Source organism: Podarcis melisellensis (genome assembly GCF_964234715.1).
Source record: "Podarcis melisellensis genome assembly, chromosome: 2".
Classification (NCBI taxonomy): domain Eukaryota; kingdom Metazoa; phylum Chordata; class Lepidosauria; order Squamata; family Lacertidae; genus Podarcis; species Podarcis melisellensis.
This window is the reverse complement of record NC_138529.1, coordinates 42,416,538-42,480,723: the sequence shown is the minus strand read 5'-3', so window position 1 is coordinate 42,480,723 and position 64,186 is coordinate 42,416,538. Positions and strand designations below refer to the sequence as shown.

The window sequence follows — 64,186 nt, the reverse complement described above, 5'->3', positions numbered from 1 at the left end:
AGCGCTATTTTTTATCTTCTGAGAAACCAGCAGTGGCTCCTTTTACTGCTGTTTTCTACACAGGAGATCAGGCTCAGGATGCATCTCTAGGCAGAAGGAAGTGCCATTGTGTTCAATGGAACTTACTCTTAAAAGTGGTTATAGGATTGCAGCCTAAAGGCAATGCTGGACATTTGCCAGTAACCATCTAGATCTGACTTCCACACTCAGCACCACTGCCAGGCACGATTTCTTGTTGCGGCCCTAAGCTCTGGCGATAACAAAATTAAGATTGCTTTGATATCATTGTTCAAAGAATTACTGTTTGAAACAACAACACACCAGAAAGCCAGGGTTGGAGAAAGGTCAGCAGCAGTCTTGGTCTCAGACTGCTACTGTTCACAAGGGAACACGCCTGAGTCTTGCACTCCTCTCCCTCAGAAATAGTCTCCAAAAATCCTCCTTTTATCTATAAACCACATCCGACTAAGGTGGCGGGAGGAATAGCTCCCTGAAAATATATTTATTGCTAAACTCATATGTCTGTCCTCAGATCCCTTATGTAACCCTTCAGATGTTGCTAAACTACAACTCCCATCCACTCCAGTCATTAGAGTAAATGGTCAGGGACAATGAGAGTTGTGCCAGAAAACCACAGGTTCCCTATCCCTTATGTAGCTATTGTTCACTAAAGTGAGTCAGGGAACCCTGCCTTACCTTTAAGTAAAGGTAAAGGGACACCTGACCATTAGGTCCAGTCATGACGGACTCTGGGGTTGCGGCGCTCATCTCGCTTTATTGGCCGAGGGAGCCGGCGTACAGCTTCCAGGTCATGTGGCCAGCATGACTAAGCCGCTTCTGGAGAACCAGAGCAGCGCATGGAAACGCTGTTTACCTTCCTGCCGGAGTGGTACCTATTTATCTACTTGCACTTTGACGTGCTTTCGAACTGCTAGGTTGGCAGGAGCAACAGGAGCTCACCCTGTCACAGGGATTCGAACCGCCAACCTTCTGATTGGCAGGCTCTGTGGTTTAACCTTTAGCCCCCCCCCCCCCGCAAAGCCCTACTACCTGTGGGAAGGTAAACGGTGTTTCTGTGCACTCTGGCACTTGTCACAGTGTCCCGTCCCTTGGCTTGAAGCAAGATGAGCACTGCACCCCATAGTCACCTTTGACTGGACTTAACCATCCATGGGTCCTTGTCCTTTATCTTTACCTTTACCAAAGCAGAGTCTGGGATAGACAACAGTGTGTGAATGTTTCTGAATGTCCCAGGATGGCCAGCCCCTGTTCCTTTCTGGGAGCTAATCAAGAGAGGTTTCTTGATGCAAATCTCTCTGGAATGCTTGGAATGCAACAGCCATCAGAATCTGGAGAAAGTGACAAATCCCACCCTTCTCTAGTTAAAAGGAGGGGGAAGAAGGGGTAGGGGTGTGGGTGCAGGCAAGAGACACAGACTTTGGGCACTTTGGTTTGCTAAAGCTTACTGGGAATGGTAACTCTACAGTGCCCAGGATTATTTGAGGGGGAAAATGTGCTATAAAGGTACAGTATAGTGTACCTTTACAGTAGGAGAAAGAGAGCTGTGAGCTGAAGACTGGAAGCATCTCTGGGGATCTGAGGCAGCAGATCGGCCTGTTAGGAGCACCTGCTGCTTGCTTCCACTTATGTTCTACTTGTACAAACCAAATATTACAAGAGCACCATAAGCCTCCAGCGCTGTTTCTGCTCTGAAGGAAACTGAAACCAATCGAGTGCTGCCCTTAGAACGCTCTCCTGCTTGGGCAAGTTGGAAGCAACAAGGCACATGACTAATCCCTGCTGATCTCTCCACTTTGAAGTGCATCCACCCTTGTCTGCACCGCTGAGGCACAGGGGTCAACACTGACTCGAAAAGCAGAAGAAGAGTTTGGATTTGATATCCTGCCTTTCACTCCCTTTAAGGAGTCTCAAAGCGGCTAACCTTCTCCTTTCCCTTCCTCCCCCACAACAAACACTCTGTGAGGTGAGTGAGGCTGAGAGACTTCAGAGAAGTGTGACTAGCCCAAGGTCACCCAGCTGCTGCATGTGGAGGAGTGGGGAAGCGAACCCAGTTCACCAGATTACGAGTCCACCGCTCTTAACCACTACACCACACTGGCTTTTGTCCATAAGTGAGGGAGCCTTTTCCCCTGGACATCTTCCAGTGTGTTTCCACTACCATGAGCTTAATTGCTTTTAAAATGCAATCAAGCAGGAGTGTTGCTAGGTACTTAAAGGACCCAGGGCCCATGATACATATTGCATATGCTAATTTTTACTCAGAGATGCCTGGTGGTAAATTAAGGTGATGGCTGGCTAGGATCTCATCAGCACAGTCTTTTGCAGCATGCTCAGCTGATCTAGAAGAAAAGTAAAAATACTTTTTATTTCCCCAGGGGATCCAGGGACCACTGCCAGGGAAGCAGAGCTCGGGTTCTCCAGGACCACCCTATAAAACAGCTCCTGACTTCAGTTAGATGCTAGTTTCAGGTAAGACCCCTTTGACTGGCTCATCATAGGGCTCCATTATCAGGAAATGTTGGGGCTAGAATCAGGATCTCTTTGCAGCCTTCCAGGTGGACGGCAACTCCAACCATCACTGTTCATTGGTTATCTTGGCATCTGGAAGGCCACAGGTGCCCCAAGAGTGGACGATGGGCTTCCAGGTCTGCTCTGAGCAATAGCAGTATCTGAGCAATAGCAGGATCTGCTGGTTTGGAGTCCTGGATCCCACCCAGCTCTGACACCAACGCAGGCATCCCTGAGCTCCTTGGAACAAGTGTGGGATGTCAGGACAATAAAGAAATACAAGAGAAGAGGAGGTTCCCCTACTTCCACATTTTCATAAAGGGCCAAAAGACACTGTTGCTAAAATGCCGCAGACTGACTCTTTTGCAGCATCAGCAAGAATTATGCATGGCAGCGACCGAAAATAATTTGCTAGATCTTTGAAAGTGAAATGGCAGGAGAAATTGTGAGGCTTAGCAGTCTTGGCTCAGCTGACAGCTCATTAGCCCATCAGAGAAGGAAAGGGTGGCGTGGGAACATTTAGAAGAAACGGACTGTGTTTTATGACTTATGTCAAACGGCTCCTCAATTAGTGCCAAACCAGTCTCTCCATCTGGATATATTATGACTTTACGATATTAATGGCACCTTCTCCTCACTAAGGGCACTTTATTATTCCTTTCTGCTTGTAGTTTTTGTATTTGTCTGTGGATTTGGTTTATCTTAATTGTCATTCCCAAGAGCAATCTTTTTTATTTGCTTACTGTCTACATTTATATCCTACAATTCCTCCAACAAACTCAAAGTGACATCCCAAGGTTGCCATTTTATCCTCACCACAGGCCTGCGACGCAGTTAGACTGAATGATAATGACTGACCCAAATAAAGCTTCATGGTCTGGGATTTGAATCTCCCAGGTGGTCCCCCCAGTTGTACCAAAAGGCCACAGTGGCCCATGGTCTTATAATAATAATAATAATAATAATTTATTATTTATACCCCGCCCATCTGGCTGAGTTTCCCCAGCCACTCTGGGCGGCTCCCAATCAGTGTTAAAAACAGTACAGCATTACATATTAAAAACTTCCCTGAACAGGGCTGCCTTAAGATGTTTTCTGAATGTCAGGTAATTCTTTATCTCTTTGACATCTGATGGGAGGGCGTTCCACAGGGCAGGCGCCACTACCGAGAAGGCCCTCTGTCTGGTTCCCTGTAGCCTCACTTCTCGCAATGAGGGAACCGCCAGAAGGCCCTCGGCGCTGGATCTCAGTGTCCGGGCTGAACGATGGGGGTGGAGACGCTCCTTCAGGTATACAGGACCGAGGCCGTTTAGGGCTTTAAAGGTCAGCACCAACACTTTGAATCGTGCTCGGAAACGTACTGGGAGCCAGTGCAGATCTCTCAGAACCGGTGTTATGTGGTCCCGGCGGCCACTCCCAGTCACCAGTCTAGCTGCCGCATTCTGGATTAATTGCAGTTTCCGGGTCACCTTCAAAGGTAGCCCCACGTAGAGCGCGTTGCAGTAGTCCAAGCGTGAGATAACTAGAGCATGCACCACTCTGGCGCGGGGAGGTAGGGTCTTAGCCTGCGTACCAGGTGGAGCTGGTAGACAGCTGCCCTGGACACAGAGTTAACCTGCGCCTCCATGGACAGCTGTAAGTCCAAAATGACTCCCAGGCTGCGCACCTGGTCCTTCAGGGGCACAGTTACCCCATTCAGGACCAGGGAATCCTCCACACCTGCCCGCCTCCTGTCCCCCAAAAACAGTACTTCTGTCTTGTCAGGATTCAACCTCAATCTGTCTTGTCTTGTCTTCCCTCCCCTCTGGTCCCCTCCCCTTGTTTCTCCCTCTCCTGTTATTTTCCCACTGTCTGATTTCAACTGGGAGCCCCTTGGGAGCAGGGACCTGTTTATATTGCCTATGTAATGCTGTAAGGCAGCCTTCCCCAGTCTGGTGCCCTAAATATGTTTTGGATTACAATTCTCATTACCCCTGACCATTAGCCAGGCTGGCTATATCTAGAGGGCAACAGGTTAGGGCAGGCTGCTATAAGGCATCATGCAAACTGAGGTCATAAATAATAACTTTTTTAAAATGTTGGCTCTTCTGGATTCTAAAATTACCGTATATTGTTATCTGTACACTGCTCAGGTACCCTCTGAATGTAGAGCAGTTTACAAACTCTGAAATAAAATAATCATTTTATAGCATGCTCTTCTAAAAATTAGCATTTTTTAAATTGCCACTGAGCCTGACTAGCTGAAGATCAACACCATTCTCTTTTTCAAAGGCGCAGAAGGAGCTAATGCAACCCAGAAAACAAATAAAACAATTGGGTCATTCAGCATAAGGAGCTATCCTTGTCCTCTGCTGGTAGGAATGTTGATCAGAAGGAGAGAGAGGTTCTTAAGTGCATATACAAAAGGTGCTCCGTTCACACCTACCTGCGAGTGATAACCTCTGCCTCAGATTAATGCTGTCTGCATTTACTTAATAGTGAAGAAAAGGCTCTCTGCTCCTACTCAGAATAACTCATTTACAGTGGTACCTCGGGTTAAGTACTTAATTCGTTCCGGAGGTCCGTTCTTAACCTAAAACTGTTCTTAACCTGAAGCACCACTTTAGCTAATGGGGCCTCCTGCTGCCGCTACGCCGCTGCTGCGCGATTTCTGTTCTCATCCTGAAGCAAAGTTCTTAACCTGAGGTAAAATTTCTGGGTTAGCGGAGTCTGTAACCTGAAGCGTATGTAACCCGATGTACCACTGTACTATTATGATTCATTGCTAAGCACTAAAAATATGTTCTGGGACAAAACAAGCCATTATTATTGTGGTTGTTGTTGTTATTTACATGTGCCATTTTATCCAAATAATGGCAAAATTAAAATGTATCATTGTCCAGCACTGGAAGGAGGAGGAGAACTCATGCAGCAGGAACACTCCCACATGGTTTATTTAAACTTAACCAGGTGGGTAACTCTTAAGAGGCAGCTCAATACATATGTGTGGTACAATCCTTTCAAGAAAGCAAGCAAGTAATCATTCCTAATAATGTAGAAGTTCTAAAATAACAAAGTTCCCCTCATGTGGAATGCTTACACATCAAGGAAATGGACCAAGCTGGTTCCTTCCTGCAGAGACTCATTGAAAGTGACTCTGGAGGGTGGCTGGTTTGTGTGTACAATCTCACTATGATTGTTGTCATAGGTGACTTACATTGGTGCCACTATAAATTGATGAGGGTTGATCCACATGGCGAACTGGCCCACTCAGGACTGGCTTTCTGTGTGGAGCTGCTTCCATATGGAGAAAGTTGCAAGCATGGTTTACCCAGACTTCCTACTCCATAACAGGAAGGGCCGGTCTGAACTGGCCACTACAGTAACATGTGCAAAGTACCATTCCTTTATTGCGAGCCAGTGTGGTGTAGTGGTTAAGAGCAGTAGACTCGTAATCTGGTGAACCGGGTTTGCGTCTCCGCTCCTCCACATGCAGCTGCTGGGTGACCTGGGGCTAGTCACACTCCTCTGAAGTCTCTCAGCCTCACTCACCTCACAGAGTGTTTGTTGTGGGGGAGGAAGGGAAAGGAGAATGTTAGCCGCTTTGAGACTCCTTCAGGTAGTGATAAAGTGGGATATCAAATCCAAACTCCTCCTCCTCCCTTTCCCATTCCCTAGGCCAGGAGTGGGGAGATCTGGCCCTCCAGGCACCATCAAACTACAATCCCATCAGCCCCAATGAGCATGGCCAATGGCCAGGGATTATGGGAGTTGTAGTTCAGCAACACCAGGAAGGCCAAAGTTTCCCCATACCTGACCTAGGCTAAAGCTGAATAGTGCAAGGAACATTTGGAGTCAAGATTGCTGGTTTTGATCCCCAGTCTTTGCAGGAGAGCGATGCCTCCTGGGTCACGGACCGAGAACCCGATATCCACTTTGGAGTGGGCAGTGAGCACTGTAGTAATTAACGTTCCAATGGACAGGGATACAGGACTCCCGAAAGGAGAGGCCCAATTCTGCCAGTGTTTGTAGCGTTGTCCCGAGTGCCACTCTGTTATTAATAGGCTGCATGTTTATCAGGGCTGTTTTGGCAGGTAGGGATCGGGTGACCAGCCTGTGCTGACTTGCTGCCTGATGCCAAGGAACTGGTAATTGGATCCTTGGGCCAAGCTCCCAACATGCCCCATTTTTATCCTGTTTGTAGGAAACCCCCAAACACAAACACCATGTGCACTTTTAAAATAATGATTATTGGAACCCAAGCCCTCAAGGACAAAACAGAACTGGGCCCTGTGCAGTGATGCCGCTAAACACTCGTAACATGAGAATAAGCCAAACTGAACCCAATGGGAGGGATCTTTCCCTCCAAGTCTTGTTGTGTAGAAATGAGGTTGCCCCTTGCTGTTGGCCCCTGGCTCCAAACTTTCACCCAATTCCTGGTTCTTGGGCATTCAAATATCTGGAATCCCTTAGCATAGCTAAGGGAGGCTAGGAGCAAGAAAATGGTGCCCCTCCTGAAACCCGTCCTGCTGCTGCATCACATTTTATCAGTTGAGACTATTAGTGCAAAGAGGGCAATGTCTCAGCAACTTCAGCCAGTCTCCTGCTTTACTTGCAACCAGTCCAAAGGGTGGCCCTGGCTGTCACCTTCCTCCCCCTTAGTCTTGGTGTTACCCTTGCAGAACACAGCCCTGATGAGGATGGAGCTCTGCCTATCATTGGCTGGGGCGCCACCTGCTGGTGGTCTTCCTGCTTTCCGCCCCATGCCACTGCATTTTACGCTGCTTCTGGCCCTGCCTGGGCTCTGCCTTGCTGGCTGACCTTGCTGCTCCCTCCTGCTGCAGCCCTCTGTGATCCAGCCTGGCTTTCTCAGTTCCCCCAGCTGTCCCAGCCTGAAGGAAGGCCTTCTCCCTGTTGTTGGCTCCCTGTGCTTCCTCACATCCTTGGGGATGCTCGTCCGCCCTGCTCAAGCTGCCCAGGTTGGCGTTCTTAGTGCTGACTGGCTGCCCCTTCCATTCCGCAGGAGTGATGATGTTTGCACATAGGCGCGTGCACACACACACACACACACCACGGAGGAGGTGCCAGTGACCAGCAGGGTTGGTGGAAAGGGAATTGCTTGCACACAGGCTCCTTTGTCCAGCAGGGGCTTTTGCCACAGAGGAAGCTGCCTGAGGGTTCAGCAAGCATCCCTGGAATCTCAAGGCACACATAGTCTGGTTGGTGAGTGTGTGTTTGTGTGTGTGTGTGTGAGAGAGAGAGGGGGGGGGAATGAAATGGTGAGAGAGGATGGAGAATGCAGTTTGCTTCCTTTTTCTATAATACCTGTTCATTTTTCAATGAAGTTTCATGAAAGCATCAGGCCATTTCCCCTCCTAATGTGAAGTTCTGCATCCACGTCTAAGCGTAAACTTAGTGGTACTTGGGGCTCGCCGCTCTCCAGATTCTAAGTGTGCAGCCTGATCAGTCCCCAGACATGGCATTCTTCTGGGAGGGCTTAAACGTAGCTGATCAATGTTGAACTCTCAGAGAGACCCCATTTGCACTCAGTGCAGATTGGCATTGGAACCCTGACCTCATCTGCCCTCCCAGAGGCAGGCAGATTTCTCTCCAGAGCCCTGCCCCAATCTCTCCCTCCAGATTCCCAGACTCCCCCAGAAATATTTTGGGACTTGCACACTGTGCAGAGGCAGGACACCCGGCATTTGCTGGTATTCTGAACCATGACAACAGCCAACGCTCTGCTTGAAAGCAAAAACAGCAACAACTAAATGTATCTGAAGAAGTGTGCATGCACACGGAAGCTCATACCAATAACAAACTTAGTTGGTCTCTAAGGTGCTACTGGAAGGAATGTTTGTTTGTTTGTTTGTTTGTTTGTTTGTACTAAATGTATGCACTTGATGAGCTGCAGGGTTATTAAGGAGAGAGCAGTTCCTAGAGAAGTGAAAAAGAACTGTGCATAATGGAATACAGTTTATGTCACAACACTCCAGGCACGCCTAACAGGTTTAATTTAAGGGGGTGGAATATTTCAGTGTACCTTATCCCTATATACCAGACACTGTGAGAGGGATGTTGTTTGCAACTCTTGAACATCTGGTAATGCCTTTCTGCATCTTAACAAGATTAAATATTTTAACTAGAATATTAAGAGCCATCTTAACTAGAATAAATATTTATATTTCTTTCAGCTTATTATGTGCCTGGTATCTTCCTGGATAAACACCTCTCTCTCTCTTTTCTAGGATACTTTTGCCCTGTCTTCTTTAGACAATCCAGCCTTGGGTTGGGGAACCGCAGGCACAAATGCAGTCTGCCAGGCTACCCTCTGTGTGTGTGTGTGTCCCTTGGCGTTCTCCGCAAGTCATACTCCCTCCCCAGTCCTGCTTCATACCCTCCATGCATGTTTTTGCCTGACTGGGGTGTATCCCTGAATTTTGTCAATGCCTTTTGGTTGCTTGGATGGAAGATAAGGTAAAGGTAAAGGGACCCCTGACCATTAGGTCCAGTCCTGGCCGACTCTGGGGCTGCGGCGCTCATCTCGCTTTATTGGCCAAGGGAGCCGGCATACTGCTTCCGGGTCATGTGGCCAGCATGACTAAGCCGCTTCTGGCAAACCAGAGCAGTACACGGAAACACTGTTTACCTTCCCACTGGAGTGGTACCTATTTACCTACTTGCACTTTGACACGCTTTCGAACTGCTAAGTGGGCAGGAGCTGGGCCAAGCAACGGGAGCTCACCCTCTCACAGGGATTCAAAGGGCCAACCTTCTGTTTTTTTAAAAAAATATTTTTTATTGAGTTTTCACATTTTATAGACATACACACACACAAACACAGAACACAAAACAAAACATATATAATGTTCATTACCCTCTTTCCTTGACTTCCCCACATCTCTCCTTCCCCCATTCCAATTTCAATAGTTAATTCAGCAAGTTATTTCCTCTTCTCTCTATTATATTTTTATCCTCTGTTCTTAATATTTAACATCTCTTGTTGGGCTCAATTTTACTTATCCTATTTTTACACATTAACTCCTTTCTCTAAGGTCGTCCTACCCTCTCTCCCACGAAATCCTCCCTTTTTATTAAACAATCCATATCAAAATTAAAAAGAACAAAAATCATAAATTTTTACTATTCTACTCTCCCCCTCCCTCCCTGGCCCGGTTTCTGTCCCTTCCCATATCACTATTCTAAAAGAACAGTTTCAGCCCGGATTTCTCACATCCGAGGCTCTCAAGCCCCAGTTAGTCTTTCTCCATCTGTTTTGTTGCTTATTGGCCTTCAGTTCTCGAAGGAGTTGTGTCCCAAATTCCATCTTCTTTCCTTCCACCAAAGTCAGTAGCAATTGCTGCCAAGGATCTGCCAATCTCCCATGTTCAATCTTAAAGAAAAGGTCCCAATCATGCTTGTTCTTTCCTTCCACCGAATCAGTCAATAGCAATTGCTGCCATGGATCTGCCAGTCTCCCATATTCGAACTTGAGGAAGAAGTCCCAATCATGTTTATTTGTTTTTTTGTATTCCAGTATTCCAGATATTCCAGGGGCTTCTTCCTTTGTCCTTCTCTCCTTTTGCAGATTTACGGTCCACTGGTCCTCTTCTTCAGTTCCTTTGTTTCCTAAAGCTGCAGACTTTTGGTTGGTGCTTTCCATCTGAACATCCTCTCCTTCTTCTTCTTCTTCTTTTCCCCCTATTTCCAAAGCTGTCTCTTCTTTTCCGGCTGCCAGGTTTTTTTCCAACTTTGTATCGTCAGCAGAGTTGCTCAATTTCAGATTCAAGGTCACAAGTTGTTTGCTCATATCTGCAGTCTGCTCTTGTAAAGTTCCCACGAGAAAAAACATCCTTTCTATCTCTGCCCATAATTTTCCTTCTGCAGCCATTGCAGTATCCTTTGTTCCCTCCAGGGGGATTGCCAGTCTAATAGTTCTTTTCCAGCGATTCGTTACTTTGTTGTTCAAAATACTTTGTTTCCAATCAGTTCAGATACAATATGTCACCTTTAATCCAAAGAGAAATTTCTAAATATCACAGTTCCAGCCTCTAATCATCCGTTTAACAGCTCTTTTGACAGCTGTCAAACTTTCTCTTTTTTTTTTTCTCAGGCTCACACGCAGGACACTCCCGGGTCCAGAATGGGGGGGGGGGGGTTACACAAAAGCTTCTAATATTCCTCTTTCCTCTCCAGCACAATAACTTTTAATCCATTTCGTGCAAGTTGTTTTTCTAAACACAAAAGTCTTTCCACCTTAGTGCTCCTCTCCTTGCTTGAATCTTTTTATGGGGGGGGGGGAGTGTGGACTTCCTTTTAGCACATCCCCCGCTCGTACTCCAATCAAAGGTAAAATTTTAGTGTCGAATTTTCGTTCTACTCACGGGTTCTTTGTTTCAGTCCAAATTTCAGGAAGGAAGACAGCGCTCTCCGGCCATGGCTCGCGGCTTCGCTCCGCCCAGGTAGCGATGGACTCTCAGCACCGCGCCGCACCCCAGTCCACTCCGCAGCCTTTAAAAAGGCTCTTCGCGGGTCGGGGAGGGCGTTTAAGGTGCCCACCGAGTCACCAAGTCCGCAGGCTTCAGCGCCTGCGGTTTTTAAGGGTCCCCGTGTCGCCGGCACGGCAAGACCCGTCCTCTGTGGAGCCGATTCCCTCCGGAGCTCGGAGGGAATCCGCCATTACCGGATCGCGCTATCCCGGAAGTCCCAAAGGGCCAACCTTCTGATCGGGAGCCTCTGTGGTTTAACCCACAGTGCCACCCGCATCCCTGGATGGAAGATAGCAGCTAGCAAAAGTTAAAAGCTGCATCCATTTGCATCTAGTCCTGCTCACCATTGGTATGTGGATTCCGGAAGGTTGCCTTGATGGGAATGCGGCCCCCACCCTGAAAAGGGTTTCCTACTTTTCCTACTTCTGCTCTAGCCTAAACCCATTTAAATTTTCAACGACTGATTTCTGATTACGTATATAATGTTCATCAGAAGTGCAGGCAGTACACAAGAATGGGAAGCACCAGCCTTAGGCTGTTTTTAGGTGCTGCAGTGTCTGTGTGAACCAGATATCATTACCTGCTTGAAAATCAGTATGCAGTAAGGTGGCAGCAGCTCCCCTGAGCACAGTGCCAGTGTCAAACCTGGTTAGCCTGCTCGCTAAAACCCGTGCCAGCCCTGGGCTTTCCTTGGATAAGTACTTCTTTCTTCAAAACATGCACATGCCACCTTTTAGCAATGGTTTCAAAGCAGTTTGCAAACCTTAAAGCAACAAGTAAAATGACAATAAATGCATGCAAAGCAACCAGCAAACATAAACACAGTTAAAATTCAGAGCTTAAAATACTTAATATAACAAAAAGGAAATGTTTTAAAATGCCCAGGTGATTTGTTTATTTTTAATAGTAGTATTTGCTTGTGGCCTAAAAGACAGCAAAGTTGACAGCAGATATACATATTTGGAGAGGGCATTGCATGGCTGGGGCACCATTATGCCACCTAAAAACCCACCTCCTTTTTTGTAACAACCCCCGTCTCTTGATGGAGGTGGTAACTGGAAAAGGGCATTGACCAAGGATCCTAGCTGGCAAGTAGATTGGTGTAAAAGGAGATCCCACTTGAAGTACTTGAGTCCCAGTTTGTTATAAATTTGGAAAATTAATTTTAAAAATTGGGGGGGGGGAATGAAGTACTTGAGTCCCAAACCAATTATGGCTTCAAAGGTAAGCACCCCAGATTTAAAATGGACATGCAAGTTAATAGGTACGTATAACATTATGCAGCTGAGTGGGCAACGGCTGTGGGGTGGTCTGGTGAAAAAAGAGAACAGTCTTCCTTGCACCTTTTCATAGCTGTGTGGCAGAGGGAATTTCAGTAAGTGTATCTGGGGGCTGCAAGAAATTTCTTTTCCTATGCAACTATTAACGATGCAGAAGCCCTGTTCTCTTTTGCTTCTGGCCCTCCTCAATGGGGGAAACTCTATGAAAGGCAGGTGGGCAGAGAGAATCCGCAACACATTTCCTAGCATCAGAAGAATCCTGCTGGATCAGAACAAAGGCCCACCTTGTCCAGCATCCTGTTCCCACAGTGACCAACCATATGCCATTGCAAAAGCACTATCCCTTGAGAAAGACGGGCAGGGAGAAAGTGACAAATAGGATTTCAGACACAGAAATGAAGCTAACACACTGATTCTTATTGGACATGGCTTTGCTTGCTTGTTGACTCCAGAAGGGAATTCTGGGCATTTTATAAGGTTAAAAACTGGCCAGGCCCTAGGTAACATGATGGTTGTAGTATTGGCCCATGGCAGAGACCTCCTTGTCAAGCCTCTGTACTTACCTTTTCCCCAAAGAATCAGACATGGCAGCCGGGACATGGAGCTGTCCAAGCAGGGCAGTGCTGGATCTTTGATCCTCTCCTTTCTCTTCTGAAGTTTGTGCCACACTTGTGGGACGTGCCTGGTGCCACCTGATAATTTTTAGGAACCATAAAATATTGTGATTTTTAAATGAATTTGTGAATTTGGACCCATCATGACAGAAATTGGGCAACGTCACATCAAAGTCACATTTGGTGGTGATATCTCAAGAGGCAGCCGAACCTGTGCCAAGAAAGAGGTGACATCATCCCAAAGCCATGTTTTGGTCCATCACCTTGATTCAGAATGGTACCCAGCACTCATATATTGATGATGACTCCCCAATCAATCACTTTCTCTGTGATTTTTTTTGGCACCTTTTCAGTTTCCCAGGGTTTTAAACTGTGAGTATTTGAATCCACTGATATTTTTCCAGAGCTGTAGATCTGTTCCAAACTTTTAATGTTACTGTGTTTTTCTCTATGGTGTTTTACTCTAAGTTGCTGGTTTTTAAATGCTGGAATTCACATACTGTTTTATTGCTCTGTGTTTATTAATTTGACATATTATGTTATTTTTGTAAGCTACCTGAAGAACGCTGCTATTGGCAGTGTGGTGTAATCGTTAGAGTGTTGAACTATGAAAACCTGGGTGACCTGGGTTTGAGTTCCAACTCATCCATCAATCTCACTGGGTGACCTTGGGGTGGTCATTGCCTCTCAGCCTATCCTATACCACAGAGTTGTTGGGAAGATAAAATTGGGGGGGGGGGACGACCACCATGTACACTTCCTCAAGCTCCTTGGAGGAGAAGGAGGCATATAAATGTAATAAATAAATAAATGTGCCATTAATAAAGTAATGTCAAGTTATAAGAAAGCAAGTAAGTAATGAGCACACATGTGTGAGCATGCCCTCAGACTCTCAATAGAAGGTGGAACATTGTACAGACCACATCTTAAGCTAGCAGACTTGTCGCAGTTGGAGCTCTCTGTGTTCCAAGGATTCTTGCCCTGCCATCAGTTAAGTTAAAACTAGCTGGAAGGTGTATAACTCAGACCCACCCAACTGGGGGCCCCTGTGTGGCTCAGCTGGGGTCCTCAGAACAGCCAGTTTTGTCTTTCTAATTCTAGCCTGCCCTTTGCAGAGATATTAATGGACACCGGTTCCTGTATGTAAGGGAAAGATCGGTCAGCGGGGGTGGTTGGGGGTGGAATACCCTGTATTTGGTGCACAGAATAACAGTCAGGGCTGTGTGAATAGTTATCAGTATGTGGCCAATAAATCTAACAGATTGTAGTGGGGGAGGTGAATTTATTGCTTTTACTTGTTTCCTTTGGGAAACTGCTCTAGTGAACTCACAACACCTTCCACGTAAGTGGAGAAGGCTTACTTCAAATCTATCAGCAACTATAGTATGAAGATCTACCATGAAAAAATGATGGCTGGACCCTCAACATTGGAGGTAGTGGGGATCCTATCATATTATTTACAAGGATGGCTGATTTGCCCAAACTTTGGCCCCATTAATGTCTGTGAGGCACTGTTGGTTTATGGTAAGTGGAAATCACCAATCTCTTATTAGCTCCAATATAGCCAGGCTTAATGATGTCAGTTTTGCCTCTGTTTCAGTAGAATGAATGTAATTTACTTGAAAGCAGATTTAGCCCCATGCAATATCAGAATCAGTTTAATATTTCAAGGTAAATCATTCATTCTCAAAACCCTTTTTTCAGATCTTCGGTACTTTTGTTTAAAAAGGCAAACCAGGACATGGTGCCCCAATTATAAAATGTGATAAAGGATGAAATTTAACTATTGCAAAGATGTTCGATTAGGTACATATCCCATCCCTCCTCCAAGGGGCTGAGGAGAGGATGCATCCCCCCCCCACTTTATCTTCCTCAGCCCTTATCTGGTGGTGCTTGTTGCTCCCTCTGATGCCACTTTGGTACAATTTAATGATTTTACAATTGCAGGGTGAATATTGTGTGCGCGCACTCCGAACTCTCGTTGATTTCAAAGGCGCTAACTCCCAAGTAAATGGATCACGCGCTTAGCCACATTCTGGTCCCCCAGAAAGACCCCACCCGTTTGTCTCTCTCTGGTTTCGTGGGCCTTTGATCTGCCCTCGTGTCAGATCAGAGGCTGGCGCTGGCCAAGCAAACGCTGGCTTCCTTCTGCTTATTTTCCTTCGCCCGTGATTTTTTCCTTCGCTCTAATTTGTTTTTTTGCATGTCAGGAATGACTGTGGCCACGGCTGCTCCTCATACTGGTATGCCTGTGCACTGATGTGCCCTATGGGAGCAGGAGCCTTATTCAGCAGTCTCCATAAAAGCGCTACTCTGCTTAGCGGAACACCCTGGCCCGCGCGAGACTACGCGCGCATCGCCTCGGAATGCACTAGCCTTCTAATTTTATGAATGACTCTATTCATTCAGCCCCTCCCACCTTTCCAAAGCCCCTCCCCTGGAATGTTTGGAAGTGCGCCACCGTTGCTATTGGCCGGCGAGGAGGTTCCTATTGGCTCCCAGCCCGGTAGGTGGGAGGGGCCCCGGGGAAATATAAATACAGAAACAACGTAGTTGCTTTGTAGGTACTGAAAGTTGCGCAAAAAGGGGTGTGCGGAGAACTTGCAGAACCGAAGGATCCTGGGGACAATTTTGCAGCTGCTCTACGATCCACTGGCTGTCTCCCCCGGATCGCCCGAGACTTAGTTTCTCGAGTCGTTTTATTTTATTTTATTTCATCTCCTTTGGTATTTGTGCTCCTTTTCCGACGTCTCCTCCCATCCGACAGCAATGAGGCAGGCTGTCCTGTTTAGCGCTGCTTTCCTGCTCTGTATCTCCCTGGTGAGTAGCTCTTGCTTAGCCACCTCTTTCTCTTCCGCTTAGGCAAGTGAAATGTGCGCGCAACGCTGTTGACGATGACAACAGGCAGGGGTGACCGAGCACCAGGCAGCGAGAATCATTTGGGGAGGGGATGTTTCATCAAATGCTAGCGAGCTCTCGCTAAACTCTGGATTCCAGTTCCTTGCTGGCTCTCCCGGCGGATCCCCGGTTCACCAATGTGACTGCACTCGCGGAGCCGCATTTATTCACACGCGTCCCGGCCGGTTGCGGTGGGGATCGGGGTTGATTCCCGGGTCCTGGGAGGTGTTCTGTGCCTCGAAGCGGTGCGGAATCGTGCGGAATGTGTGGGAGACTTTCTAATGCTTAAATCTGGCGAGCCTGTCCAGAGTGGACGAGCTCAGGAATAGAACCTTACCCAGCATTAAGGTGAGTTTTTTAATCCCCCCCCCCCCCGTGGACTCCTGGGAGCTGCAACTCCGCCGCCGCTTTAGCCCCGGTGCCTCTGTGGCGCGGCTGCTTTGATGGTGGTGGCAGGGATTTTATTACGGAGATTTATTTGGGATGGAGGGGACGGGCACGTTGGTAGGGGAGGCCGAGAATGCCGGGACTCCGTGGCATGTAGCGCCATCTAGGAAACTATTTTGGTGTGGCCTTTAAAATAAATACATAGCAGGCGGCCAGGCGAAGGTTAAGATCCGCGCGTCCCCAAAGATCCCAAAGCGCCGCAAGCTGTAAGAGAGGAGGAGGGCCCTGATCCGGAGCTTCAGCACCCCAACTTGCCTGCGGAGTGCTCCTCTCGGCCAGCTTCCTCCTTAATCTCAGGGTCATGGATTTGAGCCCCCTGTTGGGCAAAAAGGATCGCTGCATTGCAGGGGGTTGGACTAAATGCCTCCGTGGTCCCTTCCAGTTGTAGGATTCCTCTCTCGTTGCAGGTGGCCTCCCGCTGCCCCGCCACGTGCCGATGCCCCCCTGGCGGCCCGCCTCGCTGCCCCCCCGGAATCAGCCTGGTGCTGGACGACTGCGGCTGCTGCCAAGTGTGCGCCCGGCAGCTCAACGAGGACTGTGACCAGCTCTCGCCCTGCGACCCCCACAAGGGCCTGGAGTGCAATTTTGGGGCCGACCCCTTGGCTAATCGGGGCATCTGTTGGGGTAAGAGAGGCGAAAGGACGGAGCGGAGGAGGGCTTCGACTTTTCTATAGCTGTTTGTTTGTGGGGCTGGCTGGAGTCATGGTTTATCAGTGATCGTAAAATGATAGCTTTTGAAATCGTTTGTAAACCTACCTTGCACTGTGAAAGAAACACAGTATGCTGCTGCTGCTACTAAATAGATTTTTTTTTTTTAAGTTTCTATCTGGTTCATAAATGCTTTAAATGAATGAATCAATTTATTTCGGTCACTGAACAGAGTGCATGCTTTAAATAAATATAAAATACACCATGCTTCCTGCTACTTAATCCTGCCGATGGTCATGGTGATAATTTCAATTGTTTTTGTGCTTGCTGGTTACCTTTTTTTGTATTTTATGTGAACTCTGCAAGAAAGTGCTTTGAAATCATTACTGGGATTTTAAGTTGATTTTGTACCCAGTGTGCTGGGTGTTGACCAGCAACCAACTAGGTTGGGCTGTGGCATATTATGTACTAAACTGGCACCTAATCACAAACTGGCACATAATTTAATGAAGGAGGAAGGAGCAAGGGCTTCTCCTCCAGCCTAATCAGGCACGTTCTCTGTTGGGGCTAGACTAGGAAAGGATTTCCTGTTGATGTACATATTCTGCTTTGGCAATCATATCAGGGATGACTGGTCCCCGTGTCCCAGGTGTGTTTTCTTTTAAGAGGATCAAAGTCCGGAAGGGTTGGGCAGAGCCACTGTGAGGGCTGGTGAAGGTAATTTGCAGATGTAGCAAAATACGTTGTCTCTTATCCAACCTCCCTCTAGTGACGGATGTAGTTGTGGAATCCATCGTGGCATTGCCATGACGATAGAAAGGTTAATGGAAATTGTGTGTGAAGAGGCACAAAACATTGGACAGGAGTGTGTGTGGAGAGACAGTTGCGCAAATATTTTTGTTCCTGAAGCATTTTGAGAAAGCCAGTCTCTTGATCAAGGGTTTCCTTCAGTGCTTCTTGGAAAATTTGCTTGGGGCAACTTCTGTTGCCGGTCTCCTAAGTAAGGCGAGAGTTGCCCCAAGCAAAATATTTGTGCAGCTTTTTCATGCTTGTTTGTTCCTATGACTGTTTTTTATCCTCCCTCTCTCTGTGCTTGCTTTAAAATGGCATGAGCTCAGGAGTTGGAGAGAAGTGACTTTGTAATCCAGCCTTCACCAAGCTAGTGCCCTCCAGATGTTTTGAAGCACAGCTCCCATCAGCACCAGCTGTAGTCTGGAACATCTGCCAGATTGGAGATGACTGGTGTGGCCTTACAAACACATAAGGGGTGAAAGAGATATCTGAGGGCAGCTGGGCAAGGATGAGATGCTTGAGTTGTGGCTCCGCTTGGTGGAGGGTGAACCTCTGTTGCTCCCCTCCTCTATCTTCTCTCATGGATGTGCTGAGCATTTTTTTCAGGGTCAGCCAACCACTCACTCTTTCTTTCCCAGTAGGATAGAAAACCAGGTTTGCAGACTAGGAGGAGGGGAGTTCCTTGGCAGTTTCCACACCAGGTATTTTGCTCCCTTCTAGGTAGCAGGTTGGGACGCAGGTGGCGCTGTGGGTTAAACCACAGAGCCAAGACTTGCCGATCAGAAGGTCGGCGGTTCGAATCCCCGCGACGGGGTGAGTTCCCGTTGCTCGGTCCCTGCTCCTACCAACCTAGCAGTTCGAAAGCACATCAAAGTGCAAGTAGCTAAATAGGTACCGCTCTGGCAGGAAGGTAAACGGCATTTCCATGCGCTGCTCTGGTTCGCCAGAAGTGGCTCAGTCATGCTGGCCACATGACCCGGAAGCTGTATGCCGGCTCCCTCTGCCAATAAAGCGAGATGAGCGCCACAACCCCACAGTCGATCATGACTGGACCTAATGGTCAGGGGTCCCTTTACCTTTAGGTAGCAGGTTTATGATGCTCACACAAGAGGACACTTGCTTTCGGAAACATTGAAGGTCCTAGTAGATCTGTATTAGCGTTCATCTTGTGGCTCCACGTATGCAAGCTACATGTTACCTCTCTCTCTCTCTGAGCTGGGAGGTGATGCTGGAGGGCAACACTGTTCCCATGAGAAAGCATGCTTTCCCCACTCCTTCCTCGAGACCAATTCTATACATTTACCAGGGTCACGGTTGTGTCTGGGACCACCCGTTTCCCTGTATGTCTGAGCACTGCCCCTTGCTGGAAAGTGTGAGAAGTAAGATCTTCGTTCAGGAGCACACATGCTAAGAAGAGAGCAAGGAGCAAGTGAAAAGTTGTCTAAATAGTTACAGGGGAGTAAGGTGAAGGGCACATCTCTGTGGGCCAGGGGGAAGCAGGAGGCTCTCCAGGCGTGGCTCAGGCCTTTGCAACCCGATCTCAGTCCATGTGAGCTCTTCGCATCCTGTTTTCACATGGCTATTTAAAGCTCCAAACACTCTTCTTGTTGACGTGGCCCCTAAAAACCTAGTTCTGCAGAGGAGTGTATTTCTCCTACTAACGACGCTGGCAGGTTAAGTCCTGCTGTTTTTCACATCCAGACTCCAGGGAAGAGGCTTGCTGTTATGTAGCTCACTCCCAGGTTGGCCTGAAGTTGCAGATGAGGGAAGCAGGAAGTGATCTCAGAGTCCTCTCCTACCCTATCACCTCTTGGCTATTTTAAAAAATTATCTGGTCTCCCATCATTAATCTGTGGTAACCATGGATGCCAATCCCTAACTAGACACCAGTTTAGGTGAATGGAGGATTTTGTGTTGCTGGGATGAATGTCAGGGACCATTTGCCCTTTAGCACTTATTTCAAAGGATCTCTGAAACTGTTGCCCCCGTGCAATTCCATGATGACTTTTTGAAACTGATCCAGATTCCTGTAGCTGGGTCCTCTCTTACAGGGACCTTACAGTCAGCATCACTTTTTCATTTTTAATCCAACTTCTGAAACTGATTAACACATACCTCTCTACCTCCTCAGCAAAGCAAGAAGGCCGGACCTGCGAATACAACGGCCGCATCTACCAGAACGGGGAGAATTTCCAGCCCAGCTGCAAACACCAGTGCACTTGCATTGACGGGGCTGTGGGTTGCCAGCCGCTCTGCCCGCTAGAGCTGCCCCTGGCCTCCCTGGGCTGCCCCAGCCCCAAACTCCTGAAGGTGCCTGGCCAGTGCTGCAAGAAGTTTGTGTGCAGCAAAGGACCCAAGAAGTACGGAGGGGTCACCTTTGAGTACAATGCCAATGGCGACTCCAGTGACAACGAGCTCATCTATGTGGGCAAAGGCGGACACTGGAAAAACCTACCAGGTGAGGGCTAAAGGGTGCAGTCAGAGCTGTTGCGACTGGAGGAGCAGGAATGTTATTCAGCTTCTGCCTGTATTTATACCAAGAGGCTTGTGGCACCTTAAAGACCTAACACATCTGTTGTGGCATAAGCTTTCATGGACTACAGCAGGGATGGGGAGGCTCAGGCCCCAGGGCTGAATAAGCCCCACCCTCACTCCATTGGGATTTTCCCTAGGCCACACCCCCTATCCCCTATCTAACCTGGCTTTGCACGCTTCCTGAGTCTTCTTGGCAGGCTGGTGTATGTCTCTGAAAATGCCTCAAGCTTGCATGGATGGACCGAGAGGAGCATGTAAGCAGGTCTAGAAACTAGTGAGTTAAAATTTGCATTGATTGCTCTGCTTCCTCGTGCCCCACCCACCCCTGGCTTGTGAACGCTTGAAGGTTGTCCAGATGAGAATGCAGCCTTCCTGCTAATGCATGACGAGACTGGAGTCCACCTGGAAGGGTTTCTTTTCCAACAACAGACTAACATGGCTGCTCCTTTGGAAATCCATGGAATGGAAAGCATCCCTTTATATTGGATGTTTTCCATCGTATTAAGTCACTCTAATGCTTGCATAGGAATAGAGAGTCTGCGTGGGGATAGTCTTGGGCACTATATTTGTGGTTCTTGCTAAATTTGGTGTGCATCACAATTTAAGCAATTGCTTTGGGGACCTGAATATAGGTAGTTATGCGGTGATTTATGGCTGTAGGGATTCTCCGCCTCCCCAGCTTAAAACGTTAGGCACCTTTGGACCAAAAAAACCTGCTTTATGAGCTGTGCAGCAGTGTGTTGCATCTGCCCCATGGGAAATGGAGGAGCAAAGTAAGATGAAGCTTCCAGCCATTGCTAGTGAGACTGCATCTGTCAGAGGCATTCCCTTGCAGGATGATGTATTGTAGGATGTCATACCAGGATGTTTATTAGCAGGCCGCATTGCAAGGCTTAAGTCATCTGCTTACTGTGTGGCATTGCTCTTTGATGACAAGCTGCTCCTTAAACCGCTTTGGGACACCATCTCACCCATGAAACTTCCTTGCACTATCAATTTCTAGGTCTGTGTCTCACACAAGCTAGAGGTGATGTAGCTACCTTCTCTTTTGACAGCAATCTAGTGGCTTTGCTACTAACTCTCTAGTTGGAATCCTGAAATTTCCTCCTGCCTCCACGTATCTTGGTTTCTTCACTTCCTACTACTTGGGCCTCATGCGGTCTGGGCACCAAGGCACTGAGGGAAAGGTTGCGCCTTGAGAAGAAGTGCATAAGATGCAGCTGGCCAAGTTTATAACCCTTTTGCTCCAAGGGCGGGAAATGGAAAGCTGGCACTGTGTTGCGTGGAAGCGACATCTAAACAGGGTGGAGACACAGAACATAAATAGGGGTAAGAGTGGGAGTCGGCCTTTGCCCTTTCAGGATCTATATCTGATGCTCCCGAGGGGCAGGAAATGTGATCCTTCACTTGCATTTGCTTTGGTTCCCAGTTGCTATTTCGGCTAAGCATGGCAGTGGCTGCATAAGAGAGGGACCGAAAAGCATTAAATCTGTCTGAGAGGGATCGTTCACACAATCTCCTGTATCACTCTTGCTCCCAAGTGATGGTTGGTCGGGATGCCACTACTCCTGCATATTTTGTTTTGTGGTTTCATGGCAAAAGAGGAATGCAGGCATTTCCTTCCCAGAAGACAAGAGTTTGCACCTACTGGGAATTTATTCTACAGAGGCCAGTTTAGTCTAAATGGAGTTGATGGTTCTTAGTTGCCAGAGTCCCAAACAGCCTCCACATCCCCTCTCCACACCCTCTTCCCTCCATTTCCCCCCTACAAACTCATTTCCCATGTTTCCTACCCAACATGTGGCCTTGCCTCTTTCTGTAGTGGCCATTTTGAATGGTGTGGCTGCCATGGAGGCTTACGAAGAATCCTGCTGGGTCATCTTGACTCAGCATGATGGCCAGCTAGATGCCTCTGGGAAGCTCATCTACAGGACAAGGAGACAATTGCCTTCTGCTGTTGCCCATCAATGCCTGCCTTCCGTTTCTGGAAGATACAGGGAACCTGTGGCTCCCCAGGCGCTGCTGGACTCCAACTCCCATCATCCCCAGCCAGGATGGCCAGTAGCTGGGGATGATTGGAACTGTAGTCTAGTAACATCCAGAGAGCAGAACAGACGTGTTCCACATCTCTTAAGGAACCTAATCCCTTTCAATCTCATTTTATGCTTGGCCAATGTGTGTAGCTGCTGGCAGTACATCGCTCACCGTTCCCTTTGGGTTCAGAATGACAGTGCAGTAACTGAGATTCCCTTCTCTTCCCCAGCATGGAGGCCATTCTTCCAAAGCCACGTGGCAAAGCAACAGCACAAGTGCTTGGCTCAGACTACGGACTGGTCGCCGTGCTCCAAGAGCTGCGGCTTCGGCATCTCCACCCACGTCACCAGCGACAACCCAAAGTGCAAACTGATCAAAGAGACCCGGCTGTGTCAGATCAGGCCTTGCGGGAAACCTGATTTTTCCAAACTAAAGGTGAGGGTTGGGAAGGCGGGAAGAGGGCGAGCAGGGAATAGGGGAGGGCACTGCTTACCACAGAAGCCCAGCATCTGGGACACGAGAGCTGAGTCTGCCTGCACTTCCAACTGTTCAAAATGGCAAGTTTTGGAGAATGGGAGAGCCTAACAGGGCCCAAGATGGTGAGGGCCCAAGATGGTGAGATGTTCTGCTCCAGGCTTACATTACAGGAATGGTGCCTGTGGGGCTAAGGGGTGTGTGTGCTTGTTTACTAGAAAGAGTAGCTCAGCTGGGTACAGCGTGGTGCTGATAATGCCAGGGTTGCAGGTTTGATCCCCCATATGTGACAGCTGCATATTCCTGCAACTGTCCCATATTCCCTTCCATCTCTATTATTCTATTCCATGACTCTAGCTTCTCCAGCTGTATGCTTTCTGTGCATACAGCTTTCCTGGGCTGTATTCTTTTGCACACAGTACAAATACTTTCCTCTCCTCTTTTCAGAAGGGTAAGAAGTGCTTGCGGACACACAAAGTGCGTGAGCCCGTGAGGTTCAGCTACGCCGGCTGCAAGAGCCCACGCCGTTACCAGCCCAGCTACTGCGGGTCCTGCTTGGATGGCCGCTGCTGTGTCCCTCTGCGCACTCGCACCCTGAGCGTGCCCTTCCATTGCCCGGATGGGAGCTCCTTCTCCAAGAACGTCATGATGATCCACACTTGCCAGTGCGGCCCGGCTCATTGCCCGCTCCTCAGCGAACCTGCCATGGGGCCCCGGTACCAGCTCAATGGGGATATTCACAAATTCCTGGAGTGATGGAGCCCGTTACCCTCGGGAACCGAGTCGACCCATCTCCAGTGACTCTGGATCACCCCTATGGACTTGAGGCCCCTCTACCTGATGTCAGGAGAAAACAGGACATCCTAAACCTGCCCTGCTTCCATGAATGCAAATGCGACTAAAATTAGGAAAGGCAACATGGATTTTGGAGGTGCACTAGTCCCTCAGCATATGGGTTGATTACATTGTGCTGTGCCTGGGAGTCTGGAGATCTAGTGATTTGAGGAATGGATCTCATGTCGCTGGGTTCAATCTCTCCATTCAGCCCAGCCAGGCTCAGGCTGGAACTGGGCCTTGGGCAACAAAATGGGAGAGTCAAACAAAGAGATCTCCCCATTGCAGCCACCTTTAGGGCTCCACAGTCCATGTTTTTGGTCACAGTGCTGGAAGGAAGGAGGAAGCACAGGCCTCGCGCACTAGGGATAGCTGTAAATTCTCTGGTTTGAGTTGCCAAATCCCAAGATGGACAGCTCTGATATCCTTAAGGTCCTTTGACTGGAAAGAGCAGAGGAGGACTCAAGGCAGATAACCCACAGCTGGACTGGATTGGGGTGAGGGCGAGTCAGATCTGCCCTGGATGCCTCCCTAAGATCCTATAGTCCTTTTTAGATTGAAATCTGGCAATGCAGCTTCAAGACAGCCCCACAAATAATGAATTAGGATGAGTTTCGGTACAGAGTTCAAATTAATGGTCAGTAGAGGAGGGCATGGTGGACTGGTGGTGCTCACTTGACCTCCAGGCAACTGAGTTGCTACTATGGCTGGAGGGACAAGGCAGTAGGGAGGTCACCATGGTGCAAACACAGAGGCAGACCAGCACTCCTGGTGTGTTTGCATTGCGCTGACCTCCTCGCTGCCTCGCCCCTCCCATTCCAGGTAAGCAGAAGCAACTCAGCTACCCAGAGGTCAGGTGATTGCTGCCACTCTACCATGCTATCTGCTGCTGCTGCTTTTTTAACCCTGTGAATTATTGAGAAAATGGCCAAACAAGGGTTGACAGGGACCTGCTTCCCCTTCACTACCTGCTGTTTGCACCTGTGCCTCTAATTTCCTTCCTTGTCTGCCTCAGTTGGAAACCTTTGCTTCCCAGTCTGTCCTCCTTTGAACCGAAGGGCTGCCTTGCCTCCTGCTCACAGCGCACCCTGGTGGTGAGATGGTTTCCTGGAGAGAGAAACCTGTAGGCAAGGACAATGCGGAAAGGGAAGGGCATATCCGTGCACATTTGGCTTCTTGCTCCAGTTTGTGCTGTTTCCCAGCTCATCCTTCTGCATGTTGCCAATTCAAACTAGGATTGGGGGGAATATTTTTTTTAAAATTAAAATGTGGGGAAAATCAGAGTAAACACACACATTGCAGCCTGGAAACAGACCCCCCCCCCCAAAAGAGGGAGGGCTGAGAGTTGAAGGAGATTTTCTGTTTTATTTCAAAAACCAGCAGACCCTGTTTATCCAGATGTGATGGTGGCAGAAGGGAAGCACTTTCTTAAATCACTTTCTTCCTTTGAAAATCAGCATCTGCCTCCAGACTAAGACATGTTGATTTCCGGAACAGTCATTTGTAAAAGGCAATCCCCCATTTGGGGAGATTCTCCTCTCCAGCAATTCTATCACACCATGGCTAAGCTTAAAGAGCATCTCCTCCTAGATTTATTGAAGCACTTTTTAATAATTAATCATGTTCCCTATATGTTCCTGGTGAGCAGCAACAGGGATCGTCAGAGAATAGGGGGGCAATATTGGAACAGATATTAAACTGTTAAGTCTTTCTTGTCCTGTTGAGGAAAACTATATTTATGAGCGCAGCAAAGTAGGCTTTGCTACAAATAAGGAGATTTTATTTTATTTACCTTTTTTTGCATAAATATTATAGCTTCAACGCTGGTTTGGAGTGTCGGCTATTTAGCTTCATAATGAAGCCTTCCTTGCTTTGCATCTTGTAAGCAGAGCTTTGATTCCACTCTCCCTCTTGGATCTTAAAAGTTGTTAGAATGAAATGTCTGTCATTTCATTCTGGTGTTTGTTCCTCTTTCTGTCGTCTTGGAGGTTTTGGTGTAGGAAAATCATGACACTGCCCTTGCAAAAGGGCTTGATATAAAATGTTCAAGGGGTGTGTGATAGGTAACTGATGGGGTCTTACGAACCTTGGTTGCTTTCCATTTCTACAGCCATCGCCCCTGAACTCCATTCTTCCCAATGTAGGAGGAAATTGGATTTGCAAAACCAGCAGGACCTGACCTTAGTTGGAACTGAGGGGTTCTTGTTATTTTCAAAATGTATTCTTGGGCTCTCAGTTATGATTTTAAGGCTACAATCCTAGGCACATTTTCTTGAGAGTTTGGCTCACTGAACTGATTGGGTCTTACTTCTAAGTAAACATGCACAAGCCTTCTTCATGAGATACTAGTGACCATATTTATAACATCCTCATTATTAGTAGCTGACATATATTTATTGTTTAAGTACCAGTTGTGCCAAATGTCTTAATGGTTTCTTTTTACAGGTGAACCAATTTAGTAGATATGGGGAATGCAGTAGGTTTTATATAGTTCGCCTTCTGTGTTACTTTAAACAGTCTCAGCCCACTGCCATTCCACCATTTTTACCAGACACTTCAATGGAGCAATAGAAGACTATGCATATACATATTAACATCTGACTAAGACTGAATGGTGGGAGGCAGGCTTTCAAATACTATAGGGCAGAGGTTTTCAACCTTTTTGAGTCCACGGCTTCCTTGACCAACTACATTCTTTTTGCAGCTCCCCTGTGGGGCTCAGGAGCCCAGTTATGTCACCCTGTGCCTGCAGAGCTGGCAGCCTCTCATCCTTTTTCAAACACCTTCCCATGTGGAGTGTTCCCTCAGCCTCCTCTCCCGTCTCCTTGGGAGTCCTCTGGGCAGCTGCTGCTGCTGTCCCTGGTCTCTGAGCGTCCCCCACTCCCCCAAAGAGAGGTGCCTCCCGGAGGCACCATTTGCCTGTGGAGCTTATAGCCTGGGCTGCTGCAACAAACAGCTGTGCAAGCCTTTGAGAGGCAGAGACACAAGAGGGCATCAGAGAAGGGAAGGAAGGAAAGAGGGGCAGAGGCCAGTGTTGCCTACGGCAATGTTTCCCAACCTTGGGCCTCCAGCTGTTTTTGAACTACAATTCCCATCATCCCTGACCACTGGTCTTGCTAGCTAGGGATGATGGGAGTTGTAGTCCAAAAACAGCTGGAGGCCCAAGGTTGGGAAACACTGGTCTACGGTACCCCTGACCATCAATCAAGGCACCCAGGGTACCACGGCACACTGGTTGAAAACCACTGCTATAGGGAATCAACATGAGCTGATTTACAGTAAATGGGAACAGTGGCGGATCTTGGTGTCTCAAATTTAAGCGGTCAGGATCCACCCGCTCCCCACCTCTGGTGCCATCGAACCGGTTGTGCTCTCCTAGATCTGCTTTTGATAGGAACGCTGATCTGAAAACATTCAAACCAAATTCACCAAAGGTGAATGCTAAATGATATGCACTCCAATAACCCTACAAGGATATAAATACAAAACATCATGAAAATCACCAGCACACAACATCCCCTGCAGATATTTGGATTCTAGTAGGTCCCAAAATGAATAAGTTAGCAATATGTCATTATTTTGCAAGGGGGTGGAATGAGAAATATGCCATTAATACTCATGTTAACAGAAAGATGGTAAGATACAGATGATGCTAGCATTGTTCTGCACTGGTTAAATCTCATTTTAAGGATACAAATGAACGCCAGAAGCTTCTATACACAGAGTCAGACCACTTGGCCTTGTATTTGCTAGCTGGACTGACACCAGCTGTCCTGGATTTCAGAGAGGAGTTCATAACTGTACAACAAGCTTCAAGACCTGGAAAGAGACTTACCTTGGGTCACAGTGCCTGTAGGGCAGGAGAGGGGATCTTACAGCAGTGTGACTTTACTGCCATCTAGAGGCCACCTTCTCTGTAAAAGCCAGGTTGGCTGCCTGAACCATGCATGGAATGTGGTTTTTAGAGTAAGAGATCAAAACCTCTTGCTTTTAGACCAGCTTTTACAAATAGGAGAGGGGTAAAGTAATTTAGCTATGTCTCCTCAAACAATGACAATCCAATTCTTGTCTTCTGGAATTAGCATATTCATTGACTATGTCACACAAAATCCGTGAGAAGTGTCACCTTTGGGGTTATGGATTTTCTGTTTTTAAATGTTTAAAAAGAGGTATCTTATGGGGCCAGAACCAGCAACCAGATCTCTAAAAGATGTCATGAAAATACGCTAATAATAATAATGGTCCATTGTATCCACTGCAGCACAAGTCCATTGAAACTGGGGATGGGACAGGACGGGGATGGGGATGGGTTAGGAGGGTAGAGTTTATTTTTCCGGTTTCCAACAATGGCTTGCTCCCTGCTCCAGCCTAGAAGTCTTTCCATTATGTTGTTGTACGCCACCCTAATCTCCCCGTGACACTTACCCAGGGTTCGGTTTCCTTGGAGTGTGGCACAGCGGAGGCTATGGTGCATAATTGATTTACACTTCTATACAACCTAAGCCTACAATGGAGGGGTTCACAGCGTTGACACCCCAAAAGGGTCTTGCTTCTCCCATAGCCACAGCCTTGGATTGCAAGAGAAATCAGGCGTCACTCTGACCCTCTGCCTTACCAGCCTGCTGCCTTGCTTCCATCTTCCAACTCACATAACTTCACTCTCAACTCTGACCCTCCTCTTTAACTTCCAGCCAACGGAGGGAGGAGACCCACCCATTTGCCCTCTGGTGCTGAGCCACTTCTGTTCCATCTGTAGCCCAGTACCTAGTCTGTCACCTCACCAGGAAGCTAGCCTAGCTTTTCCAGGAATTAGAATCCTTGATTAGATTTCAACACTTGCAGGGGCCAGGGGTGAGAAGGGCCTCAGCATACAGTCTACCTCCTCCAAAACTCTTAACGCTATGCAACTTAGCAAACACAAGAGAGAGTGCTTAAGTCTGCAACAGCCGGCTGCTTCACTGGACTGCACTATATAATCTATGCCACCGTTTCCCAAGCTGAAAACACATAAAATAAATTGTGGGATTTGGGACAGTTGCAAATCAGTACTCAAAATTGTAATCAACAATTCTGAGTGTTATTGCCGTCCCTCATCGAAATCTCAAAGCTCTTTGGCTCATTAAAGACTTCAGTCTGTGAGTGGAAAGAGGTTGCTGTTCATTGATCTCCCTTACTGGAGTGTAATGGCTGGAGTAGGAGTGAAGTGATCTGATCCAGCCTGCAGAAGAGTGTAGAGCTGAACACACTGCCAATTTGCCAGCTCTATCTATGCTGATCCTTGGAGAGGCAGATTGGAGAGGAGGCAGAGGTGGTGATGAATAGATTGAGTCCAGTGTCCCTCTTTCCCACACAAAAATTAGAGCCAGCAGGACTGGAGGAGCACTAACCATGTTGCTGGGGGGAATGGATGTGTGTATTTTTAAGCACAGCAGCACATGTGCAACTTCCTGGTGCATGCAGAAATCTCTGATTCAGGCCCGGGTGCCTGGTTAGGGTGGGGTGGTGGAACCTCCATATGGCCTATAAAGAATAAACCAGGTATAGCAGCCATATGTGAAGAATGTCTCTCTCCTTATCCATTATTGTTGTTGTGATTTTTCTTAAATAATCATATTAGAGCTATTTCATTGTGCAAAGTGCTTTCCAGTTCTTCTCCTCCTCTGCTGTTTCTCCCAATTCATCTAATGAATAGTGGGCTTTATTTTAAAGAGATCTATGTATTAAAATGAAAAGGGTCAGTGGTTTTATATTTTGCAGATACATGCATATATGGAAATCTTTGTTTGGTTTTTATAAAATTAAACAATTATTACATAAGACAACTCTGATCCAGGCTAAGTTCTGGGGGACTAATGAAGGGACTTCAGGGTGGTGGTGATTAATGAGCACAGCTGACAGTGAAGGAGAGATTCTGGATGCAGAAAGAGCCAACACACACAGCCATTACGAGTGTTGTGGAACTCAGGTTCGTCACCAGTCCTGTTGAATTCTGTACGTGGGAAGGGAAGGGGGCACTATTTTGCCCTTTGCCTGAGGCAGCAAAATGATTTGGGCTAGCCCTACTCTTCCCCTGGTGTTGAGATTCAGCATTTTCACCCCTAAAGTAAACAAAAAATTAAAAAACACAGAGATTAGAGGCAAGCAAGAAGCACCCACCTCTGGAATTAGCTGCCACTCTGAAGGCCAGGACAACTCTTCCCATAATCATCCTCACTACTCCTTGTCGGCTAAGGAAAGATGGAGACCACTTCATCAGGCCTTTCTGCAATGCACCATGCAGCATCTACCTCAAGAGCTGCAGCCTGCAAATACAATCCAAATTAGTTTGTCCACCATCAGTGAAGAAGGCCCTAAGGCAAGCTGTAGGTCTGAGCAAACATGAAAGAAAGATCCTGGACATGGGGGTGGACAGTGCTAGATAATATAGTGCTATATTAAGTGTTGCGTTTTCAGCTGATTTTGGAAAGCAGCCCTCAGAAGTAGCATGATGTAAAAGACAGCAGGGTGTGTAAGCCACTTGGACTCTGCTGCCACAAAGCACATAGGCTGATGGCATGTTGATTAAAAGCAAAGCAAAGCAAGAAACAACAACCAGAAAGTCTTGTGGCACGTTGAAGAGACTCCAATTTATTGCAGCATAAGACTTGGTGGACTAGAGCCCAGTTCATCAAACATATATTCACATATATGTCTATAGAGAAAACAATTGTGAACAACTGGGCCAAAAGGTCATGAAATACAAGAGACCATGAGACAGAAATTCCTGATCTGAATACATAGGATTAAACTTACGGTACTCATAAATTCTAATCCAGCAATTTCACACTGGAGTCCTCGTAACAGTTTTTGTTGTTGTTAAATGCTGGTGACTTTCAGGTTGGCAGCAGTGTGTCCTGAGAAAATGAAATATCTTCCCACTAGCTTATGCGGCCTTAAAAAAAATGTAAGCATTGTGCCCATTTATTCTTTACTGTGGGTCCTTGCTTATTTGTCCTATACAGACACTAGGAAGGCATTGTTGGCACAGCTGATACCATACGATATTTCAAAAAGTAAAAACCAGGACACCTCAAAAGTTGTTGAGGAAACCACCAAAATTGTTGGGCTTTTTTAAAGGAACAGTTTGGGCTGGTTCCTTTGACAAAATGTTGTGTTCAGTTGCTTTTTCTTCTAGGTCTGTCCTGTAGTAGATCACTCCAGCCTTTCCAATTCTGTCTCTTCATTCTGTGGATATTAAAGTTTTTAGAACGCCTGAGGCAAATCTTTCAGATGAGATCAGTGTCTGAGGAACTGGAACAAATTCTTGTTTCGGAGGGCTACAGTACAGATGGTGGACGGGGAGACTGTGGCCCTCCAGAATATCCTCATGGTGCGGAAACGGGAAAGGGCAACAGCAGGCAAGTAAAGCTGTGCAGGCCTGGCTGGTGCTCCTGTCAGTACCACTGCCAGACAGTGAGCCTGCTTGGGGATGGGGAGGGTGAGCCAGCCCGGTCTGCCAGGAGGGCCCACTAAGGGCCCCTTTGACCCAGGCAGGGTCCTGCCACCCCGGGTCGGCCCCTGCTCGAACGACTCTTTTCAGTAAAACCAGTTCACACGTTCAGGTCAGGAGAGGGGGGTATATCCGCGCACGTGTGAACCAGCCCCGTGTGTCCTCTTCTGACAGTAGCAGGCTCGCTATCAGCGCTCCGGCAGGCGGAGGGTTAACACCCCCCCCCCGCGGCTGAATTACTATTAACCAGCTGCCACATGGGCGGGGGCGGGGCGGGGGCCATAATAGCTGCCGGCGGCGCAGCCGAAGACACAATTGATCCGCGCAGCGCCAGCCTCTCCCCCCGAGAGTGACATCATCCCTTCCAAACCCCAACCGGCGCTGCCATTGGCTGGCCAGGTAATTGAGAGGGGCATTTCTGCTCTCCCTCCTGCCCCGCCCCTTTCCCCATGCCCACTTTGTGCGTCTCTGGCGCTGCCGCCGCCGCCTCCAGTCCGCCTGTCTTCGAGCCCTCCGGCCACACACGCCCAGGGCAGGCGCCGCCGCCGCCGGCAGTACCAGCACCAGCGACGCCCAGGCCGGCCGGCAGCATCCCCTGCACGGAGACAAAAGCCCCCCAGGGCTCCTTCGCTTGCTGGAGCGGCCGAGGGACGGTTGGCTCGGCTTCCCGGCGCGCCGCGAGCGAGCGAGCGAGGTAACAGCCGTCGAGGGGGCGCCGGGAGTTCCGGCGGCGGGCGGCCCCTGGCCGGAGCTTTGGGAACTGCGCGCGGAGCGGAGAGGATCTGGGCGGCTCTTCTCCCCACCCCCCCACGGCTGGGCAGGGCGGGTTGCTTCTCTTCCCCCGGTTTCCCACGTGCTGGGGGTCAGCTTATTTGGGGGAAGCGGGGGGGGGGGCTCCCGTGCACATGGCGCCGGCAGGTGCAAAGCGGACCGAGCGAACAGCCCTGATCTGGAGGGGCGGGGCGGGGTGTTGGCTTTTTTGTTAGGCTGGGCAGTTTTTGAATGGATCCTCCCGGCCAAAGGGAAGACTGGGAGCTGGATCCCAGGCTCAACGCTGGGCTTCGTGAAGCCTTCGGGGCAGAATCTGCTGTGTTAGCCTGTTAGCCCCGTCCGCTCTCCCTCTCCGACCAACTCGTCACCCTCGGAGAGGGGAGCTGCACACTGCATTTGCTGTACCCGTTGGTGGTTATTCTTGTTGCACTTTCTCTGGGTGCAGTAAGCAGGGCATTTTTTCCTTTTTAAAAAAGGTGTGACGTGAAAGGGTTTTTTTCCCCAGCAAGCTGATTGAAGCGAGCTAAGGCTACAAGTGCACTAAAAGCGTCGGTACTGGAAAAGCGAGGTTTATATTATATATAAACAAACAAAAACACAAAGCCTCCATAATGTCAGGGGCCACAGGGGGAAGTGGCTCCCATCCCTAAAAAGTCTCGCATGAAACCAGGAGGGACCAATTCCTAAGATGTGCAGGCCCTTTCCTTTGTTAAGGGAGGGATTTGCAGTGGTGATGAGCTACCATCTCGTATGAACACACAGCCCCACCCTGTGCTTCTTTGTGAGGCTTTCCCTGGTATTGCTGGATGAATCCATTTAAAAGATAAAATGAAATTGAGGCTGCCTTTTTGCAGGAAAGGCAAACTGAACCAAATCTCTCTCAGCTGGTTATTGGAAGAACAAATGTCAACTATCTCACCATTCATAGGGTCCCATGTAGTTGACAGTGGACAAAGGGGTTCCTTTCTCCCCCTCCATCACAGTATACACGTAAAGGAGGCTGTCTCTAAAATGGAGAAAAAAAGTTTGTATTAAGGCTTTGTACTCAACAGAAATAGCCTTTCTCCACCCCCCCCCTTGGATTAGCTCCTCTCTAGGAAAGAGGCTACCCTTCCAGGAAAAATCCCACAGGAAATAAAGTAAAAAAAAATGGGGGTGGGGAATCCAGGTGACCTAGTGACTTTTAGATGGATGGCTGAGAGATGCAGAAATGGGCTAGTCTAGAGCATGGGTAGGCAAACTAAGGCCTGAGGGCCGGATCCGGCCCAATTGCCTTCTAAATCCAGGCTGCAGACAGTCCAGGAATCAGTGTGTTTTTACGTGAGTAGAATGTGTGATTTTATTTAAAATGCATCTCTGGGTTATTTGTGGGGCATAGGAATTCATTCATTTTTTCCAAAATATAGTCCAGCCCCCCACAAGGTCTAAGGGACAGTGGACCGGCCCCCTGCTGAAAGCTTGCTGAACCCTGCTCTAGAAGAAAGGCAAAGCCTTTTGGGGATTGAGATGAATGAATAAAACCTTTTAGGGCAAGGTATACTGACCATCTGCTAGTGAAAGGATGTTGCTACAGAAGTGTGCAAAGGAAGGGCAGTGCACGAACACTGAAGAATAAGGAAAATCACTGGTGAGGTAAAGTTGAATTATAAGATGGAAATAGGTTTGGGGAGTATGCATCAAATCAGGTGAGTTTTTAAATGGGAGAGATGTCTGCTAATCTAATCACCTACCTAACAGGGACGTGGGTGGCGCTGTGGGTTAAACCACAGAGCCTAGGACTTGCCAATCAGAAGGTCGGCGGTTCGAATCCCCGCAATGGGGTGAGCTCCCGTTGCTCAGTCCCTGCTCCTGCCAACCTAGCAGTCCAAAGCATGTCATAGTGCAAGTAGATAAATAGGTACCGCTCTGGCGGGAAGGTAAACTGCATTTCCGTGCGCTGCTCTGGTTCACCAGAAGTGGCTTAGTCATGCTGGCCTCATGACCCGGAAGCTGTACGCCGGCTCCCTCGGCCAATAAAGCGAGATGAGTGCCGCAACCCCAGAGTTGGCCATGATTGGACCTAATGGTCAGGGGTCCCTTTACCTTTACCTAACCTAACAGGAAGCAGAAGTCATAGATGATTGTGTTGGGGGGAAGACAGTGGCTTGGGTAGCTAAGCAGATGTAACTGTGTCTTTGCACACTGATGCTTTTAGATCTCTCCCCCTGGTACTTTGTGTAATTAAAGCGGATCGGCAAGGTAGTAGCTGGGGAACGTAATGGCCATCTCCAAAACCAGAAGAGAAATTATAGGCTTGCTAGCAGAGCTCTTCCTCCTGGGACAATAATTGGAACAAACAAAAAACCAAAAGTGAATGGGTGACTGTTGGAATGATCTAACTCTCTTGCTTTGGGGGCAGGTGTGATGGGGGTGGAGGGGCTGCAGCTCCCTTGCACTTCTTGTGGCTTCAAGGAAAGAGCAGAGGGGGGAGGGTTGAGTGTCTAATGTAGCTGGAAAGTTTGAGAGAATGTGCAGCAGCATTCAAGGGCTAGAAAAGAAGCAGGTTTTCCCATGGGCCTGCCTTGGGCTCAGATGTGGATTGAAACATATGCTTTGCAGCTTTGGGTGATGCAGAATTATAAACATGCCAGGATGTTGCGGTGGGTTATAAACAACCAAACAAGATATTTGAGACAACTGAAAGGTACTCATGGTGGGCAGTAGAAGGGTGGGGGGAAAGTGTAAATACAATTTGGGACAGGGTGTGTGTAAGAGAGATTTCAAAGAGTTCAACCGTAGCATGAACAACACTTAGCTCTGCTGGGTTTTAAAATGTCAAGTTGATATAAGGGAATTTGGAGGGTACACACTTTTAGCAAGCAGAAAGTGAAACTGAAACTTGACCATCCATGAGACAAGAAGGTCAGGAGAAACCAAAGTACAGTATTAAAACAAAATGACCTCTTAAGATAATAACAGGGTGGGAGGGCAAAAGTTTCCTATCAGAACTGTTTGGCAATAGCTGATATTGCCTGGGAAGGTTATTTACATGGAGAGGTGTTGTGTCAAGTGTGACTTAAGGGGTTGGTCCCATAAAGTTCATTCTTCTTGCATTGAACAAATGTGCTTTTTGCAAATATGGTGCTGTTTCTGCATCTTTCTCTCCCACATCAAACAATGGGTTAAAAGTTAACCATTCTTTTCAGCATAGGAGTGGCTAAATGTCCTGGATGTTCAGTTAGGGCTTTAAAACAACCAGCTGAATAAGCAAATATGGGTGAAGACTCTACCCATAGCTCCCTCATTGCCTTGTGCTCTAAGAGCAGAATGGAAGTGACCCTGGGAACTGCCTTTGTGATCTAATAGCTGTCAGCAGTCACTGAAGCTTTCTGCATATGGCTTCTCTAGAGTGGGCAGAAGGTAATGTGATCTGCTGGTGGACCATTGGGTGCCCTAGGACAGTGTTTCCCAACTTTTCTGGGCAAAGGCACACTTGTTTGATGAAAAAAATATCGAGGCACACCACCATTACAGCCCCGTGACGTCAGCGCGCAGCGAAAGTGTAACTTTCAATTTTTTCCCCTCCCCTTTGCCGGGGAACCTCCAAGCTTTGGGGGGGGGAGGGACTGAGGGACCCTAACCCTAACCCTAACCCTCACCGATCACCCGGGAAAGCATGCGAACGAGGAGCCCCCGTGTCCTGCTCCCGGCAGCGGACGGCACAAAGCGAGGAGGCCTGGACAAGGCAGCACGCTCCCCGCTCTCGCTGCATCGGGGCTTTTCTCCTCCAGGCCGCTTTCGAAGTCCCCTTCTCCGCTCCCAAGAGCCGGAGCCGCTGCTTCCAGGCCCTGTCCGAGCCCCGACTTGTGGCCTCACTTCGAGGAGCGCCTGTTGCTGGGGACGGGGCTGCATCCCCCTCAGCCGCCGCCTCGCTTCCTTCCAGGAGACCCGACGGCTCCCCCTCTCCCGCTCGCCCTCCTGCGCCCGCAGCAGACCGAGACCTCCCCGCCCCCGCCTGGCTCGGCCCTACCTGGGCGCCTCCAAGCCCGGCCGGCTCCGCGTCGCGCTCCACGCCGGGCAGCTGCAGCAGGGGCTGCGCAGGGGCGCGCGGCGGCCCGGCTGAGCGCGCCCCGGAGCCGCCGCGCCATCGCTCGCGAGTCCCTCCGAGAGCCCGCGGGACTGACTCCGGAGTCGCGAGGCGGCGCGTCGCCCAGGGAAGGGGCGGCTTCCCACAAGCACGACGACCGAAAAGAGCCCAGCAGAGCGCGCGCCCCGGAGGACTTGGGGGGGTCTGTAGGGCATCAGTGGCCCCCAGAATTCTGCCCGCCCCTCGCCCCATTTGATCCAGATTTACCCTCTGGGGAGAGCGAGCCCCGGCCCAGCAGGGGGCGCCCTCGCTCCGTCCTCCGGGAAGCAAACGCCCTCGCCCGCCTCCCTCCAGGCAACATCTCGTGGCACACCAGGCAACATCTCGCGGCACACTAGTGTGCCGCGGAACACCGGTTGGGAAACACTGCCCTAGGATATAGGTGGAAGAGCCTCCCAAGTCAGTGGGTGACTTGAGACCTATCTAAGTCAGCTCTGTCAGCTCATGGGCAGCGGGCAAAGTATTCTGTGACACTTATTGCCTGGGAAGACTGTGCAGAGGCTGCCAAGGGCCAGTTAGTCTTTCACTTCCTGCACAGGAAAGTAGATCATTGGTAGTGTCAACTTTGGACCACGTGGCTTGGCAGCCCCCCCCCCTTGTCTTCTGCCCTCTCCCCTGGAGAGGAGTGCTATCATGTATTGTAGCCTCTGCAGCCACAGTTCATCACACTTCTGCCTGGGTGCAAAAGTACCACTGGCAACAAGGCTTGGTTGGTCCCAAACCTGCTGTGCAAACTGCATCAGGTGCACCCAAGGCTCTCATAAGGGGAGCTCTCCCAACCTGGTGCCCTCCAGTTGCTTTCGGCTTCAGCCAGCGTGCTGTGCTGGCAGGGGCTGATTTGTAGGCGGAGGCTGCTCTCGTCAAATCAGCCCAAGATTCAGTGCATGGCAGTTGCATAAGGCCGTCTGCTCTTTTGTATGCTACATGCCAATCCTGGATAATCAATGTGGATAAGCCTTGCATTTTAAATAGGCTCCAAGCAAGTGTGTGTAAGAGTGAGGCATTTTCTGAAACAAATTTGCACCTTCTGTTTTGCTGTTCACCTTGTCTCAGAGGCACTTTACACTTTCCCTGTAAAGTTTTGAGTCTCTCCTCATTTAGAGGCAGGAATTGAGCTGTCCTCAACAAATCCCTTTTTAAAAAAAACCACCCTCCAAAGCTAAGACATGTTTAAAATAACTTCCTCTCTTTGGTCATACTGAAAAGGGTTTCGATAGGAGATCTAATTATCAAATAGTATGGCTCTGAGCTGCCTTGGTTTTTGCGGCGTAAGATTTATTGTTGAATATAAATTTCAGCTACAGTAGTGGTTGTAAATTTTGTAGTGATCTTTTAAATGCCTTGACAGTCCATTGGATGCCATCTGGGAAGGGTCCTCCTTTCAAGTTATACTCTGTCTTGGCCTGTCCCTGCCAGCTGCTCTTCCACCGATAAGTCAGTTGGGGAGGCATAGGGAGCAGAGCATGGTGAGGAATATCAGGTTCTCCTTCTGCTGGTGGATTTGGTTTTCTTTCTCGCCACATCCCCCAAGCTTGAGTGCTCTGTGGTTTTGATGGAACACTTTCTTCTTTTCTTTTTTTGCTGGGAGTGATGGAACCCTTGTCGCAAAGTAGGCAGCTAAAATAGTTGCCAGCCATGGGCAAATGCTGCTACAAAGGGGACTGCACAGTGGCAGAAATAGGGCCAATCTAATGAACAACACAACATTGGCCTTGTGACTCTAAGGTGGATCCTAGCAACGCAACTGTTGCTTAACTGATCTGACTTACCAGTAAGACACCAACATGTGGCAGCTGCCACTATGACTTTGGCACCCCTAGAAAATTAGTTTCGTGCTGCGTGGATTTTCATGCTTTTCTTTGCAGTCCACCAACGTAGAATCCACCTCTCTGAAAGCTTTTGGCAACAAGCTGCAGATAGTTTCATGTGACTAGATGGCCGCATATGAATGCTTTTGTGTATATAGTCAGTGCTGGCTTTTTGCATCCGAAGCAGCTAGGTTCAGCTTGCTGAACTAACGGGATGTGAGTCATCTGCAATACTACACACAATCCCTGCAGAGCTTCATTGGGGTGGGGTTCCACACAAAGTGTTGGTGGTCCTCTTTTTCAGGTCGCAGGTGAAAACGGAGCCCTGCACCTGGCCTAGCGGTTCAGAGAGATACAGACAGCCTGCCCACTGCCAGTCGGTGCGAAGATGGATGACAATGGCGCTGCTGGCGGAGACCCAGCTCCACGGCTGAATGGCGTGGCAACGGCCAGTAAAGGAGCCCGGGCTGCCTGTCCACCTGCAGCAAAGCAGACACCCAGCAGGAGCCCTCGGGCTCCAGTGCAGGTCCCTGGCAGGAAGCAGCCAGGAGCCACTACAAGTCGTCCTCCTACAGTTCCTTGTGGCGCCCCCAGAATGCTCAGCAATGGAGCAGCCAGGAAGCCCCCCGTGTTGCAGACAAAGCAGCCAGTGGCCAAGGCCAGTGCTGCCACCAACTTGTCTGCTAAGGGGGCAGTGAAAAAGGTCATGGGGGACAGACCCAGCGGGCCAAAGACTTCAGAAAGGATCGGTCAGGAGAAGGAGGTACAGCAGAAACCCACAAAAGTGGAGACGCAGGTGACGGCTTCAGGTATGGATTGCCAGCCTAACTCTTCAGCAGGGGGTTATTAAAGCTGTGCTAAGCCCCTTAAGACATTGCATGGCACCTTTGAGCTTTGTTCCTAGGCATGCTTGTCTAGAGAAGGCTGTGATCTGGGCCAGGTTCTCTCAAGCACAGCTTAACTCAATGGTAACTTCCCATATACCCTCCCTCCCCAAATTGGGCCAAATTTTGGGAACAACATGGAACTTTGCTGCTAACTGAAGGGTCCTTCCTCCCTGCCCCCCACCTAAAACCCCCTAGTAATGTGGTTTTTTCTAGGTTTCCACTTGTATACCTTGCAAATATGTGCACAGGCCTGGCTGTGCTAATCACTCACCATGTACTCAAACCTGGTAGAGAAATGATGTTCCAGGTGCCTTCCCTGTTCTGCTGGCGACTTGATAGCTCTTTCATGCTTATCCAGCTAGGGTCTTCTGATCGTTTGTTCTGTGCTTTAATCAGCTGTTTACTTAAGGCAAGTATCTTCTTTGCTCTTTCTGTAGCACCAAAGGCGACTTCCACGAAAGTCAAGAAACCCGAACAGACAAAGCCCCCCAGGTATGGAACGGAGGAGCACAGGGAGCTGTGAGTCAGACCGCTGGTCCATTCACCTCAGCATTGCCAACACTGACTGGCAGCATCAGTTCAGGGTCGCAGGGAGGGATCTTTCCCAGCCCTGCCTGGAGATGCTGGTACCTAATACAGTACGTGCAAAGCATGTACTTTTGTCCCAGGAGCAGTCCTAGGAGGCAGGCCAGGCTGAGAGGGTGACTGACCTGAGTCCAGCACTGTCCACTGGCACCACAGTGGCTATTTGCCATCCTAGTGCAGGGGTGGGCAACCTTTGGTCCTCTGGACGTTGCTGAACTACAACTCCCACCATCCCTGACCATTGGCCATGCTCGCTGGGCCTGATGGGAGTTGTAGTTCAGCAACATTGAAGGGCCCAAATGACTCGTGTCCTAGTGAGTGGATGGAGCCCTGCTTCCGTTAGAAGGAAGTAAGAGAACAGAGGTGCAGAGGACACTGGGATGTCGGTCTGTAACGTGATGAGTGATTGGCAGGGGGGGGCTGCCAGCTTCTTGAACACCACCATAGCAACGACAAAAAACGTGCACCTCCCACTTAACGATGCATCCCATAGATGACCACATGTACTGTTTGTGTGGATCTGCAGTGAGTCCTACCTCTGCAGTCTCTGAATAGGGTGCACTTAGTAACAGTGCAGCACCTGAACCAACTTGACCGAAGTGTAGTTTCCATTCTGATTAAGGAAAATGTGGCCCACAATTGCCTTGTGTACAGTGCTTCCCCCACTGCACACTGGAGCAGGCAGTTCTCTGCTAAAAGCGATGGTTACTGAAGCAGTATTTTGAACTGTGCTGGCAAGTACTGCAGAGGCCGCCCTGCCTAGAGTAAATGCCAGTTTTGGTGATGTGCCACACTTTACAAAAAAGGAATCAGTTTAATCATCTTCACTCTGCCAGCTCTTCAGAAATGAGTGGTCATCTTAAGGCAAATCTACAGGCAGAATTTTGCCCCGTTGACTTCCTTTGGGGCAGTCTGTACGGTGTACCAAAAAGAAAGCAGTGGGCAGAGAAATAGCAGTTGTAGTGGTAAATTTACCTACTTTTAATTTGCTTTTATGCATTTCCTCTTTTAATCTTGGAAATGACTGGAGGCAAGGCCTGGAGAGTCGGGGGTGGGGATATTCTCCAGGAAGGTTCTGCGTTTCCCAGGGCTCTGATTTGCATGTTGTAAACAAGTGGAGGAATGGGAAGCACAGCTAATTTTATGTTTCCTCTCTCCCCCCACCCCCCACCCCACTTGCTTTGAGGATCTGAAGCTGCTTCAGGCCCAAGGAGCGGCTAGAACGGAGGAAGTGATCTGATTTTTGTAATCTATTTTTTATAGCTTTCTCACTGGAGCACTTCTCTTGACGGCTGGCATTTGTCAGGGATAACCTTGCCACTCTGGTCACCGCTAATTGCCAAAGACTTGGAAGTGCTGGCATTTGTGCCAACACACCAGCATGCTGGCACCATTGGCCTCTGTGTGTTCGAAAGGCTTGAGCTACAGTCTCTCTCCCCTGCATAATCTTGTTGCTTTCTGTTTCAGAACTTGGTTGCCAGGGACCAAGAATTCAACTGCATCAGCCCTCAACAGACCACCAGCCAATAGCACCGCAGCCAACGGCAAAGGTGTGGGGAAACCTAAGCAGGCAGTGCCAGCTGCTGGTCAAGCTGTAGTAGCGCAGCAGAAAAGCAGTCCGGCTACACAAAGAGGTATATGTGAAGATATGTAGGTCCTGTGTGGCTTATGGGAAGTTCTGAGCCTTCCACAGCATAATGCAAAAAGGGAGAAGTTCCACATTCTGTGGAATCTTGGATATGTATGGGGGGGGGGGGTAACAAGGAAATGAGGAAATCTTCACAAGAGTACACAGCATACATGCATCTCATGAAGTAGGCTCAAGTCTATGGGCTTTTCCACACTTCCTCTTGTCCTGCTCTTGTCCCCTCTTTAGCTCTTTCGGTGCAAACAGCAATCAGGTTTTCTTCAGATTGCTATTTGTTCCTATTCCAAGCTAAAGAGAGGAAACTGCTCAGACCCGTGTTTTTTAGGCATGGGACAAGTACGCGTGTCATCACTTTTGCTGCATCAGACTGACACAGCTGCCCCTCTGGAAATTGAGACATTTATATAGCACTTCTATACGTCAAGAAACCCGCGTAACCGTATCTAGTTTCAATCCTCTGAAGATAGGTTGGCATTTCCATGTTGCATGCCTCCAGCTGAAAGCTGCTTGCTGAAGCCCACCTAGTGAGTTCATAGTAGAAGTGAGATTTTAGTTAGGGGCTTTCTGAGAGTGAGAGCTGCCACCTTAGTTGGGGGACTATACATTCCACCAGCCTTCCTCAACCTGGTGCCCTCCAGAGGTTGTTGCACTTCAACTCCCATTGGCACTAGGCAGCACAACCAGTGATCCAACACGGTGGGAGTTGCAGTTCAACATCAGATGGGCACCAGGTTGGGGAATCCTGCATTGCATATCTGCATTAAACTATAGCTAACGGTGCCTTATTTCAAAGGGGGTTTGAGGTGACCCAAATTCTGGCTCCATAAGGCAAGGGATGCAGCAGTTGGAGATTGCTTTAGGGTAGGGGGTGGTGCATAGCGAAGCATTCCTAGTGATGGTACTGTGGCTTTTATGTTGTTTGGTATGAAAGCAGTTGGCAGGTATAAAATGGGTAAATGTTTATGGCTTTGGAGCAGAATTGCAGCTGCCATGAGAATCAGACCTTCGGCTGCTTAAATCTTCCCACATGCATTGACGCATGTTGTGAGAGGCTCAGCTTTGGCAATCACTGCAATGAACTTAAAATACTATTTCTCATTCCAGATGCTTCCAGAGCTGTCGCGACCTCAAAGGCCAAGCCTTCAAGATCAAACCCTGCTGTGAAGATGCCACCTGCCCCCTCCAGGCATCCCAAACTCCCAAGCTCCAAATCTCAGTCTGAGCAAAACCTTGGGCAAAGGAATGCGGCCGCCCTTCCGAATACCAAGCTTTCCTCGAAAAAGTTCTCGGAGTCCACTAAGCCCAGAACTCCTGCCAAGGTGGCTGGTGGAACTTCGCATCCGCCCACGCCACAAAGAGCTGCTGTCTCTGCTTCCAAGGCTTCTCCTGCCGGGGGCAGTCCAGGCAAGAAGCTCCCCAAGAAAGATGCCCTTCCTAGCCAAGAGCAGGCCCCCTCTCCAAAGAAGGTCCAGAAGGCCAAGGAAGGGCATGCCACAGTGGGCACCGGTGAAGCAGAAAGCATCTCCATAGAGGAGGCAGGGCCCATAGAACAATTAGACCCTGCAGCAGAGGTAGAGACTGTTTCCTTGCTAGACTCCCAAGAGGCAGTGTCTGAGACCTGCAGGGTGGAAGCAGTGGCAACTGAGCAGTTGGAGCCAGGGGGCTTGGAAGGGGAAGACTGGGCTGGACATCCCAGCCTGAAAGTGCTAACTCCAGCCGCTCTTGAGGCACCCCTGTCCTCGCTTGATCAGGATGATGTGAAGGACTCCTCCTCTCCTACTGAGATGCATCCAGCAGTCCTTGTGGCACCTCTGGCTTCGTCTAGCCCACAAGATGGGACTGTCTCTTCCTCTCCCACCGAGACGCATCCAGCAGCCCTCGAGGCACCTCGGGTCTCTCTGCCTCCGCAAGACGTGAATCATGACGAGATACATGATTTGGCCGCCTCTGAGGTCCTGAACGTCCCTGGTGACGAAATACTGGGCTTGCAGGCAGCTTGCACTTACGAACCATCCCTTCCTGTTGATTCAGGGCTTGCTTCCCAAACTTCAACGCTGGAATCTTCCCAGACTAGGCAGGCAGGCACAGACTCTGAGTACTTGGAGGAGCAAGACTTTCCGCGCCTTGATGTTCCAGTGGCTGTTGAGCAGCCGCACTTGCTGCTTGAGGCGGAAGAGCCTTGTGAAGGCATAAGCCACCTCTCGTCACCTGGCACCCAGGTGTCCACTGGGGAAGGTGTCCCCATGCCAAGCTGTGTAGAAGAAGGATTTCATTCTCCCGGGTCCTTGGTTCCACATTTTGGGTTGCTTGAAGAGGCCCAAACTGCCAAACCTCTGGCACAGACAGCAGAGGCAGCGGAGGTGTCTGTCCTCACAGTGGAGCAGCCCTCCTCCTTCAGCCAGGCAGGTCCTCCCCTGGAAACTATGGCAGAGCCTTGGGCAGCCGAACATGAACTGGATGAGGTCCTAAGCCTGCCTCGTAGTCCAGAGGTGGAGCGACAGGTGGACAGGGCCCCACTGGAGACAGAGACTGAGAGGCTGAGGAGGAGCCCACTAGAGCTTGCAGCTGAATGTGGTGACGTAACACAGGAAGTGGTCACTTCTCCACAGGCTGGGAGGCCACAAACAGCTGCCATTTATACCGAAGATGAACTCCTGGAGCCTCCACATGCAGCAGAAACTTCTGTAATCGGTGAGTTTGTTCAGGACCAGGCCCCAGTCTCTCCCCAGACCCCTGAAAGCTTGCTTCCCACAGAATTTGTTGGAGAGCCTTCTGTAGCCCACAGCGACCCATGCAGTTGTTTGGGTGGACATCCCGCAATTGGAGGCCCTGTGGATGATGGTGATGATCCAGTGCTCCTGGAAATGTGTGGGGGTAACCTGAACCGAGAGGAGGCTCCTGCGGGGGAAGCTCCAGTCTTCCGGCCCCATCTCTCAGGGGAGCTCTCTCCGAGCGGTGTGGCTCAGGTGTTGGTGCACAAACCCCAGACCCTGCCCCTGAAGAGCCTTGAGCTGCTGCAGGAGCCTCCCGCCCAGCTCCCCGAGCTCCCAGACTTGCTGCTGAGTAGCACAGTGCTGACCACAAGCCAGTCCCCAGAGAGGGGAGGCTCCTCTTCAAAGTCCAGCACTTTAAGCGGACCCGATTTGGCAGGCAAGAGCAGCAGCGAGACCAGCACCCCCGAGGAACTGCTGGACTATGACAGCAGCTCCGGGGTAGAGTCCAAGTCGGAGGAGAAACTGGAGCAGACCTGCCACCAGCTCCTGAGCCCCCTGGAGGACCTGCCCGGCGAGCTGGACCTGGGCATCCACATGGAGAAGGGAGACGATGAGGCGGAGACCCTGCCTGCTGACGAAGTCCTTGGCGACCCGCCCACTGAGCCCACCGTGTCCTCCGAGGAGGAAGCCGAGCTGGACGCTGATCTCCTGAAGGACCCGGGCTTCGCCAAAACAGCCGTGTGCCTGTCGACTTCTTTCCCGGGCAAGCCGTCCTTGCCCCACTCCGTGGAGGAGTCTGACGAGCCGGGCTCCGGCGACGCTGGCACCGAGACCCCGGCCTCCACCAACTCTGCCGCCTCTTGCGACGTCTTTGGCGCCTTCCACCTCCACTCCACCGACAGCTGTGGGAAGAGCCCCGGCCTCTCTTCCCTCGAGAGCGAAGAGGGCAGCAAGGACCAGCTCCCCAAAGAGACCGGCAGCAAGGCCCCCGTGGATTGGGAGCAGCACTCCTTGCAGGCCTCGCCAGCTCCCCAGAAGACGCCTGGAGGGCAGGGGGAAGAGTCATCCCAGCCTTTCACTGCCACTTATAGCTTGGCTGCAGGTAACGTATAGAGGAAACCTGCCTTGTCTGTGTCAAAAGTGCCAACCTGTGGTATCTCAATGTGCAATAGTACCCTGTAGGGAAGGAAGACGGCCCCTCTCCTTCCATGTGCACCTGTTCCATCTGTGTTTCTAGCCAAACAGGCATACTTTTTTTTGTCTCTTTGTGTTTGATACCTCTCCCCCTCCCCCAAATCTCGACAACCCCTTTTCTTCGCGGGAAACTGTGTGTATTTTAGCGTGTTTTCTGAGAAGGGTAAACTTCTTAGTCCTGATATGTTGAATAAAGCATCACTTTGTCTATCTGATCTGGCCTGTCTTGTTTTTCCAGGAGATCTGTTCCCTACCGTTTTGAGGTGGGGGGGTTGGGGGCTTGGAGAGAGTGGAGAGCCCTAACTGAACGCGGCTGTAAGTGGCTTTGCTTCCGAGATCTCGCCAAGGAAGGTCCACGTATTTTTCAAAGTTGCTCAGGTGTTAGGGACGCAGTGTGGAGCCCTGTCATTGAGAGCTGCCTCTTGTGTGCTCAAGTAGCCCAGAAACCTTGGTTGGTTTTGCACATGAACTGGGGCAAATCTGACTGGCATATTGGCAGCAGTGAATCATGGGAATGTTTTGCAGAGCTGGATAGAATTTTAATCCATCAAGGTCAATACACTTTCCTGGCCTTGTTCAGCAGCCCTTGAGCCTAGTAGTTGCTTCCTAGTGACCTTGGAGCCTCCCTGTTCTGTGAAGGTTATTTTTCTTTATGGGATCCCATCACTATTTGCTTCTCTCTCATGAACTGGATGAAGCCCTGCCAAAAAAAGGCTCTGCAGAGCATTTGGTGGGGAGGGGTTATACTTATGGCAATCTTCAGACTAGTCTTGCAGGCAGCTCCCCTAAAGTGAGTCTCACCTTATCAAATATAAGAGGAATTGAAATTTGAGCAGGCCTCTTCTAATGCAGCTAGCAGGGAGGAGAGCTTTCTAGAAATGGGACTGAATACCATGGAAGAGGGAAAAACCCACTCTGCTGCTCCAGAGGCCTGGACTAGACCTAAGGCTTAAGTAACAGGAGAAACCTGTTGATGGCAAGGACCAGTTAGGCAGCAAACCCAATTATCTAGGGGGATGGAGGTCTTTGAGCAGAAGCTAGGCAGCCCTCTGCTGGAGATGTTTTAGCTCAGAAATTCCAGCATCAAGCAGGGGATTCTATGGTCCATGAGGACCCCCCCACACTATAGTCCTATGAAGTTGGCTAAGGCAACTGATCTAGGCAAAACCAGCTTTGTTATAGTTGTAATCTTGGAATATGATACCTTAACCTTGTGACCTTCTGTAGGGTGGTAGGAAGAGCATAGGTTGATCTCTTTAGAAGCGATAGGTGTAGTGAAATGGAGTGTTCAAACCAATTGCCATTCTAGAGGGAGCAAAATATGTTGAAATCCTACTGGACTAAGCAAGGTCACATGCCAAAAGATACCGTACTTGGGTCCCCAGTAAGAATGATTGGGTGTTCTGTTTTGTCAATAGAGAATGGCAGAGCTGACTGGCAACTTAACTAACAACTTCCTTGATGGATACATCTTTCTGCTTCTGGTTGGCTTTTTAAGTAAAATGGTCAACCAGGACTCGCGAAAGTATAGATGCTGTTGAGAAGAAATAACTCTGATTTAAGAACTAGCTTAAGTTTTATAAAGCCAATGAAGTTCTTAAGAATTAATTGCCCACCTGCCCAACCTGTCATCTTGAGAAACTCGGGAGTGGCAATCTGACAGGGACCATGAGTGAATGGGGAGTTGCTTGGGAATCCCAAAAGGCAACCCTAGCCAGGTCCCCATGCAGTTCTTACAGCTGTTGTATGTCCATTAAGCTGGCCCCATATCTGGATGGGACAATACTAGAGGGAGACAAAGTAGGGGACCTGAACAAAAGGGTTCTGCACAGCCCAGGCATTGCAGTGGTGGTGGGTTCAGTCAGATAACAGCAACCTTTGAAGGCAGCTCTTGCCAGGCTGAGAAGCATCTCAGGTTTTCTTTTTAAAAAGAAAGAAGTAAACCCAGGCTCTCTTCCCCTGCTCTCCTGTTGTGTTCTTCTTGTCTGTTACTTACTTCCTCTTTGTTCGTCACCACCCCACCCTGAGGGCCACTCTTTCCAACCCAAGCTCCTTGCCCTGTTTGTAGGTGACAATGGGGCTGGCCTGCCCTTCCCCTGGGGACCCTGTCCGTCAGAGATCCTCTCCACTATCTATGAAGTGGAAAGTGGCGCTGAGACTCCTGGCCCGGAGGAAGAGGACGGGAGCCGCCATTTGCGCGCTGCATCCCGAGACCAGGCTCTTCACCTAGGAAGCATCCAGGCCACAATGGTGCAGCAGCTGATCAGCAGGACGCTGCTCTTCTCAGCGGAGGCCCCTTCCGGGGCAGCTGGTGGGAAGGGGGCCCTGAGCAGCGAAGCAGAGATTGGCAAGTGGACCGAACTGATCTCTCCTCTGGATGAATCGCGCGCCAGCATCACTTCTGTGACGAGCTTCTCCCCAGAGGACATGTCATCCCCGCACGGGGACTGGACTGTGGTGGAGGTGGAGACCTTCCACTGAATTTGTTTCCTTGGAAATGGAAAGTTTCCCTTGGGCATTTTGACTTGTTTCCCCACAACACCCTTCCCCTTAGGTACGATCCAGCCGTTCCTGTAGAGACTTCAGAATCTAGTGTTAGCCAACTGCGGGGGTGTTCCTCCTCCCCTTCTGATCTCTTGGGCAGCTAATGAGAAACACTATCTGAGATGATTGCTCTATTGGCTTTTACTGTAGCTTAGCCACTGTTTTTGCCACTTGCCAGAAAGTGCAAATTCACTTTTGAGCTGCTTTAGCTCACTGGACCCCCTCTACATTTTGTTTGGCTTTTCAGTGATTTGGGGCAGTTTCTACACTTGAGATAGGCCTGCGCAACTTCGCCTGGTAAGTGCTGGGGGGGGGGACCACACCCCTCTGCTTTTGGTTGACATAGCAATACTTTCTCTACTTGGCTGGGGGCTGTCCCCAGCCGTAGATAAGCAACTGTCTGATACAGCTACTGATGTGGCCTTGGAGTTCCACATGGATTTATTGGCAATTAATGGCTACAAAGGCTGGCAGACCTTTCCTAGGTTGGCAGAAAATGTTCACGTGCCTCATTTCTCATAGCTGACTACAGATACAGGGAACCCTTCTAAAGCAAACTGCTTGCTCTTGGGAGAAAGGCGTTTCTACCTCTTTCCCCTGAAAGAGCAACATATGAAATTGCCCCTCCAATGACATAAGGGCGGGGGGAGCATCTACAAGTGAGGAGGAACTGCTCTGTCTTTAGGCATTTCTGTACTTTTCAGGAGCGGGTCATGCCCCAAGTTTCAAAGTGTGTGTGTTTGGTGGGAGGGCTTGTGCTGGTATGTGGTTTGCCATCTTAAGTGCCCATCAACTTGGGTTTTTTTACATAGACATCTGTACCCTGTCCAGGGGAAAGGACAATGAGAATCTCTTTGGGAATTATTCTGCTTGGGAATTGTTTGGTACAGGGTGTCTTCTTCCTGGGAGCTTGAACCCAAAGTTCATCAGTATAGAGAAGTGGACAAGATTGCAATGCCAATGCCTGTGCTATCCTGTCTCTCAATATTGGCACAACACTAGCAACCTGCAGGTTTCCTATGGTGCTTTGCAGGGATAGCTGTGCCATGTCCAGGGACTTCCTTTCTTTGATGATGGACAAATGCAATTGACACTTTTTACTGTGGGACTCTGCTGTAACAGACTTTAATTGCGATGAAACACTGCATCTTTTTTTCCTAGTAAAGGCCTCCTAGCATTTGCTGGTATTAAGTGGGACAAAATTACCGCCTTTACCCCACATGCCACTTGTGGGACACCCATGTCCCACCACAGGGATTTAAAGAATAAAAAAAAATCTCCTTCACCTCCGCATACTTGGGCACGTAGCACAGGACCACTTGCTAGAGAAACTCTTGAGCAGTGCAGAGGTAGAAATGCCTTTGACGTGTTAACTTTCCTCCATATCTGCCTGCTACAATGGAGATGGCAGAATTTAGGATTCTTGAGTCAATTACCTTGAGAGATTAGTGCTGCTAGGGAAATGTTACATGAGATGGAGAAGCTTGTTTTCTAGGTAGGGACAAGGTGCCCATGTTGGATAGCCCTGCCTTGCTTGTGGGGCAGAAAGTGCCCAGGCATTACGAATTGCTATGGCGGAAGTAGCCCAACTGTGAGACCTATCATCACATGGCAATATGGTCCTTCTCTTCCATGCCTTCAGAAATGGTTTTCCTCTTGGTAACTCTTGTCCATGCAGCTACATGTGCCTTGAATGCAGGGTTTGGGGGGGTATCTCTTACAACTCGATGGAACTGTAGCTTTGTGTAGTGATATCATTGGAAATGGAGCCTTATTAACTGTAACAAGGTGTGTGGTTTCCCGCCCCCCCTCCTGAAGTTTGCATGTGTGTGACTGCTTTTGTAATGTAGCACATTGTTGGTGATAAATTATGATAGATTTTTCTTAGTTTCTTAAAATAAAGATGAACTTGAGTTTCCGCTGTTGTGTCCATGTTCCAAAATGGGGGGGAGGGGCTTATATGTTCAGGATGTAATTTATTTATTTCCTCAAAATAGGTTTCAGTTCTAATACAATTTTGAGCTTGTGGTGAATTGCTTTCTTCATCTTCCCTAAAACTCTTTCCCTAGCAACTTCACCTTAGCATTGGTGCCTAGACTGGTTCCTTGGATGACATGCTGCAATGCAGTTCCACGTCAGGCCTGAATCCTTTATCCAGCTCCAAATTCTACATTTGCAGTGTACATTTAAAAGACTTGCATATACTGGACAATGGTTTGGGGTCCTGCATGATGGGTGCAAATTGCTTCAAAATTAGGTACCAATTCAGGCCTGGATAAGAGATTTAACCATTTGAACTGCTAGCTCTGTACTCTTCGCCTACCCTTATGAAGCATGGGACAGGTGGCATCTTCCTTCTGTTAATGGAACGCTCTATTATTGTAACCACAACAAAATTGGTTGTTGGTAATGATGGTTAGCCGGTTCTTCTGTGTGCTCAAGTAAAACTACAAAGTAGAAGCTGCTGACACAGTTCTGCTGTGTCTATTATGTCATCAAAAGGATATGGATGGGCTTTAAAAGATGCAGTCTGCACACAGTGGGCAACACCAACACATTCATCTCTAGCCCCTGTACCTTAAAGCTTGGCTGACAGGTGCAGCTGCAGTTTGCGTACTGAAAGAGACTTTTATTTCAGAGCTCGCAACTGTTCCTGCTGTAGTTCACAGAATGATTTGCTGTAGCAAAATGACGTAAAGGGATGCGTGTTTACCTTTTAAGTCCCAATGACTTAAGTGGCACCCTCAGGCTTTTACTCAGGAAATATTTGGTGGAAGTCAACATCACTCTTCCAGCTGTTTGAATAGAATCATTTCCCTCTCCTCCTGTGTACTATTCTGGGAGTTCTTCTGATGCACACACACCTTGCCAAAATAACCAATTTTTGGGTGTGACATGGTGTGCAGGGGCAAGCTTGTGTGGTGCTTCTGCTGAGGGGCTGGTTAGGGAAATCCCGTCCATTGAAATTTATCAACCAATCTTAGTCACAGTCATCAATTCCAATGGGTGTGCTCTGAGTGACATGTTGGAATGGCACACGAAGCGGTCTCAAAAGTGTCCTAGCAGCATATATTTTCCCTTGAGTTCCTGTGCAGATTCTCCAACCTACCTACATCCAAACCAATACTATAAAAAATAAAAAATGCTATACCAAGTATGCAGTTCTATTTGTAAGGTGTCTATCATAGCCTACTTTCCATAATTTGTATTTGTGCAGCTGGGCCCCCTATACCTTACCCTAAAAAAATTGGTTGTAGCAGGATTTCCCCCAGGCTTAGTTCTATTTTATTTTTTTGCTTTTTTGCCATTCCCAAGACCCAAGCAAACTATTATTTTGTTCCAAGGAATACAGGCTTTGCCTGGGCAAGGAGTCCTGTTATGGTTGCTTGCCATGCAAAAAGTCCAGTTCAGCATCTTATAAACAGATGCAAGCGTAGTGGATTGATCAAATGGACCCTCTTATGGGAGCCAGGAGTTATTATCCTTTAAACCAAAAGCCTCTGATCTTCCCTCACCCCATTCCCATCCTCAATATGCAGTTATGTTACTGAAGTCCAGCACAAAGCGCAGCATGCAATCACTTCTCAGGAAGAACGGAATAATTGTGAACTTGACAGTGACCTAATCTGGAACTCCCTACAGTGGCTACCAAGTTGAAAGCAACGAAGGATCAGCACAATGGGAATTCAAAGTCCTTTACTATTTTTTACTGAAGCAGAATCTTTCTTTACACACAGTTATCAGCCACAGAGCTGTTGCTTTCATTGTAAATCTTCTTGGAGGAGGGGGGGAATCAATCCTAATTTATTATCTACTCCCAAAGGTACATTGAAGTCAGAATGAGGAACATAAAGACTTCCGTGGCCTCAGACAGAGTTCATCCACTTCAGCATCCTGTTTTTGAGAGTGGCTAGACTGCCAGCTGGCTGTCAGAGGTAGACTGCCTCTGAATCAGGTGTGTCCATTTAGTTTATCATGGCAAACAGCTAGTGCTAGACCCTGCACTGGGGCCAGTGGCCATCACGTCGTACTGGACATCAGCTGGATGGAAGCATAGTTTTTAAAAAAATCTGTCCTTGGTCTGTTTGTCAGGGGCGGAAGCATGGCCTGTATGTAGGGAAGAGATGGACTCTTGCCACAACACACACAATTCATCCCTCCCCTCTTCCATTTAATTATAAAGCTTCAAGTATTTTGGCCTTTCCTCAAAGTATTTCAGATGCTTCATTGCTTTGGTTGCCTTTTTGTGTGTGTGTATGCTGCAGGACAATGCATCAAGTCCCACCATTAGCCACGAGGTTAAATACTCATAGCTAAACAGGAGCAGCACGTTATTGTTTTAAAAGATCAACTTCTGGTTGTAAGCACCACAAACATTGATACCTCTAGTATGCCAGTCCTGAATGAATTTGTTCTGTAGGGATGTTCACTGTTGACAACCCAGCTGCTTTTGGGTTAGTATCAATTTAAATGCCACATAGTGCTGAAAGTAACTAACAATCCTGTACTCAGCTCTAGGTTCTACTCACTTTGACTGAACTTATCCCACGGTAAGCAGGTATAGAACTACAGCCTAAGGATCCTCAGAGTGTAAGAGCATCTGTAGGGCCTAAGATGCTGGTGCTGCATTACGGCTTCCATCATTCCTGGCCATGCTGGCTGGAAGCCCAACTTCTGGAGGGCCACAGGTCCTCCATCCATTTTAAGTCAAGGCAGCACATTTGGAAACAGAACAGAGGCATCCGTACTTGTAGCTCAACCACTTGTAGTCCCAAAGTTGGACAGCTGCATCCCATGTTAATCAGCAAATGCTAGTTGCAATCACTTATTCAGAGGGAAATCTGAAGAATTAATAGGAAAGCTGCAAAGTCCGTTAGAAGCATGTATTTTCTTAATTATCCTCTCTCCACTTCTTTCAGGTGGGTATGTGGGCTTGGATTGCATCACCATTTCCAAGGAGAAGCCCATGAAATATCAAGAATTTCCTTGATATTTCAACCATACATCCAAGGCATCACTGATCAGCAGTTTGAGGAATGACCACTTTGCCAGAGGCCTAGTTGGTGAAATGGACCTAGAATATTTCCCACTCCCTGCACCCCCATTCGCTTTTCACCACCTGTGACATTGTTTCTGCAGCAACATTGGGTGCTAGACCACCCCTGCACCATGATTGAAATTAGGATTTTAAGCAAGTTTAGGGAAGTGTCTGTGATTCAGTCTCTGAATAGGTTAAGTAACTGTTATGTATTCAATTCAGGTAGAGCAGAGCTTTCCAAACTCTGTGTAGCGACACCTTAGTGTGTTAATGTGTTGTGCAAACGCTCCCCGCTTTTCCCGGTGCTGGAAAAGGGTTAGTTTAACCTCTGGTTTGCTACCAAAACTAAATTACTGTGTCACGAAATGATGCATGTCTAAAAAGTGTGTCGCCAGCATGAAAAGTTTGGAAAGCTCTGAGGTAGAGGGAGCCAGGTGCGAAGTCTCGCATTGAACTGGGTGCATGTGATTCTTCAGCCCAGTCCATCCCAAACCTCCGGTTTCAGCTTCACATCCAAACTAGATTTCAAATAAAGGTTGAGATGAAACTTCGTTGGAACTGAGAGTCACCCAAAGTGATGGAGCACTTATTTGACCAGCTGTAGGATTCAAATACTATTTCTCCTCATTAGAATGGTCCAAATTAATTGCTAGCCTTTAAGTGTTTAACTTCCAGTAGTTAGATTAGCCTAGATCAACATAAAAGACTGTGCAATATGTTGTGTCCACCTTTACCAAGGAAACTTCGCCTTTGGATTTTGTAGATGTTGAATTAGTAAACACAAGCCCAGTTCACACCTCAGCACAGCCTTAGCCAAGGCCATTCCCCCTGCACAAATTTCCAAAACCTGTATGTTACAACCTGGGCCCATTGCCAACCAGCTTAAGCCTAGATCCCAAAGCACAAATCTTTTTTTTAAAAAAAAAAAAAACCACACAACCAGCCAGCACCTTATCTGTGTTTTCATCAGCACATGGTCATGTATATCAGCCCTTAAACTGTACTACAGTGTATCTAGGAAGTTAGGATCCTGAAGCCCCTTTCCGTCTTGTCTCTTACTTGAACTACCTTCTGCTCTGACAGGCAACACAACCTTGTCCCATCCAAGCCTCACAGAGGAATTTTCAAAACACTGCGCTGGAACAGCCTTGCTTGGCTTTGTCCATTCCAATCTACACCTTTCCACTGTGGATTATTAATGTCCTCTCCTCTTTCCACCCTGGCCAGTGTCAATAACAATGAAGTAAACGGGCAGCCCAATTCTGTAGCCCTACTCTGTTCCCAAAACGACAGCACAAAGAGTTGGAAAAATCACTCCCACTGTTGAGTCATCTAAATTGGTTCCTAAAGCATTTCACCTCCTATGGCAGCTCTTTTGACAACTGGTGGCCAATAAAAAGAATACATATTAGAACCCAAAAATCGTGTTGTTTTTTTATTCCCAGCTCTGGACAAAATAGTAGGGTCTAGTGCAATAGGGGGCAACATGCAGCCGGTATGTAAGCCCCTGAGGCACTTTTGTGCTACAACATTGAGAACCTCTGCTTTCAAAGTTCAAACAATAGGTTTCTAGCCCTCATGGTTCCAAATAAAATTTTGAGAACATAAATTCAGTGTGCTCCTGTCTAGCTGTGCATTCCTTTAGGCATGCATGTTGGGTTGTGTCTCGAGCTACGTACGCTTCTCTGTTTCTGAGTCACAACTAAACAGGGTAGCTACTGTCTATCCACTGATCCTCAAACTGTACTAAGGGCCTGTCTACATTCCAAATTTAAACCAGTTTCAACCCTAATCTGCCACGGCTCTAAAACAACAAATTCTAGGAAGTGTCGTTCTGTAAAAGGGTCTAAGATACTACAAAAGAGTTCTCAGCAGCCTCACCAAAAGGTGAGTTCTTTACAGAAAGCCGTGACAGTGAAACGAGTTTCAAACTGTTTTGTGAAACAGATACTTGCTAAGCAACTGGGGTACTCAAGAGGTGTGCCCTGAAAAATCACCAAAAAAGCTCAGATTTTGTGTTTCTGCCATAGCTAGATATTCTCCATTTGATGTGCACAAAGAGCCAATTTCACTGTAGTCTTTTTTACCACCTCCTCTTGCCTTTACAGTATACCTTTGCGGGTTTGGCCTGCTTTAACAAGAGGAGATCCTTTCGTAAGGCAACAAAAACCACCACCCCATTTTTCGTAACTGAGAACAGGGCTGCGGACCATTTCCTTTCCTTGCTCTTTTCAGTCCCCAAAGTGTTTGCTCCACTTATATTATCTGCTATAGAAGCACCAGCTAAACCACCTGGTTGTGAATATACACAGACAACAAGTCATCTGCCTCTGCCACTGCAAAGAGACCTTCCCTTAACCCTAAGTGTTTCATTTTAGACTTCCTGGTGATGTGCAAATGTTACCGCACTTTTTTACCCCAGTTGATTATAGCATTGAAAATTGAGCCAGGACTCCAGAGTTCTGCTCCCATCCCTGGACTAGTCAGAATACATCCCATAAAGCGATTAGCAACACCACTAGGTGACATCACCACCCTCAAATAAAAAAGGAGAGAAAAAGAGAGCAGAACTTAGGACTTCCACCTCTTTTTACACATACTTTTGTCCTTTAGACACATGTTCATTTTAAGTCATCCAATACCCCTTCCAGAAAGCTAACAAGTCTGGGAATACTAAACCAATTGGGTTTCTTTCCAGTTTAAATATTTATATTTTTTTAAAAAATGGGAAGAAAGAAATAATAAAAAGCAGTTGACTCTGGGCAATGACCATGAAAACTGGAAGAAAAGCCTACCCAAACAGAAAAGAGAATAAAAAGATATTTGATTAAAACCTCCTGACACCTTCAGCAGGCTCTATCTTTGTCTTCTTGAGAACAGCAACAAAGGGAGGGGGAGCAGGTAGGACCATCAAGTGCTACTGTGGTTGCTGTTGTTGTGGTGGTAAAGGGGAAGGGGAAAGGGGAGATGCTGAAGCACAAATTATCTCAATTAAACTGCGACTGGGAAGAGGAACAAAAACCACATCTTTCCACCCTTTCCCAAGAACAGACAATGCACTATGGTAAGTAAAATGCTGGGGTAAGTAACACAGACAGGTTGGGAGAAGGGTGGGATTTGTTTTTTTGCAGCCCTCCCTCCCTGTCTTTCCTATCTCTGGACAATCAGGGTAGAGAAGCCGCAAAGCCTGGATCATCATTTCTGTCCTCCCCACCATTTTCACAAAAATCTGGCCAAAGTCCTTCTTCCCCTTCCCACACAGCTGCTTCTCTTTGTTTTCATGGAGGCAGAGAAAGGCTGAAATGACTTGAGACAGTAGCGGTTGGCAGAGTCCCCGTTCACTTCTCCCCACCCAAGCTCTCCACACCCTTCGCGAGCTGCGCCCGTCCTCCTCAGCCCATGAAGGAGTCGCCCTCGTCCTCCTCAAAGTGGCACTGCTGCAGGACCTTGATGTGGTACTCGTAGATCTTGAGAGCAGGCCCCAGGCGGATGGAGAGGCCGGTCAGGACATCGGTGCGCTGCATCAGCAGAAGAGACTTCCCATCGATCTCCTGCAGTGGGAGCAACAGAGGCACAAAACATCAGGGCATTTAGGGCACAGGGACTCCCCCCATTAAGAGACGGAATATAGATTACACACACACACACACACTACTTTTAAGAAAGCAATAGGAGAGATCTGTATTAAGAAGGAATCCCCCTCCTCAGTGAACCAGAGGGAAGAAGGGAAGTGTTCCATAAATCTAGACGAGTTTCCAGGTTGAGGAATGGATATGATTGAATTTATGCACATTTTTTTGCCTATCTTGAATGCTTAGTCCTTCCCCATCCTTTTAACACATATTTAATTGTTACCAATTACGATTCATGCCACTGGTTTAACACCCGGCCATCAACCCATTAGGCCTCCAACACAAGTCACCAGGAAATGCCCATCCTAAGCAGAATTTCATATTTTGAAATAGTCACAAGAGTATTTTTCAGTCTTTTCTATCTGAACACAGCGCATAGGAAGCATGACAACACCACCCTCTGTTGAGCTTAGGTCCCAACAGGGCCTATGGAAAGGTGGCTTGAAGGCGCAGATGTCCATAGACAGCATCCAGCTCACAAGGTGGGATGCTTCTAGGTGCAGATCCCTGAAGAAGGAAGCCTGACTTTGGCCTTGGTTGGTGCCATTGACAGCTGTAGCTGGACCAGGCAGAGAGCCTTGCTTATAAGAGGAGAGAGGGCTGAAGGAGCCAAATCCCGTACTAAGGGGAAGAGGCCCATGATGCAACATGCAGAGAGGGATGGGGAAGACATATGCGGGAGAACACTCCGGACCCTTCCTATGAACATAAGCACACATTAAAATAGGATTGCTGAGCTCTAGTAACTTTATTTTTCCTTAAGCGAATAGCCAGTTGGAAGCAATGGTGGGGGTGGGGAGTAGCAATATGGATAACTGAAACAGATCTCTAATCATTGGCAAGCACCTCTGTTATTTACAAGGCAGGTTTTTTAGCACGCAAGAAAACCCCACGGTGACTGCTGCTTTGATGTACAATCATATGCACCCTGTCTCGTGTTTTACATTTGACAAAGAGCCCCTAAGCAACTAGGAACCGAGTGTGCATACATGCAAGTCCCTACCCTGTTAAACATTCAGTGTCCATGCCATTCAGGGCCTTCTATTTCACTAAGAGTTCCGCTTGAGCATTAATCCCCAAATCTTTCACTTGGTATCCCAAGGTTCTCACCTGTTCTTGAAAGGCAGATGCTTGCTCAGCAAAACCAGCTTCTGTGAAATAATCCACAACATCACTCACAGTCCATTCCACTGGGTCAGAAGGCTTCTCCTTCACTGAGCTACAAGGAGGAGAGAGAGAGAAAAGAGAATTCATACCCCAGGCATCCAATGGCCTCCTGATCCACAATGTGAAGGGGACTTCTCACCAGGAGTTAAAAAGAAGAGAGTGCATGCATGGATCCAGAATGGGGGGGGGCAGATCATAAAAAGAACCCAACTTGAGCAAGAGACAAGTTTTTCTGTATGGGGCCACCCAAACCCCACCCCAGTAATTTATTATGTGTATTTTTAAACCATACTTCAAATATACTGCAGGAAGGGGAGGGGTTACAAGAGTAAAACAAAATGTGAATAATAAAGTCAAATGCCGCAAAATGACAGAGAGCAAGAACTTCATCTCAAAAGCTTGGGTAAATAAAAAAACACCTGCTTGGAGGTGAAAGGAAAAATAGCATCTTGTCAGGGAAACATAGAATCATAGAGTTGGAAGAGACCACAAGGGCCATCGAGTCCAACCCCCTGCCAAGCAGGAAACACCATCAGAGCACTCCTGACACATGGTTGTCAAGCCTCTGCTTAAAGACCACCAAAGAAGGAGACTCCACCACACTCCTTGGCAGCAAATTCCACTATCGAACAGCTCTTACTGTCAGGAAGTTCTTCCTAATGTTTAGGTGGAATCTTCTTTCTTGTAGTTTGGATCCATTGCTCCGTGTCCGCTTCTCTGGAGCAGCAGAAAACAACCTTTCTCCCTCCTCTATGTGACATCCTTTTATATATTTGAACATGGCTATCATATCACCCCTTAACCTCCTCTTCTCCAGGCTAAACATGCCCAGCTCCCTTAGCCGTTCCTCATAAGGCATCGTCTCCAGGCCTTTGACCATTTTGGTTGCCCTCCTCTGGACACGTTCCAGTTTGTCAGTGTCCTTCTTGAACTGTGGTGCCCAGAACTGGACACAGTACTCCAGGTGAGGTCTGACCATCTTTGGGCAGAAGATGTTCCATCACTTGCTGGGGAAATAAACTTTCTCTGGTTGCCACCCACCTCACCTCAGTCAGTGAGGCATATCTGGAGACAGTTGGCCCTTCAAGTTCCCTTTGAACAGGACCCACTAATGGAATGGAAGCCAGTGCAGCCGCATAGCACAGGCAAAACATGATCCTAACCCCCAGTCCCAGGCAGCAATCAAGCAGCTGCATTCTATAGGAACTGCAGCTTCTGAACAGTTTCCCAAGGCAGCTCTATAAACAGTGCATTCCAGCAGTCTATCTTGGAGGTTCCCAGAACATGGGCGACAGAGGCCAGGCTAACAGGAAGCCTATCCCAGCAAACAGGAAGGGAAGGCCCCCATTGAGAGGCACCAATATGGCATCACAGTCACACAAATATGGCAATGTGCAAAGCAGCCTAATGAGGACGTCTAAGTATTTCAACCCCACTGTGCCTGCTTCGGAATCTGAAGGGCAGCAGCAACTCATTTCCTCCAATGAAGGAGGGAGGCAGCTGAAGAAACTTGCAGGACTAACTTACTGCTTCCTCCTCTACTGCCACCACTTCAGCAGCCCCTCATTCACTCTGACAGCAGCTTCATTTCCCAGAGTGTACAAAAGCTAAGTGCTGCTGCTGCTCCTTCTCTTAAGAACCAGCTGGGGTGAGGCAGCAGCTACAGCTCCTCCCTCATTCCCATAAGCACCAGGGTAGAATGAGGGGCAAGCTTACCTAGATGAAAGCCCTTCTAGATGCAGTCAGCCTTTACTCACTGCTGAAGATGTCTTGTCTGGTCCTTTTCTAAATAGGTGGTGGCACTGATGGCAGGGGACTCAAGTGTTCTCTCCTTACAGAGGGTCATAGGTGAACTAGCTGTCATTAAACAAATGGGTTTTCGGTGCCCACTCAAAACTTACGTGCAGCTGAAGGGTCTCCCATCTGCCTGGATGCCAGGTCTCCCAGGGGATGAGGGCACAGAGGGCTCAGTACCTGCAACAGCTGGTGACACTGGGAGAAAGTAAGAGAGGGAGGGGGAAAAAAACACAAATGGGAATGGGCCTGGTTCTCTTACATAGCAATGAGGCTTTAACTAGCTGGTGAATGAATTTGTGCATGTGTATGTGCCTGGAGCCCTTTTGAGGCAGAGAACTAGAAGCCAGTTTTAATTCCCATGGCACAAACACCTGAGAGCCAAAGCCACCTTCCCACAATCCGACCCCCCTGCCCCGCTCCTCATCCACTCATAATACCACTGACCTGGCCTAGGGCTCCTAGGCATAATTCTCAATAGTGAGTTGCACAATGACGCCAGGGGTCTATTTACACTTGAAAAACCTGTGCAATAAACTTATCACCATCTCCAATGGTTCCTCCATTAGGATCTTTTACCATATCCCTCTAGGGCCTGGGTCTCCCAAGAAAAATCAAGCTTAGCCAACTACTCGCCCCGCCCTCCTGCCCACCCTATACCTGCTCTGTCTGGCTGCTGATAGGCGCTGCCATCTTTCTTGCTGCCCCCCAGATGGTGACAGGCACTTTCTCCAGGCCAAGAGGCCTTTGTATGACATTGCTCATTTCCTTCATGGTGGGGACGCTCTGATCCTTTGTTCAAGGGCTGCTCCTCGAGGGAGCGCAGGTCTCTGGTGTGGGCACTGCTGGGTGGGATCTCTTTCCCACCATGCTTGCTGTCCTTACAGTCCCCGTTCACCTGGCCTATCCCAGGTCTGCTGTAGTTGCTGGCCTCATAATCTTGTGCCACCTCTGAACCTTCAGACATGGTGGAGGCTTCATCCTCTTCTTCTTCTTCCTCCTCTTCTTCTTCTTCACCTTTGACCTCCTCACCTGCCTTCTGCAAACATAAAAAGAATACATATATATATTTACAAATCCAGGCCTTGCTTCCACAGCACCCCAGACTAATCACCCCTGTGTCTAACTCTCCAGGCTTACTCAATGTTGGTGCCTCAAGTTCCTTGTTTCACTTTTATTGACTTTACAGTACTGTCCTACACATAATTGTTGTTAATGGTGCTTACTTCCAGGCTAAGGGTGTGGCCTTTTGCTAAATCCTATGCCAACTTTTCTGGGAGTTAAGTACCACTGACCTCTGTGGCTGTTACTTCTGTCTAGACATAAACAGGATTGCACACTTTGACAACTAACCCAATCTACTTCCAGGTTACAATGTAATTTTACTCAGAGCCATTTCTTGTAATCCTGCTTCAGTTTCCCTTATTTGTTCAAAATGAGTTACTGTACAGTGGTACCTCGGGTTACATACGCTTCAGGTTACATATGCTTCAGGTTACAGACTCCGCTAACCCAGAAATAGTGCTTCAGGTTAAGAACTTTGCTTCAGGATGAGAACAGAAATCGTGCTCTGGCGGCGTGGCAGCAGCAGGAGGCCCCATTAGCTAAAGTGGTGCTTCAGGTTAAGTACGGACCTCCGGAACAAATTAAGTACTTAACCCGAGGTACCACTGTACTTGGAACCAGCGGTGTTGCTAGTCTTGGTAAAGGTCTCCAAAGTACTACTGCAAAATGCTCAGAGGCTCTTTGAAACACAGCAGGAGCCTTCTAATCCAAGAAGAGATGGAATCAAACTTCAGTCACACCATCCCTCCACTTGGCTTTGTTGGGTGGATCCGCCTAGATTTATGGAAATCTATTGCCATCCTTGTAACAGAAAACTTGCCAAAAATAAGAGAGAACCAAAAGGGGCTTCTTTTTACTGGACTGTAATTGTATTCTACCCTTGATAATTGCTCTGATCCTTACTGGATTGGGTTACATTCCAGAGCTGGTCACCCTCCTGACCACATGATTTCTCTTTTTCTGCTCCCCCCTCCGCTCCCCGTTTGCATTCGCTGCCTTACTACTCCCACCACCTCCCGACCTTATTTGGAGGTTACAGAACCCTTTAGGTCAAGCACAAACTGACTCTTTGTTCTGTGTTTATACGGAGCCTGGCACGGCCTGAGTTTGGCGGGGGGGGCGAGGTCAGAGAAGGGGCCACTGTCCAGGGCCCGTCGTGCATCCCCAACGCCGCACAAATGTCACCGGAGGGCCACGCGCGCAGGTGAGCGGAGCCCCTCCGCACGCACGCCCGGGGGTGGTTCTTACCCGCTCCCCAACTCGGCCCCGCAAGTTCCCCGCGGACCAGGCGGAGTTGTGCCATCCAGCGGCGGCCTTTCCGCTCACCTTCCCACAATACTTCGGAACTGCACGGGAGAATGTCGCCCCGTCGAAGCCCAGGCACCAATCGTGGCGCCCCCTCCCGTGCCAAAGCGATTTGATTGGGCGCTGCCCATAACTCTTCCTCCCAGACACACGCACACCTGCGCGAGCGCCCGCTGACAACATTCGGGGGGCTGGGCGCCGTCTGCCCTCCCCGAAAGCGGCTCCTCTCCGGCGCCCGCCCCCCCCCCGCGCCCAGTATTCGGGCGCCCCCTGCGCGCGCACTCCTCCGCTAGGTCCGTTTCCGTCCTGGGGAAGCTCACCTGTTCCGCTCAGCCCGTGCGCCCCCGCCGCCCCGCCCCCACCCCTCCCCCCGCGCGCGCCGCGGCAGCCCCTCACCTTGTTCCTGTAAGCCCTGGCGCTGGGCGCCCGGGCCTGCGCGCCTCTCTCCGCCCTGGGCAAGGCGACGCTGTTGCCGCTGCCGCCCCCGCCCCCGCCGCCACCCAAGCGGGTCCTCTCCAGCCGCTCCTCTTGGAGCAGCCCCTGCGCTCGGCCTCGAGTCACTCGGCCGCCCCCCGGCGCGGCGCCGTCGCCGCCCAAGTAGCGCACAATCTCTCGCAGGCTGACGGGGGAGGGCTCCTCCGGGGCGGGGGCAGGCGGCGGCGGTCGCTCCCGGCCGGTCCGACGAGGAGGCGGCGGCTGCGGCGGTGGCGGCGGAGGTGGCGGCGGCGGCGGCGCGGCTGGCTCCGCGCGGGGCGCTGCACGCTGGGAGGACCGGGGCGTCGCGGTGGCGGCGGCGGCGGCGGGAGCGCTGGGCGGGGAAGTGCGGGCCGGCCGCTGCGGGGCCGCGGGGCTGGCGGCGGGCGTTCCGCCTCGCCGAGGCGGCTGGACCCGCGCAGCGTTGCGGTACGAGATGCTTCCCTTGTAGCTGACGCGGAGCACGGCGCGCTGCTGGATGAGCTTCTCCAGCTCGGCGCGGGTGCGCTCCGGCTCCGGGCCGTGCCGCCGGCGCACCATGCGGCAGATGCGCTCCAGGTCCGGGCGCGCCTTGCGCGAGCGCAGCGAGTCGATGGTGTCCAAGATCCACTCCTGGTAGCGCGGCGCCTCCTGGCCCGGGGGCGGCGGCGGGGGCCCGGCCATGGTGTTGCCGCCTCCCCCGGGGCTTCGCTGCCCCCGTGCGCCGCTCCGCCTTGGCCTCAGCTCTTGCCCGCGCGGCGCCAACTAGACCCTCCGCCCGGCAGGCGCTGCTGCTGCTGGAAGCGGCGGCGCGCGGGCTGGTCCGGGCAGCGCGAGCTCCTCCCTCCCCTTCCCCCAGCCGCACGCGCCGCCGCCTCCACCACCGCCCGAGCGGGACCCGCAGCCGCTTAAGGAGGCGCTGTTGCCTCCCGTAGCCTCCCTACACTTGGCGGCTTAAGGTGGAGCAGGAGAATTCGCGGCGTCCCCTTAGCGGCCGCGCCGCCTGGAAAGGGCGCTCTCTGGCCGCCTCAGGCAGAAGTCAACAGCAGGAATCCGGCGACTACATAATTCTTTTTTTTAAAAAAAAAACACTCGCTGGCTGTTCCATTTATAGCAGCAGGAGTTTCAGCGGCGGATTTCAGCGGAAAGTGGAATAGAAGTTTTCCCCTCAGCCTGCAACGCTTAGCTTTCCTCTCAAACGCCCGTCTTCATTTGCCCAATTTACGAACCTGACCTCCTCCTAGTCCACATTTATTCACTCAAAACTACGTCGGTCAGCGTCCACGCCCTTGCTTAACCCCGATCGCTGAAGGTTTGTCCTGCCTGCCCCTGTACACTTGTATTTCCTGACTACAGCAGATAAATGCGAGCGCTGAAATATGGAAGGAGATCAGAACCTCTATGTTTTGCTTTGTGTGTTTTTCAAAAGGCGGCTGTAAAGAGAGGAAAAATGTCCCTCCCAGCCACCACTCCTTCACTTCCTATGACATTTGCTTTTGCAGCCCTAGGCTACACCATTAAGGTTTCAGTTCTGTGCACAGAGAAGCAAGCTCCACTGAGCATAGTGAGACTTGCATCCAAGTAAATACACAGAGGTCAGACTGAACTGAACTCTTGCGGTTGTCACAACCAGTTGTCCTCTGGTCACACTAGGATGTCCTACTGTAAACTCTCACAGTCTTGGGTACCCTCCTCCGACTCTTGTTCTCATACACTAGAAATGTTAGAAAGGAGGCCCTTAGATTTCACAATATGTTGCATTTTGATTACTGTACTCTTCTTTTTGGCCAGGACCCCAGAGTTTATGATGCGATGACATAACAAAACATAAGCTGCTAAAACATAGTTTAAGAGGATAAGTAGGATCAGAAAGAGGAAGCTTGTACCTGTTTCTATTATGGTTAAGCAATTAATTGTAACAGTTGGATTCCCCCCTCCCAACAGCCCCAGAAGTCAGAATCTAAGCAATGCTAGGAATATTGACTATTGAATTTCAAAGAGATGATACAGGAAATCTACAGTAGAGTGACTGAGGCCTTGAGTATATTTTCTCTGTACTGATGTACTGTAGGACTGTGAAATTTTCACAAGATGCCAAAGGCTAGCACACCACACTGTTCATTTATTTGTGAACACGAGTTGCACTAAAGCATATCCATAGTAAATAGTGTGGTAGTTATTGTTCACGTAAAAGTCAGCAGTGCATATCAGCACCACCAACTTAAGCTATGTCTGGTTGAAGTCAGTGCTATTGTCCATCTTCTCTACCTGCTAATTACTCAAGTCCTGACCAAGCTGGACCAATCTTCATCACAGTCACTCTGTGGCTAAGCTACTACCAGCCCTTGGGTAGTGCTAGCTTGCAGAGGAAGGGCAGTGCTGCAAAATGTTGTGTACGCTCCACTTTTCAAGC

General features: G+C 49.0%; 3 protein-coding genes and 1 long non-coding RNA gene across 12 annotated transcripts; 2 read left to right on the top strand and 2 right to left on the bottom strand.

Annotated features, from left to right (window-relative positions):
• The first annotated feature begins 15,450 nt into the window (after window positions 1-15,450).
• LOC309364162 (CCN family member 1-like) lies at window positions 15,451-24,669 on the top strand. Its single transcript, XM_081900943.1, has 5 exons — window positions 15,451-15,711; window positions 16,644-16,860; window positions 19,808-20,134; window positions 22,475-22,680; window positions 23,167-24,669. Exons 1-5 carry the CDS (start codon window positions 15,661-15,663, stop codon window positions 23,473-23,475), a joined length of 1,110 nt encoding a protein of 369 aa, XP_081757069.1. The 5' UTR covers window positions 15,451-15,660; the 3' UTR covers window positions 23,476-24,669.
• A 5,485-nt stretch (window positions 24,670-30,154) lies between these two features.
• LOC309364163 lies at window positions 30,155-31,533 on the bottom strand. Its single transcript, XR_014165762.1, has 2 exons — window positions 31,500-31,533; window positions 30,155-30,777 (listed from the first exon to the last, which is right to left on the bottom strand). It is a non-coding gene; the product is annotated as an uncharacterized lncRNA (long non-coding RNA).
• Window positions 30,775-49,209, top strand: LOC309364160 (uncharacterized protein). 9 transcript variants are annotated; one of them, XM_081900933.1, is made up of 6 exons: window positions 30,775-31,441; window positions 38,052-38,556; window positions 39,072-39,153; window positions 40,687-40,853; window positions 41,972-44,683; window positions 46,844-49,208. In XM_081900933.1, the coding sequence occupies exons 2-6, from the start codon at window positions 38,136-38,138 to the stop codon at window positions 47,254-47,256; spliced, it is 3,795 nt and encodes a 1,264-aa protein (XP_081757059.1). In that variant the 5' UTR covers window positions 30,775-31,441; window positions 38,052-38,135; the 3' UTR covers window positions 47,257-49,208. The 9 variants fall into 9 exon arrangements, with proteins under 9 accessions (XP_081757059.1, XP_081757063.1, XP_081757064.1 ...); XM_081900937.1 differs by lacking the exon at window positions 30,775-31,441 and adding an exon at window positions 31,574-31,736 and having other exon boundaries at window positions 40,687-40,769; window positions 46,844-49,209; XM_081900938.1 differs by lacking the exon at window positions 30,775-31,441 and adding an exon at window positions 31,577-31,736 and having other exon boundaries at window positions 39,072-39,126; window positions 40,687-40,769.
• Window positions 49,210-53,282: 4,073 nt separating this feature from the next.
• On the bottom strand, window positions 53,283-62,598 carry SAMD1 (sterile alpha motif domain containing 1). The gene is made up of 5 exons (XM_081898453.1): window positions 61,717-62,598; window positions 59,611-59,989; window positions 59,058-59,148; window positions 57,100-57,208; window positions 53,283-55,908 (listed from the first exon to the last, which is right to left on the bottom strand). Exons 1-5 carry the CDS (start codon window positions 62,455-62,457, stop codon window positions 55,750-55,752), a joined length of 1,479 nt encoding a protein of 492 aa, XP_081754579.1. The 5' UTR covers window positions 62,458-62,598; the 3' UTR covers window positions 53,283-55,749.
• Window positions 62,599-64,186: the final 1,588 nt, after the last annotated feature.

Bases quoted from the DNA above. Each gene is read 5' to 3' on its own strand.
- LOC309364160 (XM_081900933.1), top strand. From the start codon at position 38,136: ATGGATGACAATGGCGCTGCTGGCGGAGACCCAGCTCCACGGCTGAAT. The intron at 39,154-40,686 runs GTGAGTCAGACC...TTTCTGTTTCAG, and splicing joins ACGGAGGAGCACAGGGAGCT to AACTTGGTTGCCAGGGACCA. The intron at 40,854-41,971 runs GTATATGTGAAG...TTCTCATTCCAG, and splicing joins CAGTCCGGCTACACAAAGAG to ATGCTTCCAGAGCTGTCGCG.
- LOC309364162 (XM_081900943.1), top strand. From the start codon at position 15,661: ATGAGGCAGGCTGTCCTGTTTAGCGCTGCTTTCCTGCTCTGTATCTCC. The intron at 16,861-19,807 runs GTAAGAGAGGCG...CTACCTCCTCAG, and splicing joins TAATCGGGGCATCTGTTGGG to CAAAGCAAGAAGGCCGGACC. The intron at 20,135-22,474 runs GTGAGGGCTAAA...TCTCTTCCCCAG, and splicing joins ACACTGGAAAAACCTACCAG to CATGGAGGCCATTCTTCCAA.
- SAMD1 (XM_081898453.1), bottom strand. From the start codon at position 62,457: ATGGCCGGGCCCCCGCCGCCGCCCCCGGGCCAGGAGGCGCCGCGCTAC. The intron at 57,209-59,057 runs GTAAGTTTTGAG...TCCTCCTTGTAG, and splicing joins GGGAGACCCTTCAGCTGCAC to CTCAGTGAAGGAGAAGCCTT. The intron at 55,909-57,099 runs GTGAGAACCTTG...CTCCCACTGCAG, and splicing joins CATCTGCCTTTCAAGAACAG to GAGATCGATGGGAAGTCTCT.